At 41.1% G+C, this 72089-nt stretch overlaps 1 protein-coding gene across 1 annotated transcript; it reads left to right on the plus strand.

Moving 5' to 3' along the window:
* The first annotated feature begins 24378 nt into the window (after positions 1 to 24378).
* On the plus strand, positions 24379 to 55678 carry LOC125119417 (aromatase 1). Its single transcript, XM_047766351.1, has 10 exons — positions 24379 to 24470; positions 28742 to 28924; positions 30931 to 31081; positions 39323 to 39477; positions 44781 to 44957; positions 47355 to 47469; positions 49714 to 49828; positions 50435 to 50597; positions 53236 to 53477; positions 54484 to 55678. Exons 2-10 carry the CDS (start codon positions 28780 to 28782, stop codon positions 54730 to 54732), a joined length of 1512 nt encoding a protein of 503 aa, XP_047622307.1. The 5' UTR covers positions 24379 to 24470; positions 28742 to 28779; the 3' UTR covers positions 54733 to 55678.
* Positions 55679 to 72089: the final 16411 nt, after the last annotated feature.

Consider the following 72089-nt stretch of genomic DNA (forward strand, 5'->3'; position numbering starts at 1 on the left):
TGCATCATTCTACATTCCCACTAACAGTGCACAAGTTTCCAGTTTCTGCTCATACTCATCAACACTAAGACTCCATATATGGAGATGGGATTAAGATGGCAGAAGAGAAGGACTGGAGCTCAACTTCTCTCCTAAAATCAACAAAATTCACAACTAAACCAAATTGACTGGAAACCTTAAAAAAAGATATCCTACTCCAGAAGACAAAGAGGAGGCCACAGCAAGAGGTAGGAGGGGTGATTATGTGATATAAACAAGCCCATACCTCCTGGGTGGGAAGCCCCACAGATTGGAAACTAACTGGTTCACAGAGACTCACCTACAGGAGTGAGAGTTCTGAGCCCCACATCAGACTCCCACATGTGGGGGTCTGGCACTGGGAGAAAGAGCCCCTGGAGCATCTGGCATTGAAGGCCAGTGAGGCTTGTGCACAGGAGCTCCATGGGACTGGGGGAAACGGCGACCCCATTCTTAAAATGTGCACACAGACTTTCATGTGCACTGGGTTCCAGGGCAAAGCAGAGTCTCCATAGGACTCTGGGTCAAACCTAACTGCAGTTCCTGGAGGAGCTCCTGGGAAAACAGGGGTGAATGTGTCTTGTTGTGAGGGAAGGACATTGGAAGCAAAGCTCTCAGGAATATTCAGCAGTGTGCCTTTCTCTGGAGGTGGCCATTTTGGGATATCTGGCCTCACCCATCACTGCTGGGAAGCCCCAGGCCGAACAACAATCCAGGTGGGATCACAGCCCCGCCCCTCAGTAATCAGGCTACCTAAAGACCCCTCAGGCACACAGCTGCCTCTAATCCCATCCAGAGACTAAGCCCCACCCCCCAGAGGGATAAGAATCAGCTCCACCAACCACTGGGCAGGCATCAGTCCCTCCTATCAGGAAGCCTACACCAAGCCCCTGTACCAACTTCAGCCACAAGGGGGGCAGACATCAGAAGTAAGACAGGCTACAACTCTCTTATCTGTAAAAAGGTCACCACACCAAAAACCTATAAAAATGAAAAGACAGGGAACTGTAACTCAGATGAGGGAGAAAGGAAAAACCTCAGAAAATCAGCTAAGTGATAAGGAGATTCTTGGCCTCCAGGAAAAAGACTTTAGACTGTTGATGCTGAAGATAGTGCAAGACATTGGAAATAAACTGGAGGCAAAGGTGGATAACTTACAGGAAACCCTGACCAAAGAGACACAAAATATAAAACTTAAACAAGAAGAGATGCAAAATACAATAACTGAAAGGAAAACTTCACTAGAAGCAGCTAACAGCAGAATACAGGAGGCAGAAGAACGAATTAGCAAGGTGGGGGACAAATTAGTAGAAATTAAGGATGCAGAACAGAAAAGAGAAAAAAGATTGAAAAGAAATGAAGAGAGTCTCAGAGAACTCTGGGACAATGTTAAACACACCAACATCCGTATTATAGGGGTGTCAGAAAGAGAAGAGAGAGAGAAGGGGACAGGAAAAGTATTCCAAGAGATAACAGCCAAAAAGTTCCCTAACATGGGAGAGGAACCACTTCCTCAAATCCAGGAAGCACAACGAGTACCATATAAAATAAACCCAAGGAGGAATATACTGAGACACATATTAATCAAACTGACCAATATTAAAGACAAAGAGAAAATCTTGAAAGCAGTTAGGGAAAAGAAAAAAATAACATACAAGGGAACCCTGATAAGGTTATTGGCAGATTTTTCAGCAGAAACTCTGCAGGCCAGAAGGGAGTGGCATGATATACTTAAGATGAAAGGAAACAACCTCCAACAAAGATTACATTATCCAGCAAGGCTGTCATTCAGATTTTGGAAGGAGAAATCAAAAGCTTCACAGATAAGCAAAAGCTGAGAGAATTCAGCAACACTAAACCAGCCTTATAACAAATACTAAAGGAACTTTTCTAGGCAGAAAAGAAAAGACAGCAACAGGAAACAAAAATAGCACAAATGACAAGGCTCACCAGTAAAGGTATATATACAGTAAAGATATGAAATCATCCATGCACAATTATGCCACCAAAATCAGAAATCATGAGAAGAGGTGGGTACAAATGCAGGACACTGGAGGTGAACTTGCAATTAAGAGAACAACAGCTTAAAACAATCTCATATACATATAGACTCATATCTAAACTTCCGAATAACTGCAAGCCAAAAACCTACAATTGATACACAAACAAATAAGAAAAACCAACTCAAATGCAACACTAAAGAGAGTCATCAAACCAGGAGAGGCGAGAACAAGAGAAGAGGGGAAGAAAAAAGAGCAACAAAACCAAATCCAAAGCAATTAATAAAATGGCAATAAGAACATACATATCAATAATTACCTTAAATGCTAATGGACGAAATGCCACAACCAAAAGGCATAGACTGGCTAAATGGATACAAAAAACAAGATCCATATATATGCTGTCTTCAAGAGTCCCACTTCACTTCTAGGGACACATACAAATTGAATGTGAGAGGATGGAAGAAAATATCTCATGCAAACGGGGATCGAAAGAAAGCTGGAGTAGCAATACTCATATCAGACAAAGTAGACTTTAAAATGAAGAATATTTTAAGGGACAAGGAAGGTCACTACATAATGATCAAAGGATCAATCCAAGAAGAAGATAGAACAATTTTAAATATATAAGGCAACTGCTAACAACCTTAAAAGGACAAATTGACAATAACACAGTAATAGTGGGGGACGTTAGCACCCCACTTACAGCAATGGACAGATCATCCAGACAGAAAATCGACAAGGAAACACAGGCCCTGAATGAAGCATTAAACCAGATGGACTTAATAGGTATTTATAGGACATTCCATGCAAAAGCAACAGAATCCACATTCTTCTCAAGTGCACATGGAACATTCTCTAAGATTGAGCACATCCTGGGCTACAAATCCAACCTCAGTAACTTTAAGAAAATTGATATCATATCAAGCATCTTTTCCAACCATAATGCTATACAAGTGGAAATCAACAACAAGAAAAAAACTGCCAAAAACACAAACACGTGGAGACTCAACAACATGCTACTAAACAACCAATGGATCTCTGAAGAAATCGAAGAGGAAATTAAGAATTACCTAGAAGCAAACAACCACAAAGATACAACACTCCAAAACCTATGGGATGCAGCAAAAGCCGTTCTAAGAGGAACATTTATAGCAATACAAGCCCACCTCAGGAAACAAGAGAAAGCTGAAATAAACAAGCTCACCTCACATCTAAAGCAGCTCGAGAGAGAAGAACAGACAAGACCTAAAGTTAGTAGAAGGAGAGAAATCATAAAGTTGAGAGCAGAAATCAATGAAATAGAAACGAAAGAAAACCCTAGAAAAGATCAATGAAACAAAAAGCTGGTTCTTTGAAAAGATGAACAAAATTGATGAACCCTTAGCCAGACTTATCAAGCAAAAAAGAGAGAGGACTCAAATCAATACAACTAGAAGTGAAAAAGGAGAAGTAACAACGGACATCACAGAAATACAAAGGATCATAAGAGACTACTACATGCAACTATATGCCAATAAAATGGAAAACCTAGAAGAAATGGACAAAGTCTTAGAAAAGTACAATCTTCTAAGACTAAACCAAGATGAAATAGAAAAGATGAATGGACCCATCACAAGAACTGTAATGGAAACTGTGATTAAAAATCTTCCAACAAACAAAAGTCCAGGACCAGATGGCTTCACAGGCGAATTCTCAAACATTTAGAAAAGAGCTAACACCTCTCCTTCTGAAACTATTTCAAAAAATTGCAGAGGAATACTCCCAAATTCATTTTATGAGGCCACCATCACCCTGATACCAAAACCAGACAAAGATACCACAAAAAAAGAAAACTACAGGCCAATTTCACCGATGAACATCAATGCACAAGTCCTCAACAAAATACTAGCAAACCACATCCAACAATACATGAAAAGGATTGTACATCATGATCAAGTGGGATTTATCCCAGGGATGCAAGGGTTCTTCAGAATCCACAAATCAATCAGTGTGATACACCACATCAACAAACTGAAGCATAAAAACCATATGATCCTCTCAATAGATGCAGAAAAAGCCTTTGACACAATCCAACACCCGTTTCTGATAAAAACCCTTCAGAAAGTGGGCACAGAGGGAACCTATCTCAACATAATAAAGGCCATATATAAAAAACCCACAGCTAACATCCTTCTCAATGGTGAGAATCTGAAAGAATTCCCGCTGAGATCAGGAAGAGGACAAGGATGTCTGCTCTTGCAACTACTCTTCAACATAGTTTTGGAAGCCACAGCAATCAGAGAAGTAAAAGAGATAAAAGGCATCCAAATTGGAAAGGAAGAAGTAAGACTATCACTGTTTGCAGATGACATGATACTATACCTAGAGAACCCTAAAGACTCTACCAGAAAACTGTGAGAGCTCATCATTGAGGTTAGTGAAGTCGCAGGATACAAAATTAATACACAGAAATTGACGACATTTCTATACACTAACAATGAAAGATCAGAAAGAGAAATTAGGGAAGCAATCCCATTTGCCATCGCATCAAAAAGAATGAATTAATTAGGAAGAAGCCTACCTAAGGAGACAAATGACCTGTCCTCTGAAAATGGTAAGATGCTGATGCAAGAAATAAAGACAATACAAATAGGTGGAAAGACATACCATGCTCTTGGATTGGAAGAGTCAATATTATCAAAATGACTATACTACCCAAGACAATCTACAAATTCCATGCAATCCCTATCATATTAGGAAGGACATTTTTCATAGAACTTGAACAAAATATTTCAAAGTTTGTTTGGAAGCACGAAAGACCCAGAATAGCCAAAGACGTCCCGAGAAAGAAAAATGGAGCTGGAGGAATCAGGCTCCCAGACTTCCGACTATACCACAAAGCAACAATCATCAAAAGCACACGGTACTGGCACAAAGACAGAAGTATAGATCAGTAGAACAGGATAGAAAGCCCAGAATTAAACCCACGCACCTACAGTCAACTAATCTCTTGACAAAGGAGGCAAGAATATACAATGGAGAGAGCTTATTCAATAAGTGGTGCTGGGAAAACAGGACAGTCACATGGAAAGGAGTGAAATTAGAATACTTTCTAACACAATACACAAAAATAAACTCAAAATGGATTAAAGACCTAGATATAAGACCAGACACTATAAAACTCTTAGAGGAAAACACAGGCCAAACACTCTCCGACATAAACGAGTGCAACATCTTCTCAGATCCACCTCTTAGAGCTATTGACAATAAAAATAAAAATAAACAAATGGGACCTAATCAAACTTCAAAGTTTCTGCACAGCAAAGGAAACCCAAAACAAAATGAAAAGACAACCCACAGAATGGGGGAAAATCTTTGCAAATGAAGTGACGGACAAGGGATTAATCTCCAAAATTGATAAACACCTTCTGCAGCTCCATACCACAAAAAAAACAAACAACCCCATCAAAAATGGGCAGAAGATCTAAACAGACAGTTCTCCAAAGAAGACATGCAGATGACCAAAACACACATGAAAAGATGTGCAACATCACTCGTTATTAGAGAAATGCAAATCAAAACTACAACTGAGGTACCACTGTACACCAGCCAGAATGGCCATTATCCAAAAGTCTACAAACAATAAGTGCTAGAGAGGCTGTGGAGAGAAAGGAACCCTAGTACACTGTTGGTGGGATTGTAAATTGGTGGCAACCACTGTGGAGAACAGTATGGAGATTCCTCAGAAAACTCAAAATAGAACTCCCATTTGACCCAGCAGTCCCACTGCTGGGCATCTATCCAGAGAAAACCATGACTCGCAAAGACACATGTGCAGCACTATTTTCAATAGCCAAGACATGGAAACAACCTAAATGTCCATCTACAGAGGAGTGGATCAAGAAGAGGTGGTACATATACACAATGGAATATTACTCAGCCATTAAAAGGAGTGAAAATACCAGCATTTTTAGCAATATGGATGGACGTAGAAATTATCATGCTAAGTGAAGTCAGCCATACAATGAGACACCAACATCAAATGCTTTCACTGACATGTGGAATCTGAACAAAGGACAGAGTGAACTTCTTTGCAGAACAGATGCTGACTCACAGGCATTGAAAAACTTATGGTCTCTGGAGGAGACAGTTTGGGGGTTGGGGGGATGTGCTTGGGTTGTGGGATGGAAATCCTATTAAATTGGATTGTGATGACCATTATACAACTACAGATGTGATAAATTCATTGAGTAATGAAAAAAATGAATATATAAATTTTAAAAAAGCATTAAAAAAACAAAAAATAAAAAAATAAAAACAAATAAATAAATAAAAAGATACATATCAGCATTACTTACATTATCCAAAATATGGAAGCAATCCAAGTGTCCATCAATGGATGAATGGATAAAGACATGGCAACTATATATGTATAATTCAGCCATAAAAAAAGATGAAATTCTACTCTTTGCAGCAACATTAATGGACATAGCGAATATTATGCTTAGTGAAATGTTAGAGGAAGAGAAGTACCCTCTGATATGACTTATTTTTGGAATCTAAAAACACAAATGAATGTATATAGCAAAACAGAAACAGACTCACAGATGTAGAAAACAAACTAGTGGTTACTGGTGGGGAGTAGCAAGGGGAGAGGGGCAAGATTGCAGTATGGGATTAAGAGATACAACCTATTTTATATAAAATAGATAAGCAACTGGAATATATTGTATAGCATAGGGAATTAACAGTAAATATTTTGTAGTAACTTTTAATAGTGTGTAATTTATAAAAATACTGGATCACTATGCAGTATACTCGAAACTAATATAATAAATCAACTATACTTGAAAACAAAAACAAAAACAAAGGATTCCATATACATGACAAGAATTAATTTATAAATCAGGCACAGTAAAAGTTTAACAATAAAACATAGTATAGTAAAATATAACAACTATATTTTAATAAGTTATGTAAATGTAATCTTTCTGAAAATATCTTGTACTATTTTAATTCCTTTTCCATCTTAACAAGCACTTACCACACACTGTGACTGTAGTTTTTGCATTTTGAGACAGCAAAACTAGCACAAATTTCTTTTCCCTTTTTCACAATTTGAGATAGAAGAGTCTTATCATATACCTTACCAATCTCATCATACTTTTCTTCTTTCCTTATTCAGTTGAAAACTTTCACCTTTTCTCACGAAGAAAACACTTTATAGCTTCTCTTTGGCATATACAAATTGCTAGCATTGCTACTCTTGCATTTAGGGCCATTATTAATTAAAATAATGGTGACTTTAATACAGGTACCATGATAACAAGACAGTGGATTGGAAAGTGGGGTGGCTATGAAATGATTAATGGACAGGATATACTAGACAAAGAGGGTGATTCATGTCCTGGGCAGAACTGAGCCAGGAAATGCAAGATCTTACCACATGATCAGAATGACATTCAGCTGAAAACTCAGGAATTGTTTGCTTCTGAAATATTCCATTTAAGATTTTTTGCTTCCTGGTTGACAGCAGGAATCTGAAACTATAGAAAGCAAAACTTCTGATGAGAGGAGGATGTTGTACCATGTAATTTTATTGTAATAATCTTAAGCAGTGTTTAAATTTTATTGGTGGTTGGAGTCTTTGCTTACATTAGATGGGCCATAGCACTAGTAGTTCAAAGTGTGCCATGAACATAGAAAGTTGGAGGTTTTTTCTGATATCATAAAATGTTCAAATTTAAGTAGGAAAACAATACTTCTGGTGATGCTGAGAAACTGAATACCATTTATTCTTTGAGTGTCATGGACATTGACATAAACATTTTTATTGGAATAGTCTTTTGGTAAAAATGATGTTGAAAAATAAAGTGCTATGAATTTTCCTCTTTTAATTCATAGAGAAACACCTTTAGAAGTATAATTTCTCTTGTAATTTTAATTATGAATACTAGTTTCATCTCCAGAGAATCCAGAAGTAAAAATTTACAAATTGGAGTTCATGATGAGATAAACAGATATGGAGAGTCACCTTTTAGAAATTTTACAGCAAAGTTACATGGCCACATTATTTAAATACATTATCAGAGGATTTGTCTCAGTAATAAGAGACAGATTTGAATATTTTTCATTCTCTAATATTTATTTTGGTGTATTTTTATTTACCCATGTATTTATAATTTACAATGTTTTAAAAAAAATTTTTAAATATAGTTGCTTTACAATGTTGTGCCAGTTTCTGCTCTCAAGTGACCCAGCCATATATATGTATATACATATATATACACATATATATATACATATATATATACACATACATACACACACTTTATTTTACTCATATTCTCTTCCTTCATATTCTATCTGGATATAGTTCTCTGTGCTACAGAGTACAGACCTCGTTGCTTATCCATGCTAAAGGTAAATAGTTTTGCATCCACTAACCCCAACTTCCCAGTCCATCCCTCTCCCTTGCTCTTCCACCTTGGCAACACAACCTGTTCTCCTTATCTATGGATCTGTTTTTGTTTTCAGATAGGTTCATTGGTGCCATATTTTAGATTCCACATACAAGTGATATCACATGGTATTTACCTTTCACCTTCTGACTTACTTCACTTAGTATGAAAATCTCTAGTTGCATCCATGTTGCTGTAAATGGCACTATTTTGTTCTTTTTATGGCTGAGTAGTATTCCATTGTATACATGTATTACATGTTCTTAAGCAATTTATCTGTTGATAGACATTTAGGTTGTTTACAAGTCTTGGCTATTGTGAATAGTGCTGCAATGAACAATGAAGTGCACATATCCCTTTGAATTGTAGTTTTGTCTGGACCATGCTCAGGATTGGGATTGCTAGATCATATAGTACTTCCATTTTTTATTTTCTGAAGAATCTCCTTACTGTTTTCCATCATCATTGCACTAACTTGCATTTCTACCAGCAGTGTAGGAGGGTTCCCTTTCCTCTACACCCTCTTCAGCATTTGTTATTTGTAGGATTTTTAGTGATGGCCAATGTGATTGGTGTGAGGTGGTACCTCATTGTTGTTTTGATTTGCATTTCCCTAATAGTGGTGTTGAGCATCTTTTTATGTACATATCAGCCATCTGTATGTATTTGGAGAAATGTCTATTTATGTCTTCTGCCCATTTTTCAATTGGTTTGTGTTTTTTTTCTTGATGAGTTGTATGAGCTATTTGTCTATTACTACTTATTAATAACAAACTGAGAAGTAGTAGCTGTTCAGTGGTGAGTCCAGGCAGCCACCACCCTATAAAGAAGCCCAAGAAGATCTGAGGCTCCCAGTGAATAACAAAATCAAGTCTGTGATGTTTGTGAGTAAAGGAGCCTTCAGATGATCCCAGCCTTTAGACTTCAAGTTTTAAGCTAGAAACCCAACATCATAGAGCAGCCATTCCTGATGTTCCTTGTTGAAATTCCTAAACCCCATAATCCATGAACATAATAAATGGTCATTTAATAGTGCTAGGTTTGGGGGTAATTTGATGTAACCCTAGTAACTGGAACAGGTTATTTCTCCCAAATTTCTCCACCATAAAGCTGTCATTTTCTTCTTTGTAAGTAAATAATATGTAAGGTATGCTTTGAGACTATATAAATATTCTGCTCATCATTAAACTCTTACCCTTATCAAACTAGTTTAGTGTCCATTGGTGATTTTCAAATTCCATCATTCCTTCTATATTTATTAGCATTTTTCCATAAGGAAAAGCTTTATCCATTCCTCTACTCATGTATGTATGTATGCATGTATGTATGTATTTATAAGAGTGTGCTTTCATGGATTCTTATTTTATTCAGTGAAATAGAATGAGTTTTCATTATTGATGCTCAAATTGTTGGAGATTTGGCTGGTGACCTTTGAGCTGATCCTAGGTCCTTTTCCCAAGTACTCATTGAGCTTCTCCTTAGTTTCTACTATATAAAAAGATGTTCCAGGCTCATCTCATGCTTCTCAATACTCCAATTCTGGAATGCAAGACATTTCTTCAAGGAGCCCTGGTTCATTTTAGTGAAGAATGGTATTGAGAAACCAAGACATAAATGTTGTATGTGCTCATTGCTATTGGGGTGTCATTGCTTCTAATGCATCCTCAGTGAAAAATACATTTATTTATGTGTTTATCTATTAAAAAGCATAAGTTCATACTGATACCTTCAATTTCAACTCATAATCAGAGAACATTCTATTCCATAACCTTTCCATATTTGTGGCTCTTTTCTCTGATAGTGAGAAATCTTCCCCCAAATACCCTTAAAATATTTACTCATTTGCTCAAGCTTAGGATATACACAGAAAGCAATTTCCAAATTACTAACCCATGAACTAGTTGGAGTTCAGCATTTGCTTTCAGTTATTTTTTAGGTAAAGTTTATGTAGGGTGAAATGCACATATCATAAGTATACAGTCTGATGTATTTTGGCAAATGAACATATGCACACTCCCACTGAGGCACAGAACATTTTCATCACCCCAGAATGTCCTCTTATGCCCCTCCTTAGTCAAATTCCCAGAGTTAACATTTTTTTCTAATTTTTTTTCACTATAGGTAGTTCTTTCTTTTGTGAAACTTCAATAAGTAGATTCAAATATTGTCTACTCTCTTGTGACTGGCTTCCTTCTCTCAGCATAATGTCTATAAAATTCATCCATCCTCTCAGTAGGTTGTTTCTGTTCATTGCTGAGTAGTTCATTGCTGAGTGGTATCCATCATTTATCCATTTTTCTGAGGATATAAATTTGGGTTGTGTTCTTTTTGGGCCATTATGAATAAAGCTGCTATGAATATTCTTACATAAGTCTTTTTGTAGATATTCATTTTTATTGCTATTCAGTAAACACTTAGGTGCAGAGGTGCACTAGGTACAAGCTCAACTGTATAAGAAAAAAAAACAAAAAACAAAAAAACCTTTCCCTTTACTGTGCAGCAGAAATGGCACCACATTGTAAATCAATTATACTTTAATTGAAAAATGGCACAAAATGAGTTCTCATTGTGGCTCAGTGGTAACGAACATAACTAGTATCCATGAAGACAAGGGGTCAATCCCTGGTCCTGCTCAGTGAGTTAAGGATCTGGAGTTGCTGTGAGCTGCAGTGTAGGTCACAGATGTGGCTAGGACCTCACGTTGCTGTGGCTGTGGTGTAGGCTGGTAGCTGCAGCTCTGATTTGACCCTAGTCTGGGAACTTTCATATGTCGTGGGTGCAGCCCTAAAAAGACAAAAAAAATGGCACACACACAAAAAGAAAATAACCTTTCCAAAGCTGTAACATTGTACAGTCCCAACAGCAACTTATAAGGGTTTCCGTTGCTTCACATCTTCATCAACATTTGTTATTTTCAGTCCTTTTAATTTTAGCTATTCTAGTAGTTTTGACTTTATTTTTTTCTTTGGCAATGACAGTGAGTTGTCTTCACTGAATTTTTAGGCATCAGCATTCCATGGTTTGGGTTTTGGCTCAGCTCCCATTCTCTCTCTTCCTTTGAATTTAGTTCAGAGTGTGGGAATAGTTGTATGGTTCTTAATATTTTGCAAGCTTGAAGTAATGAATTGAAAAGTTCGAAGATGCTCCTTACATTCCTAATCCAGATTTACATAAACATTGGTTAATGAGGCAAAAGTGTTGTAATTAATCATGTGCATATACTTTAAGTGGGTTTGCTCTGCTTTGTAAAGCTGATATATTTATAAGAAAATAAGTATCTGGCATTACATTCTTACAATTAGAGTTTTTATGAAAATTACATAAGCGGAAAAATGAATTCTTATAAAAATTTTAATAGCCTTTTTTATTTTTAGAAAGAAATGCAAATGTTCAAGGCTAGCATCAACATATTTCCAGACTGTTAACTGTACTGGGTGTTTTTATAATACTTTCCTTTGTGCATATTTTCAGTATAGCTATCACATTCCCATATGGTATTATCTACACTTTATAGGTGGGAGAAATGATGGCTCCGAGAGGTGAAGCAACTTGCTTAAGGTCTCACAGTTGGTAGCAGATCAGAATTAAAACAAAGGAGGCTGTGTTACGGCCCATGCTAATTCCACTAGAAGCTGCTGGGACCCCTAGTGAAGCCAATGTGTTCTTTGGCCCCAAAAGCATCTTGTTCCTTTGTTTCAAACACCAACACAGAACAGCTCAGAGACCAGATCCAGCCAGGGTCAAGGAATGTCTAAATTTGGATGACAACTGGAGTGGTGAACCCAGAGTTTTCAGGAAGGGGCAGATGTCTCTGCTAGCTTCCCCTAGCAAGGGATATGTCTTCAGCTGAGCATCGATGGGGAGTGGCATTGTGTGTGGGTTTTGTTTTGTTTTGTTTTTTGCTTTTTAGGGCCATACTTACAGCATATGGGGGTTCCAGGCTAGGGGTCTAATTGGAGCTACAGCTGCCGGCCTACGCCACAACCACAGCAATTCCAGATCCGAGCCATGTCTGTGACCTCCACCATAGATCACAGAAATGCCAGATCCTTAACCCACTGAGCAAGGCCAGGGATCAAACCCACAACCTCATGGTTCCTAGCTGGATTCGTTTCCACTGCCCCATGATGGAACTCCAGGAGTGGCATTGTGAACTTTGGCCCTCCTTGCAGGAACAGCTGCATGATAAGAGTTTAAGGGGGCCTTGTTTTATCCCAAGATTCAAGGATCTCTGCTAGGACGGCCAGAGATCTGGGTTGGAATGTCCACATGGGCTGAGTCTTCCCTCTGCTCCTGGAGGCAGTGTCAATCAATAACTTCTTCACTTTTATATCCTTGCATCTCTAATTGGAGAATTTCAGTAATTTCAAAACAGTTTCCGTCCATATATATTTATATGCCCTTCATCTGGGTCCACATTTCAGGGCCAACCAACACACTTACCCAACTTTTTCTTCTTGGTGAAAAGGCGTTTGGGCATAATAGCTCAGGATATAGCCTCCAGTTCGAAGCTACAATTTTCATTCCAAAGGAAAGCCTCAACCTAAACAATGATATGTCTAAAAGTATACATGTCCAGTGTAGATGTTTCTCAGACTGCGAATAAGCATGTGACTAGAACTATAGCACTAGAGACAAAATAATTTATGAGGACAACATCTAGAAAGTATTTCAAAGAGATGTGGCAGTATAGTATGTGGCTATAGTCTGAATGTTACGTCATTTAAAAAAATACACTTTTATAGAATAGAAACATTTATGGTTGAGTCTAAATATAGGCTACTTGGGTGTCCATTAAAATATTGTGTTTGTTTATTTAAATATAAGACACCATGACTCTCCTAGAAGAGAACATAGGCAAAACATTCTCTGACATAAATGGTACCAATGTTTTCTAAGGTCAGTATCCCAAAGCAAATGACATAAAAGAGAAAATAAGCAAATGGAACCTAATCAAATATATCCAGTCAACTGGGATAAACCATAATGGAAAGGAATATTAAAAAAAGAATGTATATATTTGTATAACTAAGTCACTTTGCTGTACAACAGAAATTATACAACTTTGTAAATCAACTATATCTTAATTAAATACATAAAATTGTATAAATACTCTGTATCTGAATCATGACTTTGCCACTAATTTTAGTAGCTACTGATGACTGCTACCTGCAACAATATTATTGAAAACTCTATTTTTAAATATCAGTTAACTCACAGAAATCTACATTTCTTCAAGAAGTCCAAAATCCAAACAGTGTAACCCTTAGAGGCATAAAATCCATTTGCTTGGCCCATAGGCCTTCATCTTTGATAAAGCCCCTTGTTTTTCTATGTTGACAGTCTCTGTTAATCCAAAATGCTACAAAAAAAGATATTTCATTATACTTTTAATTGCATTTCTATGATTACACACTGAAGTTGAACATTTTTTCATATTTGAATAATTTTTATTTCCTTTTTTGATAATTATTTGTTGTTATTATCATTTGTCCATTTCATGTTTACTTATAGAAGTTTAATATATGAAAAAATAACTTTGGAATAAATAAATATATCATGGAAGACAGCCCTTTATCAGTTATACAAGTTGAAAGCACTTTTCCCCAGTCTTGTATTTACCCTTTCTCTTAATTTTGTTTGCACATTCTTTTTATACAACAGTTTTTGTTGTTTCCCTGTAGTAGAATTTACCAATTTGTGTTTCTGTGTATATGTGTGTGGTTTATTAAAAGACCTCTCCACATTCTGCAATTATCTGGCATATTTTCACATACTACTTTCATTATTTCATTCTTTATGTGTGTTTTTTTGAGGGGGGCCTACTGGAATTTAATTTGGTATTATAAGTGAGTTAGAGAACTTTTTTTATTAAATGATCTAGTTGTCTGAACACCATTAAATGAATATTTGACCTTTTGCCTAACTGATCCAACTTTCATCATGTAATAATTCCCATATTCATTTGCCTTATTTCTAGTCTGTATTAATGATCTAGTCATGCAATTGTACTATGTTGTTTTAAATATTGTAAATTTATATTGTAATATCTGGTATGACCATTATCTCTTTATTACACTTTTCAGTTTTTCTCTCCAAAAAAGTGTTTCTTTTTCATGTGATCTTAAACTCAGTTTCCATGCATAAAATTTGAGTTTTCTCACAAATGCAGTGTATTTCTGGATTAGTTAAGGGAGATGTTTCCATATTCAAGTCTTCTCAAGTATACAGAAGCTCAAATATAGCAGAGCTTCTGTTGCACAAGTCTTTTGTATCCTCCTTTTTTTGTTTGGCTTATTATAACATTTTAAATATGTTTTTGATATATATGCATATATTTATACAATTGCAAATATGAGGGTATTTTATCTGCTTTGTCACTGTTACAAAAGAATTCTTTTCTCCCATATGTTAGGGTTTCTGCTTATATATAATTAAATATTTATAAGAAGTTAAAAAGTTCTTAAGTTTCCTAAGTTTATATCACTTAATGGAAAGAAGAGGATTTTATTTCTCCTTATATCAATCACCAACACACAATAGTAGAAAATGAATCTAGATCAATGTACAAAAGCAGAAGGCTATTTTATATCCTCTTATCCAATCTTAAACAACCCCATGTGGGAGATTTTGTGATAATTCTCATTTTACAGGTGAGAAAGCTGAGATCAGCAAGATGTGATGGTTCACTCAAGCTCCACACAATCAATGCTTCGATTCAGACAGTTTAAACAGCATTCTTTGCCCATCTCAAATGGTTAATCAAGTAACCCCCACCACAAGGCTCTGTCCCTGTTTTATGTGAAAACCTCTGTAGGAAGAAAAAGAATGCAGTTTCTTTCAAGCCTCGGAAAAAGCAGAAATTTCAGAAAATTCTAGGACAGAATCTGAGACAGACAGACAAAACTCAGGAAAAGAGCTTTCCTGAAGTTACGACTTCCTCAGGAAACGTTAGGCAGGATAATGCCTGGTTAGAAGAAAAATAGTTGTTAGTTTTGTTTATATGTTTATTCGGAATGGTTTTTCCACTCCTTATATACATCTTTGGTAAAAAATTTCCCCTTTTTATTTAATGAAATTTTGTGTGGTTTGTTATAAAGAGGAATCTATTTTTATACAGCTGGAATATGTTGTCTTTTTTTTACCAAAAACATGCTCTGCAGAGATGCAGGTGAGTCTCCGTCGCCACCTAGTGAACATGTCTAAAGGGGAAACAGCAGAGAAGCCTCCAAGAGAGGCCACTGAGAGGAACTATGCCAGGAAATGAGCAAGTGTCATTTCTGAATAGAAGCACATGGTATTGGAAATATCCTGAAAATTGCTTCCAGTATTTATGGTGTGAAGCTTCAGAAATAGCTTAATCTTATCTATGTGCCATGTTCCTCTTCTCGCCAATATTATTTTCACTTATTTTTCCCTTAACCGGAGTGCTGCTTTGTTGACTTAAATATCCGTATTCAGTGTATGGACCACGTGGGCTGATCATACTCTACATCCAAACCTGACTTGATTCTTCTGGCTTCAAATCTAACTTCGCCTGTGACATGTGCCCTCCTTTCTCCAGCTACAACAGCCTGTCCGTCAAGTCTATCATTTATCCTTTCAAAATATTTTAAAATTAACCTTTTTCTTTCTACAGTCAGATTCCAATATTGGCCTTTATCCCTGAATTCTGGATTCTCTGATTTATTCAACACATTTTGACTGGGCACTGACTGCTGGTATATCCAGTTATGTGGCACTGGGCACAGGATAGACACATAAGGGCAGCACAACTGTGGACATGGGAAATAACATACTGATAGAAGGCTTCAGGTAAAGCTGGGAATGAGGAGCTTCTCTGCTGGGCTTCTTGAAATGAATTCCTCTTTCTATTTTCAATTCAGCAGGCCTTTTTTGCAGTCTGGGTGCTCCCTTCAGGCCTGACTCAGAAGCTCTCAAAGTTCCCTCCTTCATCCACTCAGCTCATCTACTGAGTCTGTATGGCTCTGTGCTCAGAGATACAGATGGGGTGAGACCCAGTCCCTGGCCTTAAGGAGCTCAGCAGGAGGAGACAGACCAACAGACCCACAAGTGCTGGAAGGGCAACCCGAGACAGGGATAACGGTGCTCTAGGGGCCCAGAGAGGGTCAAAGAAATTCTGCTGGGCAGTGGAAAGAGCTGCCCTGGGGAGATTTCAGGAGAAGGTGACCTTCACACTGGACCCTGAAAGATGAGTAAAAGTGTATCAGCTGGTCATGGAGGATGACTAGGCACAGAGCATCCCAGGCAAAGGGAAGAACAGGTGGAAAGACACACAAGAGTGAACGGAAGATGCAGGGTCAGGGACAGCAGTCCCTCTACATGGTGGGAGAGGAGGTGCATGGCTAGTGTGGCAGTGACCCAGGTTCAGATCGCATCGCTAGATTGAGGCCATATGTTCCCTTCACCATAAGGATTTATCATCCCTGAGGATGCCTGAGGCAATAAGAACTAACAATGAGGCCAGAGATGAATGAAATCCCATGTGGCCACTTCTGACCCTCATTTCACCTGCTGCTGCACTGAGGATGCATGGGGCCCAACAGTCACTGTGAGTCAGGCTCTAGGAACAAGGCTCATATTCACAAATCTCATGTGGACTGAAGTGGCTTAAGTTGTAGGACTGAGGCATTGATTACTCAGGCTGGAAGAGAGTTGGTATCTGATGGCTCAGATGAGGTTTCCTCTAGACTTGCTCTCACTTAAGTAGCTGCATCATCCAAAGTTATGACCTCTTCCCATAGATAACCCACACCCAGGGATAGATGCAGGAACAAAGCGTGGGTCCCTGCCTTGATGCAGAACAGCTCTCAGTGGACTGGCTGACCTCTGTCATATCTGCATGGCACTTCAACTCCCTCTTCCTAATCCTGCTTTCTTCCCACTCCACCATAAGTATTCATCCCAAGAACAGTCCCCAATGCACACAGATCTCTGTCCCAGAGTCGGCTTTCTGGAAAAGCAGTAGATACCCCAGGCAGCCCGATTCCCACTCAGAAAAGACCTGATGGTATTGACACAGTTTCAGAAAGATTAAATCAATCTGAAGGAAGCTGGTCAGCCATGGAAACACCATAGAGATTGTTACTGACATTGTTTCACCCAATCTCTGTGCTGAAAGAAGGCTTGTCAGGGCCTCACAAGCTCTGTTCCACCTGGAAGCACACTTCCCTCCTGGGGAGATGGACGTATAGGGCTGTTGGAATCTTATACCACTAAATGAAATCCACATCCTATAACTAAATCCTCTCTCCCCTTGCTCATGCTCATCGAGACACACTGTGATTCTCATTTGCCTTTCCAGGTACCTGCAGACACAGAGTACCTGAATATACAGTCCATCTTGCCATTACAATTTCTTGTTTTCAATCAGCACATTGACATTTAGGCTTGGAGGGCACCTCTGCAAACTCCATCAGCCTGAACAAACTGATTAGTCCTGAGACAGTGGGAATACATACATGCAAACCCACAAGGCAGAGTCAAAACTTGGATTCTAGTCAATCCACCACAGCAATGCCCTTCTGAGGTCTCTTGGTGGACAAACAGCCTTTTGCTTCTGAAGAAAGTCAGCCTAGACTTTCAAATGTCTATGAACTTAATTAAGATGGAATCTAGAAACAACTGTGCATCTCCCAGTGCAACCTTTTCTCAGAACAAACTCACCAGGAAACAGACCTCTTTTCCCTCTGATGAAAGATGTCGAGAGGTTGAAGTGCTTTTTCACAAAAGAAACTAAAGGAATTGAGAACTTCCTCTGGAGTGAACCATGACCAAGGCCCTCTTGTGAGGAGATACTGTTGCTACATTAGAGTAAGACTTCTATAAAGAATCTCTTTGGAATAAAAGAGATGGCTGTTCTGGTAACTATATTACATTAAAGCCTCAACAGTAAATTGATGTTCATGAAATACAAATTCACATTTTAATTCAAGAACAGGAAAATTTTAACATAAAGAGTTTTTTTGAGAGTTCCTGTCATGGCACAGTAGAAATGAATCCAACTATTATCCCTAAGGATGTAGGTTCAATCCCTGGCCTTGCTCAGCAGGTCGGGGATCCGGCATTGCCATGAATTGTGGTGTAGGTCGCAGATGCGGCTCAGATCCTGCATTGCTGTGACTGTGTCTGGGAACTGTAGCTTGGATTTGACCCCTAGCCTGGGAACTTTCATATGTCACAGGTGTGGCCCTAAAAAGCAAAAAAAAAAAAAAAAAAAGAAAAGCAAAAAAAAAAGAAAGAAAGTTTTCTCTGCCATTTGGCCCCCTTTGTCCTCTCTAGTATGCATTGTGCATCTGCATTATACATTAGCCAGGCCTCCCCAGGGGCAGAAATACCTGTTTAATCATAAAAATCAAAATTTTTCCTTCTGACGCCAGAAGGAAACTCCTTAGAAGATAACATTTCTTTCTCAATCCTGTCAGGTGTAAGAATGATCCACTGCTCACCTTCTACCTACAGGTATCTTGGTGAATTTTATATGCAATAACGATATATTATTTCCCTTAAAGATAGCAGTTGGTGATAACAATGGTCAGATGACCTGGGAAGATAATGGCACCTAAAGGTAATTCTTAGCCTAAATACTTATGCATTACTTGATTAATGTCATTATACATATTTCTTATATTCAGCCTCATTTAGAAGATTGCTGTGTCTTGCATTACCAAATGTGTGACTGAGTCTCAGATGATATTAATGATGAGGAGACTTGAAACTACTAATCAAATAAGATCAATGATCTTAATAATGTAATGTGGGAAGCAGCAGCAAGAGGGAACCATTTCCTGGACCATTAGAAACCAGTATGACAGATAGTCCAGAGGCTTTGGGCTACTGTTAACAGGGCCCAGTCAAATAATAAGCGACCTATACAAAATTCTTACCTGACGTGGGAATGAACATTCCTAGCACCTCAGGACAAATTGGTCACAAAATGACTCCCAAATCTTGGTTGAAATTAAGACCTAAATAAAGGGAACGGACTGTAAAATACAGAATGTTACCCACCATCCAGTTCAACAAGAATCGAGCCACTAACCACTGCAATCACAGACATACAATACACCCTGAAAGGAATTCAGAGTAGGATAAGGATGAGGCAGTCTTGCTAAGGGAAAATTAGCAGAACAGGACTTTGTATAGATATATCTAAAAGAAAATTTTTATGAACCCATTTTCCTGCAGATTCCTATAGTTAGAGAAGCATTAAAGCCATGAACTGTTTCTTCCTCATGAATAGTAGGAATCCTCTACTGGGATGAGTGTTTCACTGCACATACCCCAAATTACATATACACTGGCCGCCCCTCATGACTCCTGGAGACAGTTTTCAGAGCTCTCAGGGAGACTGTTTCCTGAGTTATAATCTCCAGTCTGCTTGAATAAAAATATCAATTTCTTTTTTAGATTGATTATTAATTGTTTTCATTGACGAAAACAGTTAACAGCCAGTCAAAATCATGTCTGCCCAACCTGCTTGGTGCCATGAAAAATATCCACTCAGCTTCTAGTCCCTGAGAGCAGAAGGCCAGGTTATCATCTTCTAGATCTTGTCTTTGAAAAATGGAATTCTGGGAGTACCTGCTGTGAATCAGTGGCATCTTGAGAGGGCTGGGACGCAGGGCTGATCCCTGGCCTGGCACAGTGGGTTAAGGATCCAGTGTTGCTATAGCTGCAGCATGTGTCACAACTGCTGCTCGGATCTGATCTCTGGCCCAGGAACTCCATAGGCCACAAGGTGGCAAAAAAAGAAAAATATATTTTAAAAAAGAAAGAAAATGCAATTCTGGGTAGACACTTTCTGTCTCTCACAATCTGGTGCTTCATTGGGGGCAGGACATTTCTCCAAGTCTCTGCTTTTGAAACCAGACTTCAAAATGAAATTTGAGAAGTCGCTCTCATATCTACACCACCTTCATCTTCCTAATCTCACTTCACCTCCTTCCTAATCTCTCCCCTCAACCCTGCTCCTCTATGGACTGTGTGGCCCCAGAGGTCTACACAGGAGAATCTGTGCAGCCTCTGGTCACTCAGTCAGCTAAGGTGACTTCCTCAAGGACAACTGTCTATGTCGGCTGGTGCTGGTGACATTACTGTGGAGGTACCAACAAGGCCTGTGTCAGGGCAGCAGTGCTGGTGGGGACTCCAACTCTCCTCAAGCCCCTCTCTTGCTCCTTAGGAAAAGGAGGCTCAGGAGTACTATGAGCAGAGCCCAGATGTGATTCCTAGACCAGAGATGCCTCCACCTGGGACCCTCACTGAGCTGTTTCACTCACACACTCCTCAATCACACAGGTAGCCAAGCACTTAGTCCACAAGGGCTCACTAAGCTCCGACTCTGGGTAGGCACAGAGCTGAGTCACTGAGAGGAGCGGGAAGAAGTGTTGGTGCTGGTGGGGGGACCATAGACAGGCACAGGCAGGGGGACACAATGTAGGTCCTGGAGCAGCACCCAGTGACTCCAGGAGGCTTTTGCTTGCAGATGACGGGAGAGGGTCAGAAAAATCATATGAAGGACCAGGAGAAGCATCCCCACCTCAAAACTTGGCCAAGGACTGCATTCACCCAGCCTCCAAGTCCTTGGATCGGAGGGGCAGGCACTGACAGCCAGGACTGGCTTCACCATCTCTGGAACCCAGACCCAAATTAGAATGTGAAGCCCTTTGCTCAAAAAAATGTATTAAAATCAAGTTACTAACAGAAGAGCATTAAACCAAGCAAGGGACTCTTCCTAAGAACAGGACCCCATATGACTGCAGATTCCACATGCCCATGGAGCTAGCCCTGCTGCTACTCAGACTTACCACTTCACTCACAAAGCCAAGGAACGTCAGTGCTCCCAGTGCCTAACCCATGCAACTCCTGAGCAAACAAGGAAGCTGTGGTCCACAGATGGTCACTGGCAGCCAAGCCTCCTTAGGGAACAGCTATGCTCCACTTTTGCCAATTAGAATTACGTCATACAGATGTATCTATTTGCTTCTTTGCTTCCTACTGTAAAGATGGCTATGTATAGGATTAAAAGAAAAGAAAAGAAAAGAAAACATGCCTCCTTTGAACTTAAAACAAGATCTCCAAAAAAGTAAAGACCCCTTATTTCCCCCAGACTCTACAGCTGCCATTGCTGGCTCCTCTTTCTGGGGAACCAACTCAGGTCCACCCAGGAAGTCTGTCCAGTGTCCAGCTGCATAGGTATGGCACGCAATGCTCCACCGTTTGAGTGGCATCTTTCTAGGGACTCCTGACCATCCCTGATGAGGGGGAGGAAGTGCAGAGCACAAATCACATCATGTCACCAATGGGAAGACCTTAGTGATGACAAAAACAACTCCCCCATTCTACAGAGGAGAGACCTGAGGCTCAGAGAATGGATGAGGAGTGTGGGGAGAAGAACCAAGCTGTCCTGGCAGAGAGCTCCCCAAATGCCACTCTTGGCTCAGAACCTGTGTGTGGCCATGTGACAGCTTTACTTTCTTCTTCTCTACAACACTGCTTTGAGGAAAGCAAAGAGAAGAAGAACGTGTGATGGAAGGGGCTTCTGAGCCAGACAGGCCTGGCCAGATCTGCTGCTTCCTGGTTGTGCAAATTTTGCTGTTATGGGAATACTGAGTCTCAGAGGCTTCATCTAAAAAATGAGACTAGGATATACCCCACAGGTTGGATGAAATGAGATAGAGAGGCCTAGGAAGCTCCGATATCCTACCACTATAGCAGGTGCTCAACCACGTTGTGTCCTGCCCACCCTCCCTTCCTTCCTCTGCACCAGGAGTTCCAGCTGGGGCCACATGCAGACCTGGAAACCTCCCATGGGTGGGCTGAGGTGGAGCCTCCCAGCATCCAGCTGCATCTCCCAGGAGACACAGACCTGAAGCCCTTATGAGAACACACTTTAACCATGTACACAACTGGGGTTCTAACTCACAGGCAACCTGGGCTTTAGTGGGAGGGGAAGGAGAGGAGCTGGAGGATCCTCATGTTGGATCGGCAGAGGCCTGGGGTCACATCAGATAGGCCCAGAATGCCCAGAGGTCTCTGAGGGAAGGGAGAACCTTGAAATAACTGCTAAGGCCCTGTGAGCCAACAGGGGAGGTTATGAAGTGGTAAAATCCATGACTTCCCATTAATGGCGTTTCCTGGTTACTCATGCTGCTGAGGCCTGCATTTGCCCCCCACGCTGACATGACAAGGCCTGCAGAGGCCCTTAAGGTGGGGACTCCAAGGAGAGCCCGTTGGCCAGCGCTGTCACCAACTGCTCCTTTCCAGCTCACCTCTCAGGCCCCTCTTCCATGTGCCTTTCACACCCTACCCCACCCCCTGCCTTCTCTCCTGTTGACTCTCAGCTCAAAAGCCCCCTTGGACCCAAACAAGTCTTCTCCTGTCTCAGTGCCTCTCCTTGGAGAAGCACTTCTCACTCCATCAGGAGGAACCTTAGACACCTGTGTGGTCCTTCACGATGGATTTCTCCCCCACAGCAGCCTCTCACTGTGGCTGGGATCCAGGCCTGTGAACCCAGAGACCCTGAGCATCCTTGGACAAGAAACATTACCTTAGTCACCTCTGTCTACTCTCAGTGCCTGACATAGTGTTGATGAATCATGGGATAAATAAAATGGAAAAACTGGGTAACTGTCTAATTTTTCCACACAAGTGTGAATCTCTGTCCTCTACATTTCAGTCCTAGCATTCGAGAAAACAGTAAAAGAGGGTGAGAGGCCCAGATGCACACCTTCTTGTGCTGAGATGAGACCTCGGGGAGTAACCAGAAACCCATCATACTACTCCCCTTTCAGTGGACCATCCACACCAAACAGCATGTGCACACTGCAGAGCCTTCACTGATTTCTGGGCATTTCACTCTCTTTGTCATTTTTCTGATGGCTTATAGGTCACAGGAACAGGCACACGTCAAGCCATTGGGAGGGGGGGTCACAACACAATCTCCCTGCCCTTCCCTAGGGAAATCCACCCTTGCAGACCCACCACCTGCAGCTCTTCCACAGTGCTGGCCCCACCTAGTACCAGCTCCAGCCACTTGGAGCTCTGCACATCTTCCTTGACCTGAGCAAACCTTCCCTTCCAGATGCTCCTGCCTCTGAATCTGTGTATCTAACCTTGATTCTCTCTGCAGTGCCATGGACTCTGATTACAGACACTCCTATAAGTGTTCCCACAGAGGATGGGGGGCACACTTAAAACCATGCACACCAGGATAAGCTCTGAATTCTGGACCCTGGGTACTTTTGTGGAGAGAAGAGGGGTGTGGGGGCTTGGACTTGGTTGTACTGTTCTCATCTTAAAGCCATAGGCAGGGGTTCTAAAGCCAGTGTGGCAAATAGGAAGGGTGTCCATATTTGATTAAATATTGTCTGTGTGCATGCATATCATAATTTAAAATTTTTTAAAAGAACAAAAGCCCTTGAGGACAGAAGTATGACATACTTCAGGAATATATGATAGTGGTAGGAATAATCTGGTCTTTCAGTTAATTCTTGGGGTTTGGGATAATTTTGGCCTCAATCTGCTCCCCAGATCACCTCCCCTGGGGGGCCTCCCTCCCCTCCTATTCCCCACCCACTGTAAACCCCTGCTCCTTTTTCCCTCCTGCCTGTGGATTGCACCCTTTCCCTCTTGGAATCTAATCACTTCTCCTTTCAAAACCACACTTGGCCCAACCAGCCCCCAGCTTCTCCCCCAATCCTGCACATTCTTGTCTTCTTCCCAGTGGCCCTCAGGCTGATTAGGGCTGCCAGCCATAGCCCATAGACCATAGTGAAATTAACATAAGGGAATGCCTCCAGAAGCTGCAAACATTCCTTCAATCTCATAGGAAGGAGGGTGTGGCCAAGAAGACCCTGAACACCCCTCCTCCCACAGGCACACCAAAATCACAACTATTTGCAGAGCAACTACTCATGCGAAAGATCTAAAAACTAGCAGAAAGGATTTTCTACAGAGAAAGATATAAAGAAGGGTCACAACGAGACAGGTAAGAGGGGCAGAGACTTGGTACAGTCAAGACCCATACCCCAGGGTGGGCAACCCACTAATGAGAGGACAGTTATAATTACAGAGGTGCTCCCCAATGAGCCAGGGATCTGAACCCCACATTGGGCTCCACAGCCAGGCATCCTACATCAAGAAAACAAACTCCCAGAACATTTGGCTTTTTTTTTTAATGGGTAAAATTAAATTTGTTTATTTTTTTAAATTTTGTTTTCTTTTTTTGGCCACACCTGTGGCACATGGAAGTTTCCAGACAAGCGATCAAATCCAAGCTGCGGCAGTGACCTGTGCCACAGCTGTGGCAACACAGGATCCTTAACCGATTGTGCCAGGCCTGGGAAAAAACTGGTGCCAACACAGAGACTAGCCAGATCATTAACCCACTGGGCCACAGGGGGAACTCCTACTATTTTTTAAAGTTTTGACTGAAATATAATGATTTTTAATGTTGTGTGAGTTTCAGGTGTACTGCAAAGTGATTCAGTTACATATCTTTTTTAGGTTCTTTTCCATTATAGGTTATTTCAAGATATTAAGTATAATTCCATATGTTATACAGTAGGTCTTTGTTGGTTATCTTATATACAATGGTGTGTATATGTTGACCCCAAACTCCTAATTTATCCCTTGCCCTCTTTCTCCTTTTGTAACCATATGTTTGTTTTCTATGTCTGTGAGTCTGCTTCTGTTTTGTAAATAAGTTCATCTGTATCATTTTTTTAGTTTCCACGTTTAAGTGATATATGATATTTATCTTTGTCTGACTTACTTCACTTAGTATGATAATCTCTATGCCCATCCATGTTGCTGCAAATAGCATTATTTCATTATTTTTGTCACTGAGTAGTATTCCATTGCGTACATACACATCTTCCTTATCCATTCACCTACCAATGAACACTGAGGATGCATTCATGTATCTGTTATCTGTTATAAATAGGGCAGCCATAAACATCAGGGTGCATGTACCTTATTGAATTATAGTTTTCTCTGGATATATGCCCAGGAGTGGGATTACTGAATCATATAATAACTCTATTTTTAGCTTTTTGAGGACCCTCCATATTGGTTATACCAACTTAACATTCCCACCAACAGTGTAAGAGTGTTCCATTTTCTCCACACCTACTCCAGCATTTATTATTTGTGGACTTTTTGGTGATAGCCATTCTGACTGGTGTGAGGTGTTACCTCATTTTAGTTTTGATTTGCATTTCTCTAATAATTAGTGATGCTGAGCATCTTTTCATGTGCCTGCTGGTCATCTGTATGTCTTTTGAGAAATGCCTACTTAGATCACTTTTTGATGGTGTTGTTTGTATTTCAGATATTGGGCTGCATGAGCTCTTTGTATTTTGGAAATTAATCCCTTGTCTATTGCATCATTTGCAAATATTTTTGCCCACTCTATAGGTTGTCTTTTCATTTTGTTTATGGTTTCCTTTGCTGTGCAAAAGCTTACAAGTTCAATTAAGCCTCATTTGTTTCTTTTAGTTTTTATTTCCATTACTGCAGGAGAAAGAGCCAGAAAAATATTGCTGTGATTTATGTCAAAGAGTGTTCTGCCTATGTTTTACTCTAGGAGTTTATAGTACTTGGTCTTACATTTAACTCTTTAATGTATTTTGAGTTTATTTTTGTATATGGTATTAGAGAATGTTCTAATTTCATTCTTTTACATGCAGTTGTCCAGTTTTCCTAGTAACACTTGTCTTTTTTCCATTGTATATTCTTGCCTCCTTTGTTGTGGATTAATTGACCATAAGCACTTGGGTTTATTTCTAGGATTTCTACCCTGTGGAAAGTTTGGCTTTAAACCAATGGAGCTACTTTGGGGAAAGACAGAGGGCTGCAGGAAATAGAGACTCCACTCCTAAAGGACGTACCCAAATTCTCACATGCTCTAGAACCAAGGACACAATCAGTAATTTGAAAGGAGCCAGAGTCAGACCCACTTGTTGATGCTGAAGAGCCTCCCAGAAGCAGGAGGCAATTGAAACTCAGCCTAGGACTTAGACGCTGGCAACAGACGTCAATGAGAATCCATCCTACCCAGAGAACACTGGTGCTGGTAAGCACCACCGTGCAATTCTCTGTCTAGAGAATTAGTGCAGGGACCTGGCTTTGCCCACTGGGAGTCTGCCCCGGGCATTACCTGGGTGGGAATCATGCCCACTCACCAGAAGGCCTGCTGCTGAAGGACACCCTGAGCACCCAGCAGCCTCAGGACTGGCCCTACCCATCAAGGAACTAGCAAACCCCAGGACCTCTAGCACCTGAAAGTGAGCTCTCAGACCCAGACCAGCCTACCAGAAGGCCTGCATTAGCCCTAAACCTGGCCTTTCCCACTAGGGGGTAGCCTCCAGCTCCTGCCAGCAGACACTAACTCTCAGCACCTCACTACCCGGCTGCCAGAGACCTAGGACCCAGCTTGGCCCAGGAGTGGACCAGCAACAGCCCTGTGACTACCCTGGTGCTGGCACTACCCAAGCAGGCCCACATTTGCTCCAGAACCTCCGGACCTTTCAGCCAGAGACCCCAGAACACAGCTCTACCCTCCAGTGAGCCACACTTAGGCTTAGAACCTGGCTTCGCTCACCACGGCTGGACACCAGCCCTGGGAAAACCAACATTCTGCAGCCAGCTGTGTAGGGCTCTGGTGCACTCAACAGTGGGCCAGCCCCAGCCTCAGGACACCCTGGGCCCTGCACCGCCCACCAGCAAGCCAACACTAGGTCTGGGAAACCCAACACCACAGCCAGGGAAGCCAGGACCCAGACCACTCATTCGTTTGCCAGCACACGCCCCAGATCTTGGTCTCACCCACCTGTGGGTGGCAACCAGCTCCAGAAACCCCTGGGTCCCAGTCCCATCCACCAGAGGGATGACAGCAGCCCCAACCACCACAGCCCTTAGCCAATGTGTAAAGACCCAATTCATCCACCAGCAGGCCAGCACCACCCCTGATGCTGTGGGCTCCATTTATTGAACAGCAGGCCTGAACCAGCCCCAGGACACCTTGTGCCCCTCAGCCAGACATGACAGGATCTGGCCCCTAACCAACAGGCTCTCACTAGCTCTGGGTCACCCCAGACAGACCCCACAGACAGCCAAGTCAGGAATTAGCTCTGCCCACCAGTAGAAGGATGCCAAGGCCCAATGCCCCAAACCATGGCCCTATCCATAAACAGGCTGACCTAACTCTGGGAACCCTGGACCCACTGCTAGCTACCCTAGGACCAAGCTCTCCCCACCACCAGAGCAGCATTAGCCCAAAGACCCCCTTTCCTGTGACTCAGTAGCCAGCTACTTCATGACACATCTCTGTCCACCTATAGGTGGCAGCCTATGCACAAGGCAGGGCCTGGCAACTAACCTGAAGAGGGCACAGCGACATCAATCACCATGCCCATAGTAGTCAGTTTGCTACAACGGAACAAGACTGCCCCCAAAGAGGGCACCCCTAAAGCATAGAGCTCAGGTGACCAGAGGGGGGTACACTGCTGTTACCTATAGGACCTTTCCTACATTAGGCCACTTTCCCATGATTGGGAAACAAAACAAACCTACCAAAAACATAGGAATAAAAACAGCGGATTAAGCAAAATGAGGTGACAGAGAAATAGATTTCAAAAGAAGGAACAAGATAAAACCCCAAAAGAAGAACTAGAGGAAATGGATATAAACAATCTAGAAAGAGTTTAAGGTAATGATGACAAAGATGCTCAAAAATCTCAGATATAGAATGGATGAAAGAGAGAAGTTAGAAATTTTCCTTCTTACTGGAGAAGCATATTCTTTGGTACTAATTATGAGCAGGAAGGGGGTGAGAGATTGCTTTAAAAAAATCTGATCTGGCCTCCACAGAAAAGATTGCCTAAACAAAATGCTAATGAATTCATAAAATGACTTCACCTCTGGGATGAGCTTCATTTTCATGTATTTTCATAAGAAGTTTGGTTCTCAATTGGGAATTTAGTCCATCTACCCACTCAGGGGCAAGATGATAAGGTTCTATCAGGCCAAGCAAACAAATGAACCTAAGACTCTACCAATGTCAGACATGCTGCACTTCAGGCCAAAAGATGTTTCTTGGGCTTGTTTTGGTTGTAACTTCAAATATGTGTTGTTTAAGTTTCCAATCATATTATCAAACAAAGCACTGATCTTAAACTATAGCATCCTCTGAATCAACAGGAGTCCTAGATGTACCTATGGGGTACATCTAATTTTTTGCCCCTCTGATTTCAACAGGACTTTAAATTTCTTCCTCTGAGATCAACCAATGCAAGATGGTTTTGGAAATGCTGAACCCAATGCATTATAAAGTCACCAGCATGGTGTCTGAAGTTGTGCCTTTTGCCAGCATTGCAGTCCTGCTGCTCACTGGCTTTCTTCTCTTGGTTTGGAATTATAAAAACACATCTTCGATACCAGGTAAGTCAGTCATTTATTTTTATATTTAAGGAGACTGTTTGCTTGGGCTTTTGGTCCATAAAGGTAAAGATAACTTTGCAAAAGGACAAAAAGTAAATCTGAGGAGATGGCTAAAGTACACAACATATTAGCAAATGAACTCAGGTGAAAATTTTTATATTAATTATCTGCACATGTCAAATGAAACCATTAAAAAGGTTGGATAATTCCTTTAAGTCTGCATTTTCTTTTGGAAAAGTAGAATTGGCACAAGTATCCTTTAAAGTAAGCTTAAGATGTGGTAGAGTAAAGTAAAATTCCAGGGCTAAAGGTGAATATATCTCTGGAATGCCTTCTGTACTCTTTTCTGTCTCCCTCCCACCTTCCACTTTGTCTCATCTAGGTCCTTTGCCCTCTCCCTTTGTTGAATTTACTCCTTCTCTCTATCCCACTCTTCATTTGCTTTTGTTCTTGGGTGTGGTGGTGATGTTGGTGCCACCATAAGGGCTGGATGGGATTTGGACAGTGATAAAAAATGGAGACCACTCTGGTTCTCTTGGAACATCATACCCTGAGAGAACCTTCAACAAGCTCTCTGGATCAATCAAAAGTAAAGTAGAATATAATTATCCAGATAATTGCAGAAGAAAACCTACCATGCCACACTATCTGATTAATACAGAATTCTCCAAAATATCACACTATTTTTTAGTTTCAGAGCAAATTCCTCATGGCAGAAATGTGCCCCAGTCCCATAAGATATTTGATATATCAGTTATCTATTTATTGTGTTATTAGAACAATTCTAAGATTAAGACCCCTTGACCCCAGCACTCTCAAACTTGTTTTGATTCTATAGACATTAACAAAGACTTTGATGTTAAGGGCAAAAGACAAACAAAAAAAACCCCAACAACAACCAAAACAAAAAAACAAAAAACTCCCTGATGGTCTTGTCCACATTACCCTATAGTACAAAATTAAGGAATAAACCTTGATTGCCCAGGTTAGGGAATAAACATTCAACTTAAATGATTCATACAAAAAGTTTAAGTTATATAGACTATTATGAATTCCTGTGCAGTGACAGTACTTTACTGTCTCAGGCAGCTGTGCAAGTTTTGGCTCCATGACAGAATGGAATTAAAGGAGTAAGAGAGATAAATGTTATTACTTTACAATAAAACCCCTAAAACCATTTCAAAAAGTTTTTGACTAACTTTCACCACCGCTACTAATGTTACGCTACTAAGGTTGTTCTCTGATACAAGCAACAGCAAGTTCCTGAGCTGTTCACCAGAATCATGCTCTTCAAGTGCTGTTGTCATCTATATAAGCAAAGGTGTCAGGGCCACTGCTCTTCATTAGTCTCAGACTCTGGGCTAGACACTGATCACCCAAGTGCCTCCTTCCTCACTGCCTAGCTTTATTTGACCTAATGAGATTTAGCTTAAGTTTCTCTTCTTAAATTGGATCCTTTTTGAATGAAAAAAAAAAAAAAAAGGAATGAATACCCTTTGTTTGGACATTGTCTTTGCAGACCATGTTTCTCACAGTTAAAAAGATTACAAATTAACTCAAACCCATTCATTCCAGTGACTGGTGCTTTCAAACCCAATTTTTCAAACAGAAGTAGGCAAACAGATCTGTCCACTTGTCACTGCCCTGGCTTTCATGCTTGTTACTAGAAGAACTGATTGACTTGCATTTGAAAATTATTGACACCATTTAACATAGCAAGAATCAGATAGACCTCTACTTGGGCCCTTCAGACTGAAATGATTGAGACCATATGGAACTGCTGTGGTGTAGACTCTGAACCACTCATTACTCATGGAGTTGTGAAGAGCTCCATGTTAACTTGTGTTGATGTTGTAACCATTGTGTATTTGTGTGATTCACATACACACATCAGAAGGTTTACGTGGATATTTATATAAAAAGAACAAGAATAGAAATAACTTAAAGCAATGGCTCTTTTTTTTGGTGTTGCTGAAATACCGAGTGTGATCTGGTGACTTCCCTAGGTCCTGGCTATTTTCTGGGAATTGGGCCCCTAATTTCCTACCTCAGATTCCTCTGGATGGGGATTGGCAGTGCCTGCAACTACTACAACAAAACGTATGGAGAATTCATAAGAGTCTGGATAGGTGGAGAAGAAACACTCATTATTAGCAAGTAAGTCTGTTAATAATCGGAGACATTTGAAAATCAAGGCTGAGTATTTTCCTATTTAAAAAACTTATTTTGATATCTTGATGTCTGTTGCTAAGGTTATATCTATGTAAATGAAGGATACCATATGAAGTTCAGGATCTAGAGCAGTGCTTTTCACCCTGGCTGCACATTAAAGTCACCCAGGGAGCTGTTCAAAAACTGCCCCCAAGGCCATGCCTCTAACTTTTATATTCTCCAGGTGGGAGAACCCAGGAATCAATCACGCTTAGAGCCCCCCCAAGTGATTCCAAACTGCTAAGGAGCTTGAGGGAGGAGAGAAGGGAAGAAGCTTCCAGGGCAGGGGGCCTTTCCCAGGGGTTGGGGAAAACAGCTGAGCAGGTTGGGGTGGTTTTGTCTTATTTTCATACCCTAAATCCAGCTCAGGTGGTAGGAGCACAAGCCTAGACCTGGAGGGAAGAATGAAGCACGTGACAAAGGACCAGAGGACAGAACAGAAACTGCTATTAGATACCAGATACTTAGATCACCAGATAAATTCCCAGGAACCCCAAAGGCAATTCCTGAAATAGGGTCCGCATTACAGCGCAGGTGGCATCTGGCCACACTGCTACTGTAGTTAGGAGAGCAACCTTAGCGACCCTGACAGAGTCCGGCACTGATTCACACTGAGGACATGGACAACAACCCACTGCGCCCTCCCCCAGCTGCCCTGTCCTCCCAGCTGGCTTTCTCTGGTTGGAGTCTCTGTGTTCCCTTTAATTGCCTCTGAGCCGCTCACTTTTGTTGTTAAGGGCTGCACTCCCCCAGGCATAGGATGTGTTTGTCCCCATCTCCTTCCCCTGCCTGCTCTTCAGTCCTTCCAGAACTACCTGTACCTCTTGAGAAGACCCCACTGGACCCCAGAGAGCTCTTTCTTTTTCTTTGAATACTTTGCCAGGTTGTTTCTCTTTGGAAAAGTTTGGCATCGGTAGCCATTACAACTGCACTGAGATTATGGCCCAACTTTTCAAATCAGCTTAGTCCTGGAGTGGTGGAGGCTGCAGAACTTCAGCAGGGAGGTCAGGCTGCTGGGACTCTGCCTGAGCAACTGGGGGCTTTGGAGGAAGGTCTGCCTGTCATCCGTAGGTGAAGTTGGCATGATCCCCCAGGGAGGGATGCTGCAAAGTAATGAGGGTCTATAGACGTTATGCATGACACTATAGGTCATGTGTATACCGTAGCGTTTGGCATGACTATCAAGAAAAGAATGTGGGTAGCATCCATGAAGGGGAATTAGCACTTAACACACTAATTAGGGTCATATTGGTGCACCTGTTAGCAGTTTACATATGAATAAGGGATATAGTATTTTATATTCAAATCATATATAAATTTATAGGGAATTCATTCATTTATTCCATAAGCATAAATGTATAGAAAACTGACTTTACACTAAGCACTGAATGATCTTAACCTACCACAGTCATTATTGGTTTTCCATTCATTCTGTAAATAAATATTTATTGACAACTCATGATGTATATACCAGATATCATGAACAAATATCCCAAATCCCTACCCTCATGAAGAAATACATTACTACACTGCTAACCCACCAAAAAAAAGCCATAAAACATATTGTATCAGTGGGGTGACATGCTGTCCTGGTTTACCAGGGACTATAGGTTTGAGACTTTTAAATGCTAAACTTTGGACAGTCCCAGGAAAATCAGGATGATTGTCCATACTACTATTAGGCAGACATGTGCTGCACAGAAAATGAGACAGATGAAACAACTCTGAGATGTTGAGGTATCAGGATCCAATTTCAGGTATTTTGAATTGACTTCCCTAGTGCCACTGAATGGGATATAGTCAGAAACTAGCAAAGGGAAGCTGAGAAGGATGCTCACACAGGAAAGGGAAAACCAAGACAGAGGGGTGGTCTGAAAGCCAGGTAAGAAATGCACATCAGGGAGGACGAAATTGTCAGCCATTCAGATGGTGTATATGCTGGACAGAGTGTGAGCACCAGGGAGCTCATGGGTGACCTTGACAAAGCAGTTTTCATGGAGTGGTAGTGACAAAAGTAGCCCCAGTAGAGAATCTGGCAGCAGGTATAGAGCACCCTTCCATGGAGTTTGATATAGAGGAGGCAGAGAAATGGAACAGAGCTGAAAGGGATGTTTGGTCCAAAGAGTTTTTGTTTTTTAAAGTTAGGAGATATTACAACATGTGTGGTGGGAATGATGAATTATAGAGGAAAACTGTTGATGCAGGAGAAAGAAGCAGTGAGCCAGGTGAGATGTGCAGGGGCCCAGGTGACAAGTGGAGTTGGCCTTGACTAGGGACCTAGAAGTTCTTCCACAGTAGGAGGGGAGGTTGAAATATGGGCCACAGATCTTGGTGGTTGGACTTGCAGAGGTTCTAGGTGCTTCCATTTTCTCAGCTAAGTAGGAAAAAAGGTTTTTGGTTGAAATTAAAGGTGAGGAGGTAGAATAGTGGGGGAGGGAGGAAGCAGGATAAAATAGTACCCAGAAAAGTGAGAGTGAGTGGACTCAAGAAATGGGGTAGAATTGTCAGCTACAGTGACAGCCTACGTGAATTTGAGGCTTGCCAGTATGTGTGTGTGCGTGTGCGTGTGCGTGCGTGTGTGTGTGTGTGTGTGTGCACATGTGCACATACGGATTTTCCCCAGCCCCATTCAGATACCAGGTGAAACACCGGGTAACTAAGAGTTAGAGTGAGCCAGGGTTGACATTTTACCAGGCAACTAGGACAAACTAAAGGAGCTGAGAATGCATGGAGAGGAGTGATTTTCATCTTTCACAATAAAATATTTTGTCAGTTTTCTAGTAAGAAAAGATCAAATAAACAGGAAAGTTAGAGGAGCAATCCTCCCACTTTTGCTCCCATGACCATGACCTTCTGAAGAGACCAGGTTAGTTGTCTTACAGGATATCCCACATTCCAAATTTCTCTCATTGTCTCATCATGGTGTCATTGAACATACTCTTCTATTCCCAGTATTGCTTATAAACTGAAGAACAGGTCTTTAGGTTCAATTCCACTCAGATTAATGTTATTTAATAACGCTTTCGTCCTAGTTGTAGGAACTTCATATTGCATCACGACAGACCAGGAAAGGTGGTCCCATATTAGTGATGATAAATTTGATCAGGTTAAGGTATTTACAGTCAGGCTTCTCTGTTACCAGGTTTCTTACTCTCTTGCACTGGCCCCAGTATAGAAGCTGGTTAAGAGAGGACACTAGAGGGCAAAGGACAGGGAAAAGTGGTAGGACTGATGGAGTATAAACCACAGGCAAAACTCCTTAAAAAAGACACATGCACCCACATGTTCATTGCAGCACTATTCACAATAGCCAAGACATGGAAACAACCCAAATGCTCATCAACAGATGATTGTATTAGGAAGATGTGGCATATATACACAATGGAATGCTACTCAGCCATAGAAAAGAACAAAATAATGCCATTTACAGCAACATGGATGGAACTAGAGACTCTCATACCGAGTGAAGTAAGTCAGAAAGAGAAAGACAAATACCATATGATTTGAATCTAATGTATGGCACAAATGAACCTTTCCACAGAAAAGAAAATCATGGACTTAGAGAATAGACTTGTGGCTGCAGAGAGGGAAGGGGAGGGAGTGGGATAGATTAGGGGCTTGGGGTTAACAGATGCAAACTATTGCTTTTGGAATGGATTAGCAATGACATCATATTGTGTAGCACTGAGAACTGTATCTAGTCACTTGTGATGAAGCCTGATAATGGGAGAAAAAATAATGTATGTGTATATGTATAACTGGGTCACCATGCTGTACAGTAGAAAAAAAACTGTATTGGGAAAATAACAATAAAATAAAATCACAGGTACAGGACAAGTCTACACAAAGCAAGTGTTTTTAAATGTTTGGTACCAATTACTCCATTGATTCTCTCCCCCATATTTCTAGTATTCACCACTCTTGAGCCTGACCGCAGGTATGGAGTTCTTTAAACTCAGAATGGGAGGATGGCATCTTCCTAACCACCTAAGAACTTATTTCCTGACTCCTTTTCATTCTGAAGAGACAAGAGCTTTGCTATGTATGGAAGTATCTTTTGACTTGAGTCACATTTAAAGAAGAATTTACCTCCAGGGACCAGACATCATACACCAGCACTGTTCTTTCTGAGTTTAGGGACTCACTTGGTCTCTCCTTAATGGTGCAAAATCCTCTCCCAGTCAGTCAATCAGTGTAACTTCTCCCTTACCTGGTGTTACAGGCCCACCTTGCTGTGGGAAGGAGGTCTCTGCTGCTCTACAAACCAGGAGAGCTCTGGGCTGGTGTCCCTGGTTCTTCACCAACCATCCCTTCACTTTCCTGATTTATTCTGGTTAGGTATACCAGTCTCTTTTAAGCTGCTTGTCCTTAGCCAGTCACTCTCCTCTTCCTGTGGGTATCACTTGTGAATTTTCTGAATAAGGAGTATACAAATTACTTACTTTATGCTTTAATTTTAGAATGAGGTAGGAGAAGGTAAGAAATCTAGAGACCTGAAATCTATTAATTAATAACGATTTCAGCCATATCTATAGCATGCTGTTTCCATACAGGAAAAAAATTTGGCTACTTGTCAGTCAAATTACTTCCTGGGAATACAAATAGGAACATGTGGAATTTTATTTTATTTTTTTACAATCACAAGGAAGAGGAAAATTTATCTAAAACTCAGGATAGTTTGATGAATATTATCTGGAATTAAGAGTATATTTTACTTAATAGAAAGCATTTTGCTTTGAAAATAAGATTTTCTTCCTGAAAGAGATATCAAGTAAATAATTCATTCACAAGATAATTCTGTTTTCATTTCATAGCACTGCCATTATTTCAGAGGTTCTCTTTTAAAGTTTAAATGGAATTTGGGATACATCACAGATGTGAGGGTTTGGCTAATTCTTAGCCCAAAGCCTAATCTACACAGCCAGAGCTGAACTCTTTGCCTTACTGTCTTCTACAAGAATGTGTTCTCACAGGAATTGATGAACACCTCATTTAGGGAAAATCATCTTTCTAGGAGCCAATTATCAACTCAGAAAACCAAGTGAGAATGTGGCCACTCTAGCCCAGGGGTAAGAACCATTTATATAGGCTATAGTAGCCACTCCCCATCATTGAGAATTATGTCTTCAGAAAAACCCCAAAATAGGAGATTTAGCAAATGAGAAAAAAAATTTTCAGTGAAGTACTGAAGAAGAAACAAAGTTGTTTTTATTATACGAAAAATTGAGAAATAAGTTTACCAAAATAAGAAAAAAATAACCCCTGAAATACACAGCAGAAATATGTTATGCATTTTGAATTGCACAAGGAACCCTGTGCAATTCCTTCCATCTTCTCTCTCTTGCACAACGGAAAATGTCCAGATTCTTCCTCCTTTGCAGAATCAAAGACTTATTTATGAATATATTTTCCTTTCCTGCAAGAATGAGCATGTTGTCTTCCTATTCCTCTGCTCAAATGTTTGGTCCCTTTGGATTGTCATGATCTGTGTCTCTGAACTCCACTCTGGTCTTGGAGACATGGCATAATCAATAAGCCTCAGGTGGGAAGGTTCTAGAATACCTACTTTAACTTCCCTAGCAGACCGGACTGGCTTGGCTCTCGAGCCCCAAGTCAAAGCTTATATCACTTCAGCTGTGCCTATGGCAGCTCCTCACCAGACCACACAGGATGGGCAACGTTTATCCACGTTCTGGGGCCTGCCCTGTTCACGTGGCCGGAACACAGACTCATGAGAGGTCACCCTGCGGTGGCTTTCTCCAGTCCCACAGATGCACTGCAGAAAACCTCTATTCCTTCTCTGCCAACCCCTCTGCTCCTCTCTTTAACTCCCAAACTCTGCTTCCTTTTGCTGATTATCGCCAAGAAAAATGGCCCTCAATTTGAATATACTCGAGTGGAAATTCTTGGGAGTTGCAGATACACATACGGGAGGAAGTCACTCTGCCATGCCTATGTGTCATCAAGGGGAATTGGCACTTGGCCATATGGAGCCCATAGAAATACTGTGCCATAAACGTTGTGATCTGAAGAGCCTGTTATCCTGCCCCGCAGAGGAGGTCTGGTAACGTGCTTGGAACAGCTTTGTTAGCACAGGAAGGGGGAGGAGGACACATGAGACCTTGTCTGTGCCTGAGCAAAAACTCTGTGGTCCTACTGTCTACTCAGCAGCACAGGGACAGGTCAGGGCTCCATGTCCCAGACCTGACGTTGCCAGGTTATGGATAAAAAGCCTGCGCCTCGGAGGGAGGTGTCAGAGACGTGACCCTTCTTCCCTCCCTCACTCACCATAACCAGACAACACTGTGGGTCAGGAATTCGAGGTGACCCCCTGCCCCTCCTTCTGCCCTCGTCTGTCTGCCTTGTTTCCTCGCTGCACTGACTTTCCTCTGTATCATTTACATAATCTGGTTTGACTTCTGCAAGTGGGGTTTGTGACAATCTCCCTCTGCAGTATAAATATTGGCACTTATGAAAACGACGGACCTACAAACACCACACGTCCTGCTTATTATCTTCTCTATGTTCTGATAAACCCCATCCCGTCTGTGTTCATACCCGCCCCCTCCTCTGACTCCCACGCAGAGTTAACCACATGGCTTATTAACTCAGGACCTTCTGGACTTGTGGTTTCCTGACCGTGCTCATCATGGTCACAGACACCACTGAGCCCTCACCCAGGGAGCCCTCTTCCATCTGGGCCCTGCACGAACCTCAGCCCCTTTCCACAGAAGTGCAGACACCTGCAGCAGTTCCTAACCTTTCTGTTGGTAGATGAAGAGGAGTTTATACCTCCCACCCTGCTTCTCAACTTCCCTAAATTCCCCACAGACAAAAAAGTCCCTCTTTTGTTGAACAATGAACCTGGAGTCCCCTCTTCCATAAAACCTCATAAATATGCACTCATCCCAGCTCTTTCATCTCTTCTTTCTGCTCTTTGAAGTTACCATCCAATAAACCCATTCGCCTTTTAACCTGAAGAGGATAACCATCCATTTATCCTCTCAATTATCAAATTATTTAAATAATCTGTATATCCTTCAATGCCATAGCCTAACGTCTAAGCATTATAGTAAAACATCTGCTCAACAAAGTGAGTCTCTCTGCAGAAGAATTCTGTATCACTGTCCCACAAAAACAGTATTTTCCTCACATACGGAGGCCCCATAACTTCTTCAGCTAGATTGTACACTATTTTCTAACAGGCTTTGCATTATCGGGCCCAAATTACACTAGGATTGGGGGCAGGAAGCAAGTCCTGGAGGGGGAGAGGGGTGGGGAGAGGCTGTCTCCTCTTTCCTAGCTGCTCTCAAGGCCCATCCCAGCCCTTAAAGGCTGGGCCTGGGGGTGGGGAGAGAGGGCACAGCAGTGGAAGAGGAACAGAGGAGTTCAAGGAAGCCTGGGTTTTGCCAGACTCCCAGGGTTGCCAAGTCAAGGCCTGTCGAAAGGCTCTGCACATCCTATGTCCTTGGAAAACCCTGTGAACCTGCAGACTCTGATGAATCATGTTGGATGCAGAGCCCAAGGGAGCCACTGCTGCCGTCACAGAGACCCTTCCAGGCCCAGCCTTGCCACCAAGCCCAGGGCCACAGGTGTCCAGGAGATGTCCTTCAGTCCCTGAATGGTACCCCACTTGAGGGGCCAGGGCCAATTAGAGACTCGGGGGTGTGGAAGGTGCAGGGTAGAACTGCTGCTTCCAAGTAAAGAGGTAAGACTTTGGTTAACCAGCATCTCCCAATTCTGAGGGTGATGTGGAGGGAAGCACTCTGGAGCAGGGCTGCTTGGGGAATAGAGGCTCTTAGAACTAAGATGGTGTGGAGGGTTCAGTTTTGTGAAACCTTGCAGCTCTGACCACCTTGGTAGGTAACATATTAGAGACTTGGAATTACAGAAGAGGAAGCAACAAAATGTGTGTTTGTGTGTGTGTGTTTCTATGTGTGTGTGTTGTGTGTGTAGTGTGTGTGTTTTAGCTTAAGTGATGCTCACACAGAGAGCTAGTAGCTAAAAATGTTTCAACTTGAGGAGGTTCTTGTGCTCCTGAAATAACACAAGTGCCTATTTAATCTGAACACTAGAAATTATGCACCATGGTCAGATCAACATGCAGTTGCCACCAGGTAGTCAAACTCACTAAACTGAGTTCTTCTGACCCTGAGCAATTTATCCCAAGGTTTTCTTTTTCTGCAGGTCCTCAAGTGTGTTCCATGTAATGAAGCATAGTCACTACACATCCCGATTTGGCAGCAAACCTGGGTTGCAGTTCATTGGCATGCATGAGAAAGGCATCATATTCAACAATAATCCAGTCCTCTGGAAAGCTGTTAGAACTTATTTTATGAAAGGTATTTAAGTATGTGGCTATAGTCTTCTCTTTTGTTTATGTCTATTCCTGTTATGAATTCTTTTTTTTTTCTTTTGGTCTTTTTGTCTTTTTTTTAGGGCCACACCCACGGCACATGGAGGTTCCCAGGCTAGGGGTCCAATCGGAGCTGTAGCTGCCAGCCTACACCACAGCTCACAGCAACGCCAGATCATTGACCCACTGAGTGAGGCCAGGTATCAAACCTGCATCCTTATGGATGCTAGTTGGGTTCGCTAACCACTGAGTCACAATGGAAACTCCCTGAAATCATTCTTAACTTCTGTTTCTTCTTGGTTTTGAAATAGTAAGAGGTAACACTGATAATATATTTATATATAGTAGGCACTGTGTTGCCTCCACATGTTTTTGTTTTTACACTTTTTTTGTGTAATTGATTTCTGATATCATAGCATTGTGTTAAGAAAAGTGCTTTATATGATATCAGTTTTCTTAAATTTATTGATGTTTGCTTTGTCATCCAAGATGTGATCTATCCTGGAGTATGTTCCATATGCACTTGAGAGAACTACTGGTTTGGAATAGCCTAAAAACATCAAAAAGTCCATTTGTTCTAATATGTCATTTAAGGCCTATGTTTTCTTATTGATTTTTCTGTCTGGATAATGTGTCCATTGGTGTAAGTGAGGTGTTAAAATCTGACTGTTACCGTGTCACTGTTGATTTCCCCTTATATGCTATAAGCATTTGCCTTACATATTGAGATGCTCCTATGCTGAGTGCATATATATTTATAGCTTTATCTTCTTCTTGGATTGATACCTTGATCATTATGTAGTGTTTTCTTTGTCTCTTATAAGTCTTTACTTTAAAGTCTATTTTGTTTGATATAAGTATTCCAATTTCAGCTTTCTTTTGTTTTCCATTTGCATGGAATATCTTTTTCCATCCCCTCACTTTCAGTCTGTCTGTGTCCCTACAACTGAAGTTGTAAAGAGCATATATATGGGTCTTATTTTGAATCCATCCATTCAGCTAGTCTTTGTCTTTTGGTTGTAAATTTAATACATTTACATTTAGGGTAATTGTCAAATGTATGTCCTTATGGCCATTTTTAAAATTGTTTTGGATTTTTGCAGGTCTTTTTTCTTCTGTTCCTCTCGTTATTTGATGACTATTTTCAACGTTGTATTTGGATTGCTTTTCTTTTTTGTGTCTATGTTTCTATGTATTGTAGTATTCTGGTTTGCAGTTACCATGAGGTTTTGATACAGTAGTTTATATAAATACAAGGTTGTCTTACATTGCTGCTCTTTTCATTTCAAATGCATTTCCCATGTACTGCATTTGACCTATCCTCTTCCCATAGTTGCTTGTTTTTATATCATATTTTTGTATGGATGACTTCCTACTTTTACTGTATGTTTGCCTTTACTGGTTAGCTTTCCCATTTGTGAATATCCTCCCCTCCCTCCTTTCCTTCCTTCCTTCCTCCCTTCCTTTTTACAATGCCCTCAATAAATGGAAGTTCTGAACGCCTGGGATTAAACCCAAACCACAGTAGTGACAACACTGGATCATTAACCACTAGACCACCAAGGAACTCTCCATTTGTAATTTTCTTGTTTCTAGTTGTGACTTTTTCTTTTCCACCTAGAGAGTTCCTTTAGCATTTGCTCTGAAGGTGGTTTGGTGATGCGGAATTCTCTTAGTTTTCACTTTTATGTGAAGCTTTTGATTTCTCGGTCAAATCTGAACAAGAGCCTTGCTGGGTAGAGTATTCTTGGTTGGAGGTTTTTCATTTTCTTCATTTTAAATACATTGTGGAGTTCCCGTCATGGTGCAGTGGAAATGAATTTGACTAGGAACCACGAGGTTGCAGGTTCGATACCTGGCCTCACTTGGCGGGTTAAGGATCCGGCATTGCCCTAAGCTGTGGTGCAGGTCACAGATCCAGCTCGGATCTGGCATTGCTGTGGCTCTGGCATAGGCTGGCAGCAACAGCTCCAATTAGGCCCCTAGCCTGGGAACCTCCATATGCCATAGGTGTGACCCTAAAAAGACAAAAGGACAAGAAAATAAATAAATACATTGTACCACTTCCTTCCAGCCTGCAGAATACCTTATGGGTATTTCCTGACATGTTATTTGTTGATTTTCCCTTATAACTTTTAACATTTGTTGTCTTTAATTTTGTCAGTTTGATTAATATGTGTCTCCTTGGCTTCATCCTATATGGGATTCTACTTCCTAGACTTGAGTGTTTGCTTTCCCATGTAAGGGAAGATTTTGGCCCTAATAATACCTTCAAATACTTTCTCAGGCACTTTCTCTCTCTCTCTCTTCTCCTTCTGGACCCCTGAATGCAAATATTAGTATGTTTAAAGTTGCCCTAGAGTTATTTAGAATGGTCTTCATTTCTTTCCATTCTTTATTCTCTTCCATGGTGGTGATTCCAACAGTATTTCAGCTCATTTATTCATTCTTCTGCTTCAGTTATTCTGATATTGATTCCTTCTAGTGTATTTTTTTACATTTCAGTTATTTATTATTTATCTTTGTTTGTTTGTGCTTTAACTCTCCTAGCTCTTTGTTAAACATTTTTGTAACTTCTCAGTCTATGCCTCCATTCTTTTTCTGAGATCTTGGCTCATCCTTATTGTCATTACACTGAATTTTTTTCAGGTATATTCCCTATCTCCTCTTCATTTACTATTTTTTGTGGGTTTTTATCTCATTTGTTGGTCTGAAGTATGCTTGTCTGTAGTTTCATTTTTGTCTCAATTTCTGTGTTTGTGGTCTCCTTTCCACAGGCTGCAGGATTGTACTTCAGTTTGCTTATGGTGTCTGCCCCATAGTAGGTGAGGTTGGTCTAGGAGCTTGTGCAGGATTTCTGGTGAGAAGGACAAGTGCTTGCCCACTGGAGTGTGGACCTAAGTCTTGTCGCTCTGTTGGGCAGGACTCTGTTAGGTGGTCCGCTTAGAGGTGGTTGAGAACTCAGTATGAATTTAAGCAGGCTGTTTCCTTATGGGCATAAAGAGTTAAGTAATTTGCCCAAGTTTCCACCAAAATAAATGTAGCACTAGAGATAACCTCAGAGGCTATATATTTAACTGCCACTAATTTTATTCTTCTTGTTGTTGCAAAAACAATTTCATAAATTGAAAGAAGAATTGGCATGCTATATACTTAAGGTCACTTCAGTTAAAAATTAAGTGTATCAGCCATGTAGGTAATTTATAGCCAACATGTTTATTGAATCATGGTCTGACATCAACATGATTTAACAACAGCAATGTGTAAATATATTAGAGAATTTTAGTACTAAGAAAGGCTATATCTTGTCCAGCCTCTGAGTTTTATACTTATGGAAATTCATTTCTAGGGAGCTTGTGATTTTCCCCCCAGGCAACACAGTGAAGAATGGATGAGCAGGGACAAAATCCTAAGCCTCTTTATCTAGTGATTTCCCTCTTTACTATGTGCTGCTAGAACTGAAACCTTTGGGGAATAAATGTGACCAATCTTTGACATGACCATCAAAGAAGATGGTCATGGCCTGAAAATCTTGTCAGTGATGGAATCTGCTGCTAGATGGGTTGCAGGTCTGCCCACACTCCATGCATAGTCTTTCCTCCAGCCAGCCTCTATACTGAACCTAGATGCTGCTGCGTGGCTGCCGAGACAGGAAAAACTATGCCTGTCCCAGCCAAGTGGTGAGGCCCCTCCACAGAGCTGCCCATCACCAGGACTCAGCACAACTCTATCACAGCTTCCTCTGTCCTAGTTTCCTACTGCTGTCTCACAAACTGACACAGACTCAGGAACTTCAAACCACACATTGAGGATCTTATACGCTTGTGGGTCAAAAGTCGGACATGCGTCTCAAGGGGCCAAAATCAAGGCACTGGCAATGCTGTGTTCCTTTCTGGAGGCTCTAGGGGAGAAGGTGTTTCCTTGCTTTTTCCAGCTTCTAGAGGCCACCCACACCTTGGCCTGTGGCCCTTTCAATGATACTGCATTCTGCACATATGTTTAAGATGTAGCTTCAAGCTCTTGGACATAGAGACAAATCATACATCAGCTGGGAGTGGTAAGCAAAGCCAGCCCTTCCATGCAAAGGGCTGAGTCATCAGGAAACATCTGTCCCAGTTGTGGATGTAATAGTTACCCAGGAAACAGCATCCTGGCCTTTCCTATATACCAAGTTCCTCCTAGCATCACAAAGTATGCTACCAACCTAACTTTCCTTTTTATACATGTATGGAAATGGTTAGAGTCTAGGACCACTCACCACACCTCCTTTCTTATTGGCAAAGTCTTCCTTCAGGGGCTTCTGCAGCACAGCTGATTTGTATTGTTTAAGGAATCTGACTTTAATATCAAATCTGAATGAAAAACACATAAAAGAGAGAGATTATGCTTAAGGAAATTTAAAAGAAACAGAGCAAGGAAAGAAAGGACTTTAAGAGTTAAACTTGCATGTCAGACTACCTACTGTAGGGACGCACTGCTGCTAAATGGTCAGTAGCCAAACAAATGGAGAGATGAGACCCAGTTCACTCTACATACTTTCATTCATTATTCATGTATTCATTCATTCATTCCTCTATTTGCCAACAAGGATATATCAAGGGTCACCATGTACTGTGGACTTAAAACACAAAGCTATTAGGTTATTACAGCCCTAAAGGGTCCAATTCTTTGAGGAAGACTGTTAAGCAACCAAAAAATTGCTTCATTGTTACACTGTTGACTGAGTACAATAAATCTGGATCATTTGAAAAGAAACTCAAAAGGATGTATTTGATAATTTATAAGACTGGCATTTTATACATATGACATTAAACAGGAAGCACCTTAGATCAAAATGGTAAGATCCAATCAAATAGCTCTACAGCAATATTCTACCACCCATTGAAAAATGAAATAAATATCACCTTGGCCAAATTCAAACCTTCCTTAGAACAAAATGTATACAATAATATGGAAATCAATGATTTGTGATTTATGACAAGTACTAAATGTTTCATTTATATTTTCAGAAGTGATTTACCATCAAATGAAGAATTGCTTCATTTTGAACAGTTTTATTTTAAAAATCCATTCATTGATTCATTTTTAATCATAAATAGGATACCTTCTAGTAGGAAATTAGAAGAGTGTAGAAAAGGTAGAAAGAAGAATATGAAACTTTCCACCACTTAACGAACGAAAATGTGTGGCCAATTAAGCTCCAAACAGAAAGAGCCAAAGTCCGCTGATGGTGCTTGTGTGCCCTGGAGCTGGAGGAAGCTCACTCTCTGATTGATGTGCACCCTTCAGCTCTGTCCGGCCCTGGCCTGGTGCGCATGGTGACCGTCTGTGCCGATTCCATCACCAAGCACCTGGACAAGCTGGAGGAGGTCCGCAATGACTTGGGCTACGTGGACGTGTTGACCCTCATGCGGCGCATCATGCTGGACACCGCTAACAACCTCTTCCTGGGGATCCCATTGGACGGTATGGAAACTTTCGTCTCCTGACTTGACGTTCTGCCCTTCATTGAGCAGGACACAAGAAGGGTAATGGACTCAAGTAAAGATAGGCTCTTTTGCACACTGCTCTTCTTTAAACATTTCTAAGTAGCCCTAAAATGTCTTCCTGGTAGGTCTGCCTTGTTCACGAACAGGATCTTGTATATCCATTGCAGGGGCCCTCTCCTATTTCTTGTGTTTCTCCTTATTGCTCTAGCAAATAGGATGCTGTCCACAGTGGAAACCTAACAAATGTGATCATTTTATTTGTTCATAAATATATCCTACCACCAAACCTATATATTTAATCATTTCCAATCCTTATTTTAGGCATTATCTATGCCTATCTAAACATACACATACAACATATTATACATACAATAACACTCCTCTCTCTCAAACCCACATAAGTATGAAAACTTTGATTCTGTAACATCACTGGGAGCTGATGCTTCAGAAATGATGCTGATAACTACCACGGATTTAGTATCTACTATGTGCCAAGCACTTTAAAAAGTTGTTTCCTATAGTTTGTCACATAGCATTTATAACAACCCTGGCAAGACATCCCATTCAAAAAGCTGCTTTCCTCACTATTTTACAGCACTAAGTATTAAAACACATACATGCAACCCTACCATCTACAAAGAAGCAACATTAATCAGGGGAGTTCACTCCATCTGGCTGTTATCAGCCTAATGTAATTTCTCCTCACTTGATTTCTAGCAGTGTCCATCCATTCACACATTCATTCAGCTGATATGTATCCATTGCCTACTATATGCCTATTTATGCCTATTTATGCCCATTTTGGGGGATGGAGCAGTGGACAAGACAAAGTCCTTGCCTTCAAAGAATAGGGAGACAGACAGGAAACTAGTAATATATTAGGCAATAATAAGTGTCTGGGAGGAAAAAAAAACACATCACCACAGAGAAAAGAGCCAGAAAGTGAAAGGGGGGGGGGGTCAGTGGGAGGCCAAGGCTGTTGTGGAGAGGGTGGTCAGGAAGGCCTCTGTGGAGAGGACATCTGAACATAGCCCCAAACGAACAAGCCACAAGCCAGATGCAGTCCTTCGGGAAGAACACCACAGGCATGAGAACAACGCATGGTTTCCACACTTGCCCAAACCACCTGAGCTAGCACGCCTGCTCCCTGTTTGACCCCATTTGGACAAGCAGACAAGCGGGAAGCCCTCCTTCCTCTTCTCCACTCTCCCTGCCTCATCCCCCTGCTCCTTCGTGATTCCTTACAAGAGTCATAGCACCCGCATCTGATTGACATCAGGAGGGGAGCCCCATTCACTCTGAGCACTTCAGTCACTGCCTCTTGCCTGATCCCCTTCGGACAGGCACTCCCACAGTCCTGACTGCCTGCTCAACACACATCGCTCCTGAGGTTTACAGGCTTATAAGCCCCTGCTCCTTGGTTCCCCGCTAGCCTTGACTCCTAGGAGGGATCAAGGGACTTCGACAGCTGTTAACTCACAGATGCAGGCTGTGGTGCTAAGGACCTGCACGACCCACATGCAGTTATGTGTATTCTCCTTCTGCTCACCAGGCACTTGTTGAACTCTCAGTTTGCCTCAGGGACCCAGGGCGACTACGATGAAAGGACTGGACTCTGGGGTCAAAAAGAACTGGGCTCCAGCCTAGGGCCTGCCTGGCACCCTGGCTGGTTGGGGTTGGGTGAGCTTCTTCGTCTCTATCAAGTTCAGGTTCTGCATCTGCACAATGGTGACACTCACTCCCCCAGAAAGACTGTAAACATTAAATGAATCTCTTGTGACAAGCACCTTGCCCTGTGCCTGGTATTTAGCACTTGAAAATGAATGTCTATTCCCTTCCTTTGTGTATAATTTGAGAAATATAGGGTTTTCTTTTCTCTAGTATTCAATTTAATTCATGAACATCCATTAAAAGCTGACAGCCCCAAGACTTAGACAAGGGAGAAGAGTCCAAGATGAATTCCACACTCTGGACCTAAATATAAACAGGAAAGTGATGAGGCTTTTACCTTCCCATGTGCTAGAACTGAGACCATAACAGCCATAGTTAGTAGTGCCTTCTTCTGTCCTACAGTAGGAAAACAGGAGGGAGTTGGAGGCTCAGCCAAAAGGGAGCAAGTGAGATGCTAGGCTGTGCTCTAACATAAACTTGAAAAGTGGCAAATTTAGATACCAATTTAGATGCCAAGCAGATTAAATTAGTGTTGGTTTGTTTAATGGCATTCACATGGCTGAAACACCTACTGAAGGTGGAACCTTGCCCTGCTTAGAATCTCAGATGGTAGGAAACTCTATTGAGGACCTTCTCTGATCAGTGTATCTTTCTTGGGCTTCCATTTTTGCTCAGCTGCTCTGCTCTGTTTCTGTTTTTCCAGAAAAGGCCATTGTGTGTAAAATCCAGGGTTATTTTGATGCATGGCAAGCTCTCCTTCTCAAACCAGACATCTTCTTTAAGATTCCTTGGCTTTACAGAAAGTATGAGAAGTCTGTGTAAGTAACACATTTTAGAAAATATATCGGTGAGACTGGATTTATTTGTATTGTCTTAGATATTGTTGGCCTCTTCAACAAAGTTTCTCCTCTCTAGAATCATAAGGGAGCTGTTAAGTTGCTGATGAAACACTTCTTACAGCAATTCTGGTGTGCATAGCCAGTTCAAAGAGTAAAGAAAGCCTTTTGCCTGTGCAGTTGTCCAGCCAGAGGGCTGACTGGGTGGTCTGAGAGCTCCATGTCTGGAAATCGGACACTGTAGAGTATTTTAAGATGTAGAGAAGGGTTAGATAAACCTATGATTATTATTTATCAAAAACTCTTTGCATGTCTGAAAGAATGGAAACAACATCATTTTATTGCTCTCTTGCTTCTGAATCAATTTTACTTAACTTGAAGAAATTCACAATAGTTGAAAAATAATTTTTTCACAATAAACTCATAAAATGTGTTGTTTGCTTAGTTATGTATCTTATATCTCTGGGGATCCTAAAATTGTCACTAAATGAATATGATTTGGTCTCAGAGTATTCTAGCAGAAGCATGGTTGAATGCTCATTCATCTGTAATCAATGGGTTTTTAGAGTGTAAGTAACCAGCAGGTAAACATGTTACCTGTACCACCAGTGAAAAGCTTAGGGGATTTAGAGTAAAGTGTCTCCTGTCTCTATGGCTTAGTACCAGAATGGCTTTGAGAGGTTATATAAACTAAAATATAACATATCTTCCATGGTGGGGATATAAATTAATGAGATCCTATGTGTAAGGCAATTAGCACAGAGCATGATACATAGCAGGTGCTAAACATGCTTTCTCCGTCCCACGGATCTTATCTTCCCCAGATATTTGTGAGTATCTTGAATTCTCCTTCCACAAACCTTGCCAAACTTTTGAAATCCCAACTTTATCCTGTTGTATATTTTGAAATTCACTAATACTAGTCTCCAGGAAGTAAGTTAATTTGATGTTGCTTTATTTATTCTCAAGTATTTGATGCATATCAGCTGGATGATTTGGACCCTTGCCTCTTAATACATTTCACTTATTTTGCACCAGAGTTTATTGTGATTTGAATCAATAGGAGAAAGGATTCATCCCTTCACTGTTGTCAGATCTGGTGCTATCTGAAGAGTCTTTTTGTAGTTGTCTGTCATTAGTTTAGCTTTGTTATGGTCAGCAGGCCCATTAAAACTTATTGTGGTGAGACTGTATAATGGTTTCACTTTGGTTTCTTTAAAATTAGCTCAGCAGCATTCCCTCTCAATGTAACATTTTCCAATGATTACTAAACCAGTTTATATCTTCTATGTCCTAGAGCTGTAAAGACCTAGAGAATTCTTTTAATCCCCCCCCCATGTGCCTGCAATAATGCCAATACTTTTTTTTTATTGAAGCATAATGGACATGTAACATTAGTTTCAGATGCATCGCATAAAAATTTGATATCTGAATATATTGAGAAATGATCATCACAGTAAATCTAGCTAACAATGATCAACATACTTAGTTAGAAAATCTGTTCCTAGTGATAAGAACTTATCAGATCTATGCTCTTAGCAACTTTTAAATACACAATACAGTATTCACTGTAGTCACCAGGCTGTACATTACATCCCCATGGCCTACTGATCCTATAACTGGAAGGAAGCTTATACATTTTGACCTCCTTCACTCATTTCACAGCTACTAGGACCCCTCAATGCTCAGAAACTACAAAGCATGAGCAAACTATCAGGAAAAGTATTTCCTGTGTAGAAGAGGAACCCAAACTCAATAGTCTTCAGGGCGAGGCAAACAGAAGTGGGCAGAGTGGATGTAAGACAAAAGGCAAGAGTGGGGCTGATGGCACACCGAAGAGGGAGTACACCCACTAAAGGCATTCACTGGCTCTGGTTTTTGATGTTTAATTTAAATACCCTGCTGGCCCAGTCAAATTTCAGAAAACCTGATCAGATTTAGCCTTTTGGTACCAGTTTTTAATCCCTAACTTGAGGTTATAGCCTTGATTTTACTACTAGTACCTAGACATCTTAGCTAACTCTGTATAACTGTATATATATATATATATATATATATATATATATATATATATATATAATTTAAGGATATTTGTGAAGAATTAAGTATAAATTCAGTTATGAGCACTAATAGCATCAACTAAAGCAGATCATTTTATGTCAACAATTGGCAGAGTAATCCATATATCTGTGTACAGATAGATTATATTTTCACTGCCTTTTGCAGAAGGTATTTGAAAGAGGACATGGAAATTCTGATAGAAAAAAAAAGACGCAGGATTTTCACAGCAGAAAAACTGGAAGACTGCATGGATTTCGCCACTGAGTTGATTTTGGCTGAGGTATGGATCTGGACTATCCATAATTCCCACACAACACAGTGTATGATTGTTTACAGGTGTCTAAAAATTCACTCCTGTTATCTGTTGCATGTTTCTGCTTAATAAAGTATCTGTTCTAGTATTTCTATAATGCCCAATGCAACTGCCACTATTAGATATTCTGTTAGGACTGACCGTTAAAACTAAAATTTCGAGGTGTCTATACAATACAAAATATGAAGACCAGGAAGTCCAAAGACACTAAACATATAGATACTTGGTTAAATTGTTCAGCTTTGGGAGTTCTTCTGTGGCTCAGAAGGTTAAGGATGCTGCATTGTCACTGCTGTGGTTCCAGCAGTTGCTGCGACTCCTGCCACTGCTGTGGCACAGGTTCAACCCCTGGCACAGGAATTTCCACATGTTGTAGGCATGGCCCACTAAAAAAATTTTTTTCAGCTTTGAGCTGAAGATTGTTACAAAAAAGTCCATTGACAATCCCAAGGATACATAATCTCTACAATTTCATTTTGCTGACCTTGTTGATCCTTGAGTGACACCTTCCCCCTTGTTCTGAAACATTCATTCACTTTTCCAATGTTTCCCCCCCTCCTTTCCATTGCTCAGAAACGTGGTGAACTGACAAAAGAGAATGTGAACCAGTGCATACTGGAAATGCTAATTGCAGCACCAGACACCATGTCTGTCACTGTGTTCTTCATGCTGTTTCTCATTGCAAAGCACCCCCAGGTTGAAGAGGAACTAATGAAGGAAATCCAGACTGTTGTTGGTAAGAATGTATCAAACAAATAATAGAGTTTAGAAAACAACTCCTTCTGAATATCAGCTTCAGTGTCCTAAGAATCCTATGTCAAACTCTTCATTACAATCCACCTAAAGAACAATAAAACAAGTCACTGGGTCACAATGTCATTAGGCCAGACAGGTTAAAAAGGTCGTACTTCCCGGCTTTTTCTAAGATAAACAGTACATGTTTATTGGGAAAAATTCAAATAATAAAGAGATGTGTAAAGCAGAAAGTCATACCCCTGATCCATCACACTCTCTACCCCAGCCTCATCCCATTCCCCAGGGGGAACCACCATTAATATTTTGCTGTGTGTTCTTCAAAGCCTTTTTTATGGCCATATAAACATGTATATATGGTTTTATTTGTATGTGTTTTAAAAACATGGGAACTTTCACAAGATTTTCCTACTTGATCAGTGACAAAAGGTTTTGAGGGTCCACCCAGGGAAATGTTTATCCTTTACTGCAGGGTTTCTGAATTTCAAGCCGCCCATTCTAAGTGAACTTCCAGCTGGCAGCAAAGGGAGGGAAAGAGGGTGAGAGCAAAGGCAGGGGAGCAGGGTTTCCCTCTCCCACCACCCAGTCCAGGGGTGCTAGCCCCATCCTCCACCCCACCTCCCTGGCAGGGGAGTCCCCAGGCCCTGCTCAGCTCTTCCCAGCTCCTCCTCTTCCCTGCTCTGCCTCTGCTTCAGCATCATTCTGCCCTCTGCTTCTGAGATCTCCACTCTTCCAGGGACACACTGCCACATTCCAAAGCCAGAACTGCCTCCTGGGAGTAAACATAATGCCTTATTTGCAATGTGCTTCATGTAAGTCATCTCTTTAGGGTCACATTTCAGACACCTGTGAAGAGACATCAGAAATGATATAGACTTTTATTTCTGGACTTTCAGACTCCTTGTGAAACAACCTATTTTGCTGTAGAAAGGCACCATCTTTTTAAAACAATTTGAGTGCTTCTTAAAATAGTTGAAAATAAGGGGAAATTTCATTTAAGGCTTAACTATGTCAAAGAAGGGGTCTGCAGATGACTTGATGTAGGAAGGAAACTGCCTGGGAAAATAGATAGCGAGGCGCCAGAAGAACTCTCAAGTTTAAAATTGCATACTGATTTCAAACTGTCCATTTCAAGTTATGGGTTCTGTGCCAGGTACAGGGACATGGCAGTGCACAAGCCAGTGCCATCCCTGCAATCCTGGTGCTTTCAGTCTTGTGAGGAAAAGAGAACTCAACATACACGCTCACTGGGGTGAAAAAGAGAGTCAAAGAACGACGACCACTAAACATGTGTACCTGAGCCCTCCAGATCCACATGCCTGGTAATTCCTTCCTAGGGAATGCCTTTGGTTACCTTTTCTGTCACCCTCCCCCCACCTCCCCACCTCAGATAAACTTACCCACTAGACTCTTAAGTGCACAGAGAGCAGTATGTAAGGGGCTGGGTTGTAAGAGTTGTGGCCAAGTGGGACCTCTCCTGAAGAGCATAGTTGTACAGGACACAGAGCTGCCTCAGGACCCTGGGCTGGTTTGGATTCTGCAAAGGAGTGGCCCATTTGAGGATGCCCTGAAGCTTTGTCAATTCTGAGAGTAATCCAAGCCTCTGACCAGTATCACTGGGAGTGTCTGTCAATCCCCAGCTCACTCTAAGCTGATCTGAGGTACCTGTTTTGTTGTGGTGGAGAGAGGGGTTCTTGCCATTCCACCACATCAGGCTGTTCTTGATGAGATGGGGAGGAGGGACCATCAGTGATAGTTTCTTTCTTCTTGGTTTTGTTTGTTTGTTTGTTTGTTTTTGTTTTTGTTTTGTTTTTTGTTTTTTGGTTTGTTTGTTTTTGTATTTTCAGGGCCTCACTTGTGGCATATGGATGTTCCCAGGCTGGGAGTCGAATCGGAGCATTAGCCACTGGCCACGGCTACAGCAACTCAGGAACCAAGCTGCTCCACAGCTCACAGCAACACCAGATCCTTAACCCACTGAGCAAGGCCAGGGATTGAACCTGGGTCCTCATGGATACTAGTCAGATTCATTTCCACTGAGACATGAGGGGAACTCCCATCAGGGATATTTTCTGACAGATGACTACACAGGCTACCAGAAGAGAAGGATTCTTTGAACTTGGTTAAACTCACCATCTCACCCTGACTAAAGAAGGAATGAATGTCTTCTAGAATGTAGAGCAGGGGACAAAACTCAAGCAGCACAGAGGCCAGGCAGATCAATGTGTGAAGCAGACTGGGTAGGTCTACTTGCTGCTGCAGAGAAGATATCCCTCTAAAGGGCTCATCAGACACTCAACTTCTGCCCACTGTTGCCACATGGGGGTGTGGGTCCAGTGTTACCTGGTTTCTTGGATTTTTCTAGAAATCCCAACATTTTTAGGATATCCCCCCAGATGTTAATATAATTGACTTCAAATCTGAATATTTATAAGACACTGTGCATTGAACATAGCGTATTTGGCCCAGGTTACTGGTTTACATTAGAATTATAGAAATAAGTTTTTTTCCAAGCAAGACTGAACTAACCTTTACCTATACTGATCTGAAACTAGGACTTTTATGCCCATCACATATAGAAACTAACATGCCCTCTTTTTGCTTTTCATCTGCTCTTACAGGTGAAAGAGACATAAGGAATGACGACATGCAAAAACTCGAAGTGGTGGAAAACTTTATTTATGAGAGCATGAGGTACCAGCCTGTTGTGGACCTTGTCATGAGAAAAGCCTTAGAGGATGATGTCATCGATGGCTACCCGGTGAAAAAGGGAACCAACATTATCCTGAATATTGGAAGAATGCATAGACTCGAGTTTTTCCCCAAGCCCAATGAATTTACTCTTGAGAACTTTGCCAAGAATGTAAGAGCCCTTCCTTAAAACCATGTGCCACTCTTGAAAATGTCAACTGTTAGATCCTTTCTGTTTCTGTGTCTGCCCCATGCACATTTCATTCTGTTTACTCATTCCCTTCCCACCTCACCAGGAGAACACAGGTCCCCTAGACTGGAACCTGGCCACCATGGCTGTCCTCAAGCCAAGGAGGCTGGATCCCCAGCTCCGGGAAATGTCCTCATGGAGACCACACAATAGGTCAAAATGTGAAAAATCCAGGCCCTTAATTTGTCTAAAATGAGGCAAATTTTGTTTAACCAGCCAACCAACCCCCTTTTTCCATTTCAACTTAGGAGTCTGTCACATGCAGATTCACTTGCAGCATCATCTAGGCCAAGGAAATCCACTTCTGCTTCAGACAGAAATCAAATGAGGCAAAAAGCTTTGGTTGTTGAAGTCTGCCTTTGGTTCCCCAAGTGGCCCCACAAGCACTGAGCCTCAATCTAAACAGGACTCGGTTACTGGAAGAGGCTCAGCTTATTCTTTTTCTTAACTGAACTGTACTGGAGATTGTCTCCATTATGTCAAATTTTAAGTAATAGTCTTTTTCACCTGAGTATCTAGATAGTCCCTTCTGTGCCCATTTTTTGAGTTGCATATGGGGAAGAGACGTGATCTTAATTAAATCAGTTCTCTCATTCTGTTTCTATATAAGCAACCCATGCCGTGATGGCAATTAGCCAAAAAAAAGAAGAAGAAGAAGAAGAAGAAGAAAAAGCCATGGCCATCCCACAGAGCCAGCTGAGTATTTTACATGAAAAACAAAACTGGGGACTTTTTGAGGCTCTGTCTATATCACAAAGGGTGAATCACACTGGATGGAGAAAGAGACTTATCTGAGTTAACAGCCATGCTTCTTCATGAAGGAGCAATATGGCCCAGTTGTTGAAACCAACCATTCCATCTGACAGTGTTTTCAGGGTGAATCAAACAGCCTTTACTACTCTGGCTAATTGTCTGACTATTTTCCTAGGTTCCTTACAGGTACTTCCAGCCATTTGGCTTTGGGCCCCGGGCCTGTGCGGGAAAGTATATCGCCATGGTCATGATGAAGGTCACTCTGGTCATACTTCTGAGACGCTTCCAAGTGCAGACACCGCAAGACCGGTGTGTTGAAAAGATGCAGAAGAAAAATGATTTATCCTTGCACCCAGATGAGACCAACGGCCTGCTGGAAATGATTTTCATCCCAAGAAATTCAGACAAGTGTTTCACTAAATAAAATTGGTCAGTCCCTGCCCTGGACCAGTTCTCAACAGTATTCCACATGGAAACCACCCATCTTTGCTAGCTAGTCCTCCTCACATGAACATTCTGTGGCCTGTGGTGTTTTAGCAGCTTACCTGCTCTGTGTTATCAGCATACCAGATGCACTGTTCTCCTAAGCATATTCAAGCCAGAAACCAGACTGCAAGAGAACATATGGAGGCCAAGAGTTTGTGCAAGAAACTACAGCCTTAAAGGACCATTTCCACAAAACAGGTTTTGGAAAAATGGAGACATCAGCAAACTCATTCTCATCTCTTCTCTGTTCTACTGTGAGAAGGGAACCTTTTAATGTCTGGGGCAGAGGCACTCAAATTGATTAGAAAGGTCCAGCTAACATCTGGATACCTATGGCCAAACATACATGGTAATTTGATTTGGTGTTTGGTGGGATTTGGGGACTACAACATCCGAAGCCTTGAAGAAATGCTTACAAATTCAGCATGTGACTTTTTCTATAAATTATATTCAATTAACTCTTATTTATTCACATGTGATTTGTCTGCAGCAAAAGTTAAATCAGAGAATAGACTTGTGGCTGCCTCAGGGGAGAGGGAGGGAGTGGGAGGAATCGGGAGCTTGGGGTTAATGGATGCAATCTATTGCTCTTGGAATGGATTTACAATGAGATCCTGCTCTGTAGCATTGAGAACTATGTCTAGATACTTACATTGCAACACAGCAGTGGGAGGAAAAAGTATGTATACATGTATGTGTAACTTGGTCCCCATGCTGTACAACGGAAATAAATAAATTAATTTAAAAAAAAGTTACATCAAAGAGCATCCTTTCCCAATGTCTCAATTTATGCCTCAACAAGACCATATCTCTGCTATGGGGGGGGGGAATCACAAAATGTGTTTCAAATTTAAATAAAATTCTTTTTTTATGTTGCATTGTTATTCTGCCCCAGGAGTACATTAATCAAGAGAATTCCTTAGTTTAAAAGCATCTATGAACTCTTACCACAGCTCCAATGATTTGGAGGAGGAGAATATCTGAATCATTGTCTAATTCTACAACCCACTGGGCTCAGAATTCTAAGGAGTGCTCCTCATACACCATTATCCTTCTCCTTCACCACCCGTCCTTCACTTTCCATGACCCCAAGAACAACAGATCAGCAGAGAACATGGCCAGGGTGGACCCCTGAAATCACTTTTTATCCTAACTCAGATTTAGATTTAATAGCTACCTTAGAAATTTAATAATTTTATAGTTTATTGAATCACTATATGTAATCTTGGATAAAATTTACACCTTGGATTTAGATCTAGAGAGGGAATCGAAGAGATGACTAAACATTCCAAATCTACTTTTCTTTTGTTATATCTACTGACGGCCACTTAAAGAGTGAAAAGTTAAACTCATTTACAAACATGTAAATGTTTGCCATTGAGTCAAGCTGAATATTCTTCTCATCCTGCCATTTGGCAATCAGGCAACACTGAGTGTAAAATGAGAGTGTTATCTCCTGAGAATGGAAGCTCTTTTCTTTCCTTTGGAACCTATGCCCATCCCTCATTCTTACTGTCAAGATCAACACTCAGTCAACACTCTTAAGAGATATTCTAATTGATCCAGACACCAAGTAAAAGGTAAGCAGGTATCCTAAGAATTCAGGATGGGCGTTAATAAAGAAGGAAACAGTCATACTTTCTGTACACCTGAAACTAATAAAATATTGTAAATCAGTACTACTCCAATTTTTACAAAGTAGGAATTACTTGAACTTGGAATTAGATGGACCATCAATATGACCTAAACATATGAGGAAATAAGCCTGTGTACCTGGGTATGTCTTTAGTCAAGTTTAGATAAACATCCAAATAATCCAGCTCCCCAGAAGAAAGGCCAGGATGTTAGACTTAATGTATCCACATTAATTCTCTCTATAATTATAAACACCGTTTCCCTTGTCTTGGATGGAGCTGTACAGTAGAAGAAAATAGATTTTTAATCAGTGTACTTCACCCATCCAATTCTCTTGACATCTACCGTGTTTAATTATTTAATGTGTACATACGCAGCCAAGGCCATCATCTATACAGTCAAAACGAAATGGAAGTGGATACAGTTGTATATAGACAATACAGATACAAAAAATATACTGGCAGAAAACTGGGGGAGAGGAGGAGGGAGGAACAAGAGGGGGATGAGAAGAGGGGAAGTGCTGGTTGGCATGAACTAAGAAACTCTCCCAGAAATAGATTATCCAGGTGATTATTCAACTTGAAACCTTGTTTGGCCTGTACTGACAAACCTCATATTTTGTACAGGCTTGGCCAAGGGAATTTTGGATATCACTGACTTCTCAGTGGGCTGATGAACACATATTTGAAAATCCTGTTTTCTCTTCAGATTTTGCTTCATTGTTAAGTACTTAACTGTCACTCTGAATGTGCCATGGATTCTGTTTTCACCAGCTCTCAAAGAACAAGGATGTATAAATTGTAAGTGAAATTCATGCATATAAGGGCTCTATTCTTTTCAAGTTGTGAAGACAATTGTAGTTTGCTACCTTTGGATATTCCAGACACCCACTTCTGACTTCATTGACATTTTACTGATCCCTCCCCCAAGCGGAAAACCATCTCATTCAGAAGAGCCCCCATATTGGGAAATTCCAGCTGGAAATTGTTAATTTCTCTAAGAAGCACCCCTGACTTCATGGTGCTAATATTCCACACAAGTATGTGGAATTGGCCAACTGGAAAGAAGGCTAGCTAGGCTCACCTCAATCTCCTGTATTACTGGGTCTCTGGGACTGAATCTTTCATCTGTACTTACAGAAAGACTTGCTAAATTAAACTCTGTCAAACTGATGAGGTTAATGGAATTTGTATACTTTCAGCTGGACATAGTAAAGACTTAGATCTTAAGCTATGAGACATGTGAGTTGAGCTTGTAGCCCAGGTGATTTCTGAAGTTTCTATCAGCTCTATGAGTCTATAACAGAGGGGACTACAACAGAGGGGACTACAACAGAGGGGATGGTGAAGTCTTGAATCTGGGCACAGCCTTTTTTTTTTTGGCTTTTTAGGGCCACATTCACGGCACATGGAAGTCCACAGCCTAAGAGCCGAATCGGACCTACAGCTGTCAGCCTACACCACAGCCACAGCAATGCCAGATCTGAGCCATGTCTGCAACCTACACCACAGCTCATGGCAACGCCAGATCTTTGACCCACTGAGCAAGGCCAGGGATCAAACCTGCTAGTTGGGTTGCTTTCCATTGCGCCATAACCAGGATCCTGAGCACAGCAATTTTTTTTTTTTCTTTTAAGAGCTGCACTTGTGGTGCATCAAGTTTCCCAGGCTAGGGGTCGAATCAGAGCTGCAGCCGCTGGCCTACACCACAGCTCACAGCAATGCCAGATCCTTAATCCACTAAGTGAGGCCAGAGATCAAACCCACAGCCTCATGGTTACTAATCAGATTTGTTTCTGCTGCACCACAATGGGAACTCCCATTTTTAAATGTCAAGCTGTTTAATCTTCGATACCTCAATTTTCTCATCAATCCAATGGGCATGATAATTACCTCATAAGGTTGCTGTGAAGATCACAAGGGATAATTTATGAGAAGCTCTCAGCACCATGTCTGGTATAAGGAACCTCTCAATAAGCCTTGGGTCTAGCAGTGACGATGCTCCAAAATTAGGCTGATCATGACACTCTGAAACCCCTTTCCATGCAGTGGAGGGGGCAGAAGATGTGCCAGATGCTGCAACATCCATGACCTCATTTGAAGCTTCAAGGCAAGTCCCACATTAGTATGATTGCCCCAGGAAGCCCCATATTGTGTTGATGACAAGACAGAGGCCCAGGAATTTGGGGGGACTTGCCCTCAAGGCATCAGCCACTAGAGAAACAGGATTTAGTCCATTCCTCATCCCAAAGCCTTGGCCCCTCCATCATGCAACCTCTCTGTATGTAGCAGGACTCACTGCTGGAAGGCTGAGCAGTCTAGTCCCACGTTCCCAGCTCTCCTCCATGTGATGTGTGGGGTAAACCCCTTTCGCTGCTTGCTCATTCCCGCCTCATTACCTGAGGAATCAGTCAGGAAATACCTTAGTTTCTCCATCCATAAAATCTGCATGAAGCTACCTGCCTTACTCACTTCCCAGGTATGTTTGGAGGCTCTTTCTCGGGAGAAGTAGTGCATGGGCAAGTCCTTCACTTGGCATAGATGGTACTATTAACGTGTGGAGTCCATTAGCTGCCTCGACAGGAAATCATCAGATTCCATTAAGCTATTTATTACCTAATCACTAGGGACATATCTAGTTTTGCACAATTTCAATTCACTTCTGATATGGTACTGCATTTAAAAAAACACAAAGTGAAGGGGGAGAGAAAAGACTGATTTACTATAAACACACAGAAGGCAAACCAGACCTCACGATGGTCATAAAATCCTCCCCATTTTGGCCAAATTGACAAATGCTAAGAAGCCCGTTAGGATGGACAGCTGGTAGGCAATTTCTTTTTTGGCATGGATGTCAGATATGGATGAAATGGTCAGCCCCTCATCTCATGATTTCCAAATAAGCAGGTGTTTGGCTGGAGGAGACCCAGCCAGACACAGGCACTGACACTTCCTCCTCTAGCCTAGTTCAGCTTGGATGGATGAGGAGCTGAGAGTCCTTCATAGGGAACTATATATTGTGAGGTGTGTTCCTTCTTTCAGATCAAGAAAACGGTAGTAACTGTAAGTACTATAAGTACTTTCTTATTGTATTAATCCATTTACAAAGTCATTTCATTAAATTCTCCCAACAACACTGTGCTACAGGCATTATCCTCATTTTACAGACAAATTCTACCTTTCCATCTATTTGTTTTCCTTTGCTACCAGCTTGGAAGAGTTTCCCTCTCCTACCCACAGAAAACTCCTACACACATGGTGTCTCAGGTGCTGTATTCAAAACCTGCCTTCACATTTTTTTTAATCTGCTTAATACATCTACCTAAGTTATGAAGCATAGCTAAGACTCAAAAATGTCTTCCTCCCTCCCAACGTAAGGTCTTGTTTTTCTAAGAAATTGCTCAAAGGAATTATAGGCAGTAGTGTCTAGGTTGTAAGAGTTCACCAACCAGAATGTCTAGGGGAGTGAGGCAGGTAGTCAGATGACCAGGCCAGCTGTAAGTAGAGATTACAGGAGAAAGGAGCACATCTCACCTAAAAGCCTCCAAGTTCAATGTTTGAAAACACAGTGCCAGTCAAACCAAATTCATCCATGAGCTGGATTGGGCTCACTAGTACCTCCCTTCACAGCAGAAATTAATACTTTCTTTGGCCACCAACACCTTCCCTCCAGCAAGCTTACCACCTTCCCCACATGCAGCTTCCTAGTGATCTAGAAACAACCAAAAAACAGGCAAAGAGCAATAAACTGTCACTTTGGAGAAATCCCTGCCCATGAGTATGCAGTCAAGAGGGACACTTCTTTGTGTGTTGTACTTGGAGCAAATGTGAAGAGGAACAAATTGTTATAAATGGTTAATGTGCCATAATAATAGCTCCCTATCATCAAGTGCTTACCATGCACCATGAGGTTTATTGTCTCTAATCTTAATCCCTTTCACATCCATCATTTCATTTGCACCCCTATGCACACCCTCACCCAAACACTCAGTGAAGAAGACAGAGAAATTTACATTTCACTGATAAGGGAACTGAACCACAAGGAGGTGGCTTGGTTTGTCCAGTGTCACATAGCGAGTGCCACACCTAGGATCCCCTCAAGCACCAGCTCCAAGTCCAGGAGCCATTTGATTTTATATGGCCAAACTTCCCTTCATAAGTGTACATATTCTGAAGACTAGTTTGGTGTCTTCTCACTAATATAAACCTCAGTAGACCCTTCTGTAAATACAGGTTACACTCTGATAATCTAGGATCTAAAACTGAATTACATTTGCAAAAAAAAAAAAAACCATTTTTTTTCCAATTAAGGTTATATTCACAAGTTCCAAAGATTTGGATGCGGATACTTTGAGGGCCATTTTTCAACTCAATACACCCCCTAGGACAAGACTGGAAGTTCTCACTTTCTAGAGAACTATTTCCTATACTTCAACATCTGAGTCTCCTGGGAATTTTGTTACAACATGCCCTCACTGACTGTCACTGACAGGGGGTGTGAGATTTTGCATCTCTAACAGGCTTCCAGGTCATGCTGATGCAGACCTCGGTGGCCCAAGGTGAGTAAAGAATGTAACAGCAAGGTCCACAGGGTGGCCACAACAGCACCTGGGAGCCTGTTGGGATGGAGACTCAGCCCAACCCAGACCTGCTGAGCCCCAATCTGCATCGCAACATGATCCCCAAGCACTTTGCTTGCAAGCTAAAGTTCCATAAGCACTCATCAGATGAGGTTTTTACATTTCTACTTCACATAATCTGCACCTCAGCTTGTAGAGCCCTCATCCCTGTTTGGTCAGGTCTTCAGTTCCCTGCATGGCGATAACGCCCCTGGGACCCTGAGGGGAAGGCCTGGAAGGGAATGCACCCCATCCTGACTTGCACTCAGTTCTGTTGCACAAACTACCCACCTGAAGCCCCAAGCCACTTGCCCCAAGGTTGCAAATAACATGCTGTGTGATTCCAAAGAGGCATAGACTTCTGACACTCACGAAAGCTACCAAAGGGCATCTTGTCCTGCTCAGAGAAAGCACTACAAAACTCCCCTGGGAAGCCTGGATGGCCTTCCTGATAGAGGGATCAATTACATGTGCTTTCTCTATCTTCTGGTACTCACAGCCAACCCTTGCCAGGAGTCAAGCTATGTGAGTACGCCCCTTTGCACCTCCCAATGAATTAAGGAAAAGGACCCACAATAAAAGTCTTCTTTTAGGCATCTGCCATCATCACTCCCGTGGCTTCTTTGTTCAGGGAGTTTTCCCTGAAAGAGAGCCTGCTCCCCTCACTACAAGCTTGCTCCCTCCAGAGAACATGCAGTCAGGCAAAGGTTGAATTAGTTGAACCTACAAGTCAAATCCTAGCTCTGCTGTTTACCACCTGACAAACTGACCCATTTGTAAAAGCAGATATAACATATATCCCCAGGATCCTTTGATTAGCCAGATACTGAGTATGAACCACACAAGGAAGGGGCAGCAAAGGGACTCAGAGAGTGTCTCTGTCCTGTATTTGGTCTTCTCTTCCCATGGTCCCTAGGAAAAATGGATGGGCCAGCTCCATCTTTCCTTTTTCTTCCTCTCCCTTCCTGGCTCAGGGATCTTTCCAGTAATTCATTTTGAAGAAAAGATGGATCATAATCTTGTCTTAAGAAATCTATCACACTCATTTCCACATCGAATTAAAACTGTCAATTAAAAAAACCCTCTGAAATGAAATTTATAATGTCCATAACAGAATTGTTTTTGTTTTTCCTAATGCTTAAATAATTTCCATCTTGCCACAAAAATAGTTTATTCTTGCCCTATTATTTATTCATTTATTTCTTCAATAAACATATATTGAGGACATGCTATTTGGATAAGCCCTGTTCTAAGTGCCTGTTCCCCTGCAGCTTAGATATTGAAAATAAGTAAGCTAATAGCTAATGAGCTATATCATTTCAGATAGCGATCATAAAGAAAATAAACCAGATGATGAGATATGATGGGGTTAAGCCACTATTTTAGTGTTAGATGGTCCATCTGATAAGGCATCTCTGAAATACTGAAGTGAAGACCAGAATGACAGAATGACTCAAAATCTGAAGAAGAAAGTTGTATAGAGGGAACAGCAGTTAAGAAGGCCTTGGGTGGGATTAAGCTTGGAGTATTTAGGCCCTCACAGGTGGTGTATCTGCACTGTCATGATCAGAGTGGAGTGTGAAACACAGTGAAAATGATGAGGAAGGCAGATGTTATGGACTGAACTTGGTTTCTCCAAAATTCATGTGTTGGAGCCCTAAACACCAGTGTGACTATATCTGGAGATAGGATCGTCACGGAAGTAATTAAGCTTAAGTGAAGTCATAAGGTTGGGAAGAGTGTGATATAATAGGACTAATGTCCTATTAAGAAGAGATGCTAGAGAGTGCTTTTCATCACATGAGGACACAGCTGGAGGTCAGCCATCTGTAAGCCAAGACGAGATTGCTCACCAAGAATGAACTGGCTGGATCTTCATCTGAGGCTTCCAACTTCCATAAGCATTAGAAAGTAAATTTATGTTGTTTAAGCTACCCAGTCCGTAGACTTCTGTTATAGCAATTTGAGCTAAGACATCAGGCCATGCTGGGCCACATGGGTCACAGTAAGAAGCTTGGTATTAAGCAGATTATGTTGAGTCCAGCTCACTGAATTTCACAAAAGTTAACTGTTTGGATTTCAGGAGTTTTGTGAGCTGTTAACCAAGCTGATAGCTTGACTTAGTCCACTGTGAGAATTATTTACACCATGGAAATTGGCAAATGCTACAAATCAAGGCTCTTCTCTTTCCTCCCAGAAATCCATTTCAAGAGAACAAGCTATCAAATATATACCAGCACAGTAATGAAGTATGTGCAATTTAAGTTCAATCAGAAGTCACTGGATGCTTTAAGCAGGATAATGAGTTGACCTAGTTTACATTTTGAAATAATCAGTCTGGCTGCTGTGCACAGAACATTTTCTGGGAGATGAGTAGAAGCCAGGAGACACAATAAGCGAGATCTGATTCTAGACCTTCAGACCCTAAATCTAGTGCTCATTTTATTGTCACAACTGAGGATTTTCCTTAGTACTCCCCTCCCAAACCTACAGAAACCCTGCCTCTTTAATCTTTTGCTCTAACACCCAACTTCCTAAACCTTCAATCAGAAACCAGCCCTCCTCTTTGCTCAAAATTAGCAGCAGGGCTAGGCTTTACAATCAAGACCTTCGAATGAATCAGAGCCTCAAAGATCCTCCAAGCAGCAGGGCCTTTAAGATTATATGGTTCAGCCCTTGTCTCTACTGCAAGCTCTGCTCAGTTTGGAAACTGAGGCCTGGAAACACTTAATGGCTATGTCCATGTCCATATAGAGATAAATGGGTAGGGGAAGAGAACAAATGAACACTAGGTCCTTGTCCAGTGTTGTTTCTGCTACATGGAAAAGCCGAATGATAGTGAATTCAGAAACCCATCCTACCATTCTTACTGCAATTGAGGCCAATAACAAATGATAATGACAGGAAACATCACAAACTGCAAATTAGCAAAAAAATTATAAATTAGGACTGTCATTCCTTACATCTACTCTGGAGTGCATCAAGACTGAATTGTGGCTGCCTTGTTTGTACAGATCAGCCTTTGCCCTGCTCTTGTCCTTGTTTGTCTCCTTGGCTGGGAATCATCTGTAACTTGATTTACATGACCAGAGATGGGACATTTCCAAGAGAACTGCTAGACACGGGTACCTACAAATAGAATCATCTTAATCCTTTTGAGCTCAATGCTCCCCCAGCTCTTAAATTCCCATTTTCATAGCCTATCAGAATATTTTCAGCTTTCCAGTTGGCTATTCATGTTTTCCAATGACATGTATCTTGCTTGGTACTCTCTGAGGCCTTTATGAGCATGTCCCCTCAGGCCACCTGAGTTAGAATTAACAAGTCTTTTGAAACAACCTATTTTTTATTTAGTCTGAGGAAGATGTATACTCAACGCTGACACTTTCTCAAAGCTCCTAACTGTTTACCTATGAATGCAGGTAATTTAAAAGTGGCCATAAAGACAACCAAAGGAGATTTTGTCTCTTAATCACAAGAAAAGAAAAGAAGTTAATCAACCTATGCCTTTCAAAAGATCCTTCAATTACAGATCATGGAAATAAAAGTGACTTAAGTTCATCAGGATAAAACAACTGCATCTTTTTTTGTTAGGAGTTAATCATATCCCAGGGATTCAGGAGAAAATCTTTTCCTGTTTTTTTACTATTTTCATAGATTTATGGAATGTTATTGCTGGAACAAAAAGATCTACCATTTACAAACCCTGAAGGCTTAGAAGTTAAGAGTTTTGCCTAAGGCCACACAGTTTATGGACACAAAGATGAGGAAGAAACTTAAGTCTCCAGGTTCTCAGCCCAGTGCATGTTTACTCAACTCTTATTTTCCCTTTCAGAAAGCTCAAGCTACACTCCGTCCAGTATGTCAGACAGTTCACTGCCTTGGTGGTGGTACTGCCAGGATAGGGATGGGATCTAAACTTCAGTTCAGCCCTAGAGTCACCTCTTGGAGTTACCTGTCTGTCCTCAGTTCGTGGCCTGACCCCAGCCCTTTCTTATTGAGGCATAAAGCAAGATAGTGTCTCAAAGAGGCTGTGCTGGGTGAAGCAGAAATGGCAAAAGACATTCTGCCCATTGATGAATGCAGCTGACTGCTTCAAGAATTCACTCCACTTCATCAAGGTCTGGATGTGGGCCAGACTTGGTCTAGTTGGCCCATAGTCAAATTGTTTTTCTTGTCCCTGCGAACCTTGATTACAGGGGAGATTGAAGGAAATGAATTGACACATGAAGTTTTTAAGTCATCCTTGCATTTCTAAGGCACTGGCATCAAACTAATGGTAACACAGGCATGAGATGCTTAGATGGGAGATGTGAACTGAACACTCACTTTTTTGCCTTTCCCTTTTATGAAAATTTTTCATTCTGGTAAAATGCAGATAATACATAATTTACAACTTTAATCATCTTTAAGCATACAGTTCAGTGATATTAGGTACACATGTGTTGGCATAACCATCACCAACATTCATCTCCAGAACACTTTTCATCTTATAAAACTGAAACTCTATTTTTTATTACTCAATGAATTTATTACATTTATAGTTGTATAATGATCATCACGATCCAATTCTACAGGATTTCCATCCCACAACCCCAGCACCCCCACCCCACCCCCCGAACTGTCTCCTTTGTAAACCATAAGTTTTTCAAAGTCTGTGAGTCAGTATCTCTCTGCAAAGAAGATCATTGTGTCCTTTTTTTCCGACTCCACATGTCAGTGAAAGCATTTGATGTTGGTGTCTCGTTGTATGACTGACTTCACTTAGCATGACAATTTCTAGGTCCATCCATGTTGCTAAAAATGCTGGTATTTCATTCCTTTTAATGGCTGAGTAATATTCCATTGCGTATATGTACTGCATCTTCTTGATTCACTCCTCTCTCGATGGACATTTAGGTTGTTTCCATGTCTTGGCTATCGTGTATAGCACTGCAATGAACATTGGAGTACATGTGTCTTTACGAATCATGATTTTCTCTGGATAGATGCCCAGGAGTGGGATTGCTGGATCAAATGGGAGTTCTATTTTTAGTTTTCTGAGGAATCTCCATACTGTTTTCCACAGTGGTTCCACCAGTTTACAATTCCACCAACAGTGTACTAGGGTTCATTTTTCTCCACACCCTCTCCAGCACTTATTATTTGTAGAATTTTGGATGATGGTCATTCTGGCTGGTGTAAGGTGGTACCTCATAGTGTTTTTTTTTAATTACTCAATGAATTTATTACATTTGTAGTTGTACAATGATTATCACAATCCAATTTTATAGGATTTCCATCCCACAACCCCAGCGCATCCCCCCCACCCCCCAAACTGTCTCCTTTGGAGACCATAAGTTTTTCAAAGTCTGTGAGTCAGTATCTGTTCTGCAAAGAAGCTCATTGTGTCCTTTTTTCAGATTCCACTTGTCAGTGAAAGCATTTGATGTTGGTGTCTCATTGTCTGACTGACTTCACTTAGCATGATTATTTCTAGGTCCATCCATGTTGTTCACCATCAAAAAAGAAAACTATAGGCCAATTTCACTGATGAACATAGATGAAAAAAATCCTCAACAAAATACTAGCAAACCACATCCAACAATACATTAGAAGGATTGTACATCATGATCAAGTGGGATTTATCCCAGGGATGTAAGTGTTCTTCAATATCCACAAATTAATCAGTGTGATACACCACATTAACAAACTGAAGAATAAAAACCATATGATCCTCTCAACAGATGCAGAAAAAGCCTTTGAAAAATTCCAACACCCATTTCTGATAAAAGGAACAAAATACCGGCATTTTTAAAACTGAAACTCTAGACCCATTTAATAATAACTTCCCAATCCCTCCACCCCTTGCCCCTGGCAACCATTATTCTACTTTCTATCTCTATGAGTTTAACTACCCTAGGTATCTCATGTTAGTCTGAGAGCATTGGTCCTTTTATGACTGGCCTATTTCACTTAGCAATAATGTCCTCAAGGTTCATACGAGTTGTAGCATGTATCAGGATTTTCTTCATTTTAAGGCTGAATAATATTCCATTGTATGTATATATCACATTTTGCTTATCCATTTGTCTAATCATGGATACTTAGTCTGCTTCCACATTTTGGACTATTGTGAATACGTTGCTATTAACATGGGTGTATAAATATCTCTTCAAGTCCCTGCTCACATTTTTTGGCTATGTACAAGAAGAGGAGTAGATGGATCATACAGTAGTTCTATTTTTAAATTTTGGAAGTAAAGCCATGCTATTTTCCATAGTGGCTGCACCATTTTACCTTTACACTGGCAGTGTACAAAGTCCCAATTTCTACATGTCCTCATCAATACTTGTTAATTTCCATTTTTTGATACTAACCATTCTAACTAGTTGAAATGATTGAAACTGCATTTGTAATCCATATTCTTCTACTGGATTCCTTCTTCTGCCTCTGCTCAGAGACTTGGCCTTCTAGAGAAAGGAGTCAGATGGGGAAATCTCTCAATGCTAGTTCCTGGTCTAGAGAGCTCAGGTAAACCAACACAAACAGCAGCTTTTCTTCCTTAGTAAGGGATTTCCCTGTTTGATTTGAATACTTGCCCCAGGGCAGCATATGTTGAAGGACCATGGTCAAGAAAGTAGCCTATGAAGATAGACTGGGACAAAGAACCTGGAGACACATGAGTACAGAGAAGCTGGTGAGAGACCAGAGTGGGTTATGAGACCGTGCAGAGGAAGGACCAGGAGGGGATGGGTAAGGGGACCCTCTGAAGCAGTGTATGTTGAAACCCAACTTTCGTAGAACAAAAGACAAGCACAGGGACGTTACACTCTAAACTACGGGAGACTGACTGAGCATAAAACACTAAATGGCATTATTTAGAAACCCAGTTATCCTCAGTGACAAGGATAGATATAAAAAAATTATCTACTTTTCCAATTACCTGATCCATATAATATTCAAGTGATTCTCTTATACTTGCCCAAATTGACATAGACTAAGGGTAACCCTAAAATTATGTCAGCTGTCACTCTTCTAGAAGATTCCATTTGAATTAGTCCCCTAAATCTCAAGTTATTAGACAATACACTGAAAAACTTCTGGGGTTGTCTATGGTGCCAGTCATATTCTGTTTCTTGATCTGCTGCTTATGTACATATACATTCACTTTGTGAAAATTCAATGAGCTGTACATTTTTCCATAAGCTTTATATTATACGTCAATAAAAAAAAAATAAAAGTAAACAACAACACAAGGCAGTCTGGGAGTCTTGACACTGTAGGTTCCAGGGAGGGCAGGGGGCTATATAGCAACTACTCCAATGCCAAACAGGGGTAAAAAGTAACCAGGGAGTGAAACCTAACCAACATCTCCATAGCTGGCTTCTTAGGGTAGTCAGCCAGCTCACTCGTATCAAGACTTGGTTGGATTAAAGAAACTAAGCAGGGCCATGACACCTTCATTTCATGAGTGCTGGCTGAGTGTGGCAACAGAGCCAGACTGCCCAGGTTTGAATTCCATCTTCACTGCAGAACCCAACAGCATGACCCTGAGTCAATGCCTCAGTTTCCACTTTTGTAAAACAGGGCTAGTGACAGGTTTGACTACATTAAATTTGGATCCATGTTTGCCACACAGTAAGTACCAAGTAAATGTTTGGTTCTATCTGTGTATTGGGCACTTTTATCCTCACATGCATTGTAAGAAATGGACTCAGGGGAGAAGTGATTTCAATGAGGCCACATGCCTAGTAAATGCAGAATGAAGATCTGAACCCCAGGTTTGCTGGTTCAAAAAGCCACAAACTAAGGCTTCCTGACAAAAACAGGGAAAACTTTCTCCAAGAAATCAGGAAGTAAAGAAGATGACCTAAGAAAAATCATTCAAATCAAGGAAAAATGTAAGACTTGGGAATAGCCTAAGGAAATTACTGGATAGCCTTCGTGGAACATTGGAGTGTTCCTCTGATTCTGTGAGGGCTCTGTGCTTTTCATTGCCTTTGAGTTATTTTACAACTCTGAAAAATGCAAATAAGGGATAACAATACAAAGAATTCTTGTCTAATGACATGCAAATAAAATCTGGAACCCCTTAAAAGTAATAATAAAGCAAGTTTCAAGTCCATATACAAAGTTCCTTCAACATTCCTTTACCCCATATAAACTTGCGGTTCTTCTGAATTCTCCTTTGGACCAGTTACAACATCTTATGAGTGCCCTTGTTCAACCAGTGAGTTAGATAAAAATCTTTGACCTGTGTTCATTTTATGGTTGCATAAATCCTCAAACTCAGAGAAGAGGACAGCTTCAGATTTTTGCCCCAGGGTCTCCTGAATAAGATCCACTCTGCCATAAATACAGTATTTTTAATGGACATTCAAGTAGCCTATCTTTAGAATCAACCATAAATGTTTCTCTTTTATTAAAGTCTATTTTTTTAAATTACATAAGATTCAACCTATAGCCACATATCTTTGGAATACTTTCTAGATGTTATCCTGACAAATTATTTTGTCTCTGGAGCTATAATTCTAGTCCTAAATTTGTCCACAGTCTGAGAAACATATACTGGACAAGTATACTACTGGATATATCAATGTTTAGGTTGAGGCTTTCCTTTGGAGAACAACTTGCAGGTTGCAACTGGAGGTTACTTCCTGAGCTGCTATGCCCCTAAAACCTCTTAGTCAAGAATAAGGAATTAAAAAGCTGCATATGGGTATTAGCACTGGAATGTGAACCCAACTGAAGGCCCTAGAAATACAGACCTTGAAATGAATTGAAATTTTCTGATCAGTGAAGTAGGAAAAGAAATTGAAGATACTGACACTGCTTCCCGGGGTGGGCTCAGTAAACTTGGACATTCCAACCCAGACCTTGGCCATCCTGGCAGAGATCCCTGAGTCCTGGAAATACAACAGGGCCACCTTCAACTGTTCCTCCAAGGAGGGCCAGAGCACCCAGTTCACAATGCCATTCCCCATCAAGGCTCAACTGAAGATACATCCCTCTCTAGGAGAAGTCAGCAGAGACATCTGCCCCTTCCTGAAAATTCTGGGTCCACAACTCCAACCCTCACCTGAATTCAGATATTCCCCGACCCTGGAAGTATCTGGCCTGTGAGCTGTTTTGTGTTGCTCTTTAAAACAAAGGAACAAGGAGTTCCTGTCGTGGCTCAGTGGTTAATGGACTGACTAGTATCCAGGAGGAACCGGGTTTGATCCCTGGCCTCTCTCAGCGGGTTAAGGATCTGGCGTTGCCGTGAGCTATGGTGTAGGCCACAGATGCAGCTTGGATCCCGTGTTGCTGTGGCTATGGCATAAGCCAGCAACTACAGCCCCGATAGGAACCCTAGCCTGGAAATCTCCGTATGCCACGGGTACAGCCTTAAAAAGACACAAATGAAAATAAAAATAAAATAAAACAAAGGAACAAGATGCTTTTAGGGCCAAGGAACACATTGGGTTGGGTTCACCAGGAGTCCCTGGCAGTTTCTAATGGAGTCAGCATGGGCCATGACACAGACTCCTGTTTTAATTCCTGATCTGCTACCAACTGTGGACACTTAAGCAAGTTGCTATACCTCTTTGAGCCCCCATTTCTCCATCTATAAAGTACAGATGATACCATATGGGAATATGGTGGCCATACTGAAAGTATGCACAAAGCAAAGTATTGTGAAAACACCCAGTACAATTATCAGTCTGGCAATATGTTGATGCTAGTCTTGAACAGTTTGCATTGCTTTCTAAAAATAAAAAAGGCACTAAGAAAATTGCATGAGAATTCATTTTCTATTTACATAATTTTCATAAAAGTCTAGAATTTTATGTAAATAATTCCAGATACTCATTTCTTATAAATATATCAGCCTTACAAAACAATAAACTCACATAAATTATATGTGCATTACTAATAACAAAATTTTTGCCCTGTAACCAAAATTTATGTAAATCTGGATTAGGAATGTAAGGAGCATCTTTGAATTTTTTGATCCATTTCTTCAAGCTTAATTGCAAAAAACTTAAGAACCATACAAATATTCCTACTCCCTGAACTAAATTCAAAGGAAGGAAGAGAGAATGAGTCAATCCCAAGCCTTGGTGATGCCCAAGCTTAAAAAATCAGTGAAGACAGGTCACTGTCAATGCCAAAGAAAAAAATAAAAATTATAACCACTAGAACAGCTAAAATTAAAAGAACTGAAAATACCTAATACTAATGAGGTTGTGAAGGTAACGAAACTCTCATAAGTTGCTGCTGGGACTGTAAAATGTTACAACTTTGGAAAGTTTATTTTCTTAGACAGCTGAGCCTGTACCTAGTGCCCCTCTGCACCTAAGTATTTACTCAACAGAAATAAAAATGAGTATCTACAAAGAGACTTGTATAGGAATATTCATAGCACCTTTATTCATAATAGTCTAAAAAGAACACAACCCAAATTTATACTCCGAAGAAAAAGGATAAATGATGGATATTACTCAGCAATGAACAGAAGCAAACTACAGAGAGAGGATGGATCGATTTCATAGATGGTAAGCTGAGAGAAAGAAGCCAGTCACAAAAGAGCAGACAATGTTTGAATCTACTTGTTGAAGTTTCACAAAAGACAGAACTACCTATAGTGAAAAAAAATTAGAAAAAAATGTTAACTCTGGGACATTGACTAAGGAGGGGCATAAGAGGACTTTCTAGGGTGATGAAAATGTTCTGTGCCTCAGTGGGAGTGTGCATATGTTCATTTGCCAAAATACATCAGACTGTATACTTATAATATGTGCATTTCACCCTACATAAACTTTACCTAAAAAATAACTGAAAACAAATGCTGAATTCCAATTAGTAGATTGCATTTCTCAGTTCACGAGTTAGTAATTTGGAAATTGCATTCTGTGTATCCTAGGCTTGAGCAAATGAGTAAATATTTTAAGGGTATTTGGGGAAAGATTTCTTACTATCAGAGAAAAGAGCCACAAATATGGAAAGGTTATGGATTATAATGTTCTCTGATTGAGTTGAAATTGAAGGTATCAGTATGAACTTAGGCTTTTTAATAG

The sequence above is a fragment of the Phacochoerus africanus genome, chromosome 2 (genome assembly GCF_016906955.1).
Source record: "Phacochoerus africanus isolate WHEZ1 chromosome 2, ROS_Pafr_v1, whole genome shotgun sequence".
In the NCBI taxonomy this organism is placed as follows: domain Eukaryota; kingdom Metazoa; phylum Chordata; class Mammalia; order Artiodactyla; family Suidae; genus Phacochoerus; species Phacochoerus africanus.

Bases quoted from the DNA above. Each gene is read 5' to 3' on its own strand.
- LOC125119417 (XM_047766351.1), top strand. From the start codon at position 28,780: ATGGTTTTGGAAATGCTGAACCCAATGCATTATAAAGTCACCAGCATG. The intron at 39,478-44,780 runs GTATTTAAGTAT...TGCACCCTTCAG, and splicing joins TAGAACTTATTTTATGAAAG to CTCTGTCCGGCCCTGGCCTG. The intron at 53,478-54,483 runs GTAAGAGCCCTT...CTATTTTCCTAG, and splicing joins TTGAGAACTTTGCCAAGAAT to GTTCCTTACAGGTACTTCCA.